This window comes from Peromyscus leucopus, chromosome 3 (genome assembly GCF_004664715.2).
Source record: "Peromyscus leucopus breed LL Stock chromosome 3, UCI_PerLeu_2.1, whole genome shotgun sequence".
In the NCBI taxonomy this organism is placed as follows: domain Eukaryota; kingdom Metazoa; phylum Chordata; class Mammalia; order Rodentia; family Cricetidae; genus Peromyscus; species Peromyscus leucopus.
This window is the reverse complement of record NC_051065.1, coordinates 67,677,478-67,749,566: the sequence shown is the minus strand read 5'-3', so window position 1 is coordinate 67,749,566 and position 72,089 is coordinate 67,677,478.

Below are 72,089 nucleotides of genomic sequence, written 5' to 3'. Positions count from 1 at the left end.
CCCATGGGTCTCTGAATCTGCCTCCACCAGTCACTGGCTGAAGGCTTTCCAATGACAACCTGGGTAGTCAGCAATCCAGTCACAGGGGATGGCCAGCTCAGGCTGTGCACCAGCATGGAAGGTTTAAAAGCTCTTCTCCTATTCATTGCCACTGGCCACCGGTGCTTAGTCAGTCTTCAGCTCTGGGAGCTAGTCATTCTGCCCTGTCCTCGAGGAATTTTCCACTAAGGAGGAGCAGAGGAAACAGCTGGGCTTGAAGGTCCCAGGCTGTGAAGGGTTAGGAAGCTCTTATCACTGTGTGTGCTCACCAAATGCAAATGCTATTGCCTCCAATAACAGCAGCTGATCGGGAGGGTTTGCTCAAGGCTTCCTCTTTAATACTAACCTCTGCTGTGCTCACCCCCACATTCTCTCTCTTACCCTGTATTTCCTGTTTCCCTACTCTACTCTCCAGAAGTACATCTGGAATCTTCAGGTTTGGGATCAGCCTACACAATTAAATTAAGAAGCCCGTTGTTCAATGCATTAACACTGGAATAGGGATTCTAGGAAGAAGATGACATTGTGAGGACAGATGGGTCACTCCAAACCCTTGGTACTGACATTTCCCCTTCTCTGGGAAAAACACACCCTATACCCTGTGGGCTAGCCAAGTCTTCAGCAGCCATTCTGAATCCAAGACTTTTACAACTGCCCGGTAGCAGTGGGGCTTAGGAAGCAGGAGGAGCCACCAGTCTCTCTCCTAGTCATGGTCAGACCTATTATTCTCTTCTTTTAAAAAACCACAAGTGGAGGTCAGGCTGAGGGTCAGCCCTGCGGCCACGCGCATGGCCAGACCTGACAGGGTCCATTTGCTAACACAACACACCTGCTATTTTGTTTTCATCAGAGTTTGAACTCGAGAATCAAAACCCAAGCCATTAGTCATCTAGAATAGAAATGGAATTTCATGTTCCGATGACTGATTGGTCTTAATTTATGAAAACATAGGGACTCTGTGAGGACAAACAACAAGAATCAAATATATACCCTTGCCAGGCTCATAAAGTGGGCTGTAATTGTCTGGCTTCTGCTCTCTCGGTGCTCTGAGCAATCTTAATATCTTTAAGAAACTAAAAGCTTCTTTCTAAACCTGTTTGGGCTTAATTGATGATCTCAAGGTCAAATACAATGTATTTAGGTTTCATTTTTCCCTTTTGCAGACCAAAACATCAATGTAAGCTCAAGCGCTCCACACATATATTTAATGCCAGATTTATAATATATATATCAATGTGGACTGGGCAAAAGTCAAGTTCTTCTGACATACACGTGCTCAGCAAAATGGGTCTAGGGCATTCACGTACGTAAATATGCATTTTCAATGTATTATTAAAATTGTCCTTAAAACAAATGCGTCACAGAAATACGGTGTATCATCACTGAATCTGTAAAATGTATTTTCAAAATAGAAAATTAATATCAGTGCTAGGCAGTACCATGTGTACCAGAAAGACTATGTAGGTAAAAATAATCAACCTCCAGAAAATTATAGCTCCTTTCTACTCCATTTGGCTCCTCTTCACTACTCAGGAAATTGCTAGTGAGTGTCTTTATAGGTGAAGCACCAGCCAGCTAGAACAGTAGACAAAGCCATGTGACTGCTATTGCTGTGGAACTTCCATTCAAGTTACTACAATAGTGTGTGGGGGGACTTAAAAAAAAAGCTTAAAAGAGCAAACAAATAGTCTCAGGTTATGACAGGTGCCTCAAAGAAATGGCTCAGACACCAGAAGCAACTTAAACATCACCCAGCCCTTCCCTAAGATCCGACAAAGAAACAGATCTCTAATGGTGATATGACTCTCCCAAGGACACACAGTGACCATCTTTTAGCAGATAAGGAAATGAATCAAAGCTATATTCCACTCAAATTCAGAATTTCAGCACAAACTCCTAGTCTTGATTTCTTTACACTGACATTCTTACATGAGTGTGACTACAGGACCAGAAATTCAGTCAGAGTCCTGGGCACTGCCATTGACTGCCTTTTAGGCCAATAGGCAGCTCCAGGCTTCTGCTTGTGGAAGTAAAAACCTGGTCTCCATAATGACCATCAAAAGTGTCAGACCTGACTAAGTGTGGTGGAGCTTATCTGTAATCCCTGCACTTAAAGTGGCAAGTTCAAGGCCAGTCTAGGTACAGAGAGACTCTGATTCAGAAAAATGAACAACAGAAAGACTAAAAGACCCTGAATACATCTAGCTGGTATGCGCAAGCACAGGCAGGCCCCACCCCTGCTGAGGATTTGAAAGAATCATCTGCAGCTGTAGAGTATCGATAACAGGAGGTACATGCCTACTATTTGTATATTGTTTTACAGTTCACATGTCACTTTCATACATCACTTCACAAGGACAGTGTTATCATTCCCAATTTACAGATGTGTAAGTAGATGCTCAGAATTGTTAACTAATTTACCCAAGTCAACAAATAAACAAGAGCCCAGGTCAGGATTAGAAACTAGAGCTTTAGATCTGTGTTTTCTCAGTACCAGTTACCCCTCAATAGTGGTTGTCTGGGGAACTGCCTCTAATACGACCTTAAAGAAAATTATTGTCATTAACTAGAGGTTGGGTTTTAGTCTAGGCTAGCTATCTTGCAGGTTGAAGGAGTGGATGACTGATAAAAATCAACATGAGAAACAGCAGCCAGAGGGAGCAATAGCAGTTAGAAGCTACCTGACTACATGTCCAGCATGGTGACCATGTGGTGTGGTAGGGACAGCATGCATGCAGGGTGAATGTCCATAATAATGGACCATTAGAAAGCATCTTTTTGTTAGCCCCCCTTCATTTCACATGCATTAATTCAAGTCTCTAGTACATATTCTTTACAGATGGAGAAAGGGAGGAATGCACAATTATCAGGTGCGTGGCTTCAGATATTTAAAGTGGGTTTTTTTCTTCCAGAGTCCTGATCTCAGTGGCTATCCTGCACGACTGTGGCACCACTACGTGAGAGGGTACCTCTTGGCCTCACTCCTCTGTAGCCATCTGTAGCTAGAGTTTTCCTGCCTTGCCCACAGTCAGGACAAATCTTTGTCACCCGCCAGTCCCACAGCCGCTCAGACCCAACCAAGTAAACACAGAGACTTATATTGCATACAAACTGTATGGCCGTGGCAGGCTTCTTGCTAACTGTTCTTATAGCTTAAATTAATCCATTTCCATAAATCTATACCTTGCCACGTGGCTGGTGGCTTACCGGCATCTTCACATGCTGCTGGTCATGGCGGCAGCTGGCAGTGTCTCTCTGCCTCAGCCTTCTGCTTCCCAGAATTCTCCTCTCTCCTTGTCCCACCTACTTCCTGCCTGGCCACTGGCCAATCAGTGTTTTATTTATTGACCAATCAGAGCAATTTGACATACAGACCATCCCACAGCACTTCCCCTTTCTTTTTTTTTAAAAGGAAGGTTTTAACTTTTACATCTCCAAAGCCAGCTTGGTATATTTGGGAATTTGGGCGTAGCTTCTCTTACTACTTCCTGCTGGAGGGGGCGCTGTATCTTATGGGGACACAAAGAAAATTTTAGGATCATGGAGTAGTCCGTGAGACTGTATCGTCTGAGCCAGTTGCCTTGAAACGATTCTGGATGTTGGATCATCTGGGCCATGGTGTCATCGGAGACCTTTCAGGTGGTCTTGGCTGGTCAAACCTGATGTATCTTAATCTGGAACAAATCCATAGCCTCTGGCTTTCTGTAGAAACAAAAGCAGAGCCTCTTTCCAAAGCAACATATCCTTATAGCCAAATTTTGAAGTCAAGGTACCTTTAAAATATACATTTTGGCATAACTCAACAGCTTTTGCAATCAAATGTTTTTCTTCAGTTACGAATATCAAAGAGAACATAATCCAGATTCTCTGTGTGGTAGCCATCTTTATGTGGCTTATTTTTTATATTACCTTGAGCCTATTGCTTTAAACTGCAGCCTTTTAAGCCTGAAACGGCGCTGTGGCTGCTGGCTCCCCACTTCAGCTTCCCAACATGGCGGTGGTACGTTTTCCGCCAGCTCTGGGAGCCATCAGAAATAGTGGGTCTATGCTTTTATCAAAGCAGTGTAGCCCAGAAACCTCTTTTTGTTTTGTACTAGCAAAGGCTAAATCCACCACGCAGCTTAATGTGCCACTTGCAGAGGCCTCATTCCCGCCATACTGCAGTCAAGCACACACGCCAGGAACCCGCCAGTAACTCAAACCGGCAGCTGCTGCTCATTTGAGAGAGACAATTAGGAAGCTGTTTTTAGCTCCGTTTTAGAATCTTTTCTCAGGTTTTAGGTGGAAACTCTTGCCCTCTCGTTGGGCGCCATTTGTAGCTAGAGTTTTCCTGCCTTGCCCACAGTCAGGACAAATCTTTGTCACCCGCCAGTCCCACAGCCGCTCAGACCCAACCAAGTAAACACAGAGACTTATATTGCATACAAACTGTATGGCCGTGGCAGGCTTCTTGCTAACTGTTCTTATAGCTTAAATTAATCCATTTCCATAAATCTATACCTTGCCACGTGGCTGGTGGCTTACCGGCGTCTTCACATGCTGCTGGTCATGGGGCAGCTGCAGTGTCTCTCTGCCTCAGCCTTCTGCTTCCCAGAATTCTCCTCTCTCCTTGTCCCACCTACTTCCTGCCTGGCCACTGGCCAATCAGTGTTTTATTTATTGACCAATCAGAGCAACAGATTTGACATACAGACCATCCCACAGCAGCCATCTGTCTTCTGAGAATGGCATCACTTTGAGAAAAATCGCCTCTTTCATGTCTCAGATAGTCTTGATGAGCTTCCTATCAAGTTGTCCTCTAAAACTGAGTCAGTCTACTCCTCTCTCCCAAGAACTGAGTGAGGGAAAAAATCTCACTCAGCTCCAACAAGGCTCTGAGGGCACTCTTCCTGCCGCCTAGATCCAGGATCCTTTAGTCCAGCTGTCTCAGCTTGAGTCCTCAGACTCCCCTTGCTTCCAAGACTTTACCTCTAGTATAGTCTCTGGGTAGAAGCGAGTCAGACCCATTTCTATTGCTCACCACCAAACTCCAACATACTGTCGTCAGTCCCTGACCTGCTGCCAACTTATGAAAGACTCAAGTCTACCCTCTCAGTGTCCCAACTGCCTCAGCTAAGTAATTAAATCGGAAAGATCTCCACTTTATAATGGTTCCAAAAGTCTTTAATTTTATTCTATGACTCATGGGTCTCCCTGATTCTCACTGTGTCTATAACGCCCAGCCCCATGTGTAGGCAAAGACTTCTCTGCTTTCTCCTTCAGGCCCCAGAATGCTTTCCATAAAGACCTGATCCATCTTGCTCACTTCTCTAGCCTCCAGGGTTGCTTTCCACAATAGCTACTCAGACTTTGTTCTTTCTCTTAACATTCCCACTCTTTTCCAAGGGACGTTCTTACTTCCTGCTTTAGTAAGAATATTGAAATGATTCATGGTTTAGCCCAGCCCGTTGTGTATTTTCATTCTCTCCACCTTACTCTCCTGTCACTGCTTGTATTGGCTACCTTTCCGATTGCTGTGATAAACACTATGACCAAGGCAACTTGAAGAGTTTGTCTGGCTTACGGTTCCAGGTGAGCGTCCCTGAGTGAAGGCATGGCGGGCGGCGGGAACAGCAAGCTAAGGGCTCACATCTTGAACCACAAGCACAAAGCAGAGAGAGTGGACTGGGAATAGTGCATGGCTTTGAACTTCAGAGTTGTAATGTAGTTGTAATGTAATGCAGTGATGTAACTTCTCCAGCAAGGCCCTGTTCCTAAACTACCCAACAAAAGCCACCAAGTAGGGACCAAGTATTCAAAATGCCTAGCGACAGGGACGATCTCCTTCAAACCACCACACTGTTTTGACTTTCCCTCTAAAGTATACCTTCCTGAGGATGCAAAATTAATCCAACAAACCGTGGCTTTCTTCTAAAACAAAATTAACACGTTTTATTAAGGCTACTTGACAAGGAATCACACATTCGGTGGGGGTGGGTGCATTGGTTTGAACATATGCAAACACTTGTAACATCACCGCAGCCAAGGTCACACACATATCCAACACCTCCTAAGTAACCTTGTAGTTTTCATTTTGATTTTTGATACCCCCCTCTTCTCTTGTGTGTGTGTGTGTGTGTGTGTGTGTGTGTGTGTGTGTGTGTACATGTGCAAAGGTATGTGGGTGCAATTGGTTTGAAACATATGCAAACACTTGTGGTAACATCACCTCAATCAAGGTCACACACACATATCCAACACCCTCCTAAGTAACCTTGTAGCTTTTTTACCTTTGATTTTTGAAACTCTCTCTCTCTCTCTGTCTCTCTCTGTCTCTCTCTCGTGTGTGTACATGTGTGAAGGTATGTGGCATATGTACGCATATGTGTGCATGGGGGTGGGGTGCAGAGACCTCTGCAGCCTGAAAGCGGAAGAGGGAGGAAGGGACCAGCAAGAGAAGTCAAGGGAGACCGGAGGGTACAAAGTATACCGGGATACATGTACGGGAATGTCCTGATTAGGCCCATGATTTCGTTGACCTGAACTTCTTTACAAGCAGTTCAATTTTCCGAACGATTTCCTGTATGGTGTGCTGACATCAGGGACCACGTGTGTGCTTCTCGCCACTTTCTTCCTCCCTACACTCTTCGCTCTTGGTGCTGTTCACCAGCTGCCGTCTTCGTCTCTTTGTTCAGCCTCCTCGGAATAACACTGGTCCTTGGGTCATGATGGCTGTTTCTGCCTCTAACCCCCTAACCATCCGATCCCGTGTTGTCAACTTCCCCTTTACGCGTGGGAAGTTTCCACACTGGTCCATGGTAATCATCACATTTCTACTCCAGCCCCCAATCTACTGCCTGCTGAGTACTCAACAGCTTAAAAAAAAATGTATTTCATCCATGTCCAGTAGTTCATCCATCTCTGTTTCATGAGAGCAAAACAACAAAAAAAACCATTGTGTTAATTTAGATTGTTTTCCTTTATAGCTTTTGTGTGGCATAAATATTTATAATCAATATATTTGCTTTTAATATTTGTTCAGGAGCTATTTTCATTTTTTAAAGGACTTTAAGTCTTATCACTGAGGGATTTACACATCTCTGCTCACTGTCGCATGATTCACAAAAGCCAGGAACTGGAAGTGTCTAGCTGTCTATCAGCAGATGAACGGATAAAGAAAAGATGGCACATATACACACTGAAGTTTTGCTCAGAAAAGGGAAAAATGAAACCACGACATTTGCAGGGGAATGAATGGACCTGGAAGTTATTAAGCAGGTTACCGAGGCTCAGAAAGACAAATACTGCATGTTTTTCCTCATGTGAAGACCATAGATTTTAGTTTTCAGACATGTATATATGTGTGGGTGGGTATGGATATAAGTTGTGAAACTAGAAAGGACCTGGACAAAGAAAAAGGATTCTTAATGAACGAAAGGGGGATGATAGAACATATGTAACAAGGGCTACTTGGGTGGGGGAAGAGAAGCAGAGGAAGGGCAGAGGTGAGGGGAGTGGACGGCAGGGGGATCAAAGGAAGCACAGTATTCATGGAAATGCAATGATGAAACCCATTACTTTATATGCTAATTTAAAAAATAATCAATAGCAATGCCATATTTATTACCTTCCAACCAAAGTGACCTCCATCCTCCCATCCATGGGCTCTGAACGTTAGTTGTCTTCAAAGCCTGTTTCTCCTACATAATCACAGTCGTGTCCGAAGCCCTGCAACCTCTGCAGGGGTTCCCTTAGATTCCTCTCCTGCTTCCCTTGCCTCCACCTGCACTTTTTTGCCTGGTTTGCTCACCCTTCACCATTGGTGTTTCAGCCAAGTTGGTCTGTGTTCTGCCACAGCCAGTACCTCAAACTCCCATTGGCACACAGCACGAAAGTCCTTCCCTGCTCTCATGTAATGGTTGGGATCTGTGCTCTGTGTCTATCCACTCAGGAGCTACTAAGACTGAGGAAGAAGTCAAATCTGAGCATTTTAGTCTCCAGGTTAAGGGGATAAGAGCTGCCAAGGATCTGGGCAGACAGGTAGTCATTTTTACCTGTAAATGATAGGCATCTGCTCATCATTAACCAGGACGGCCCACACAGCCTCCCTCACTACACAAGGAGGAAGTAGGGGCGTATGATGTTCATTGGTAATGGTGGAAACTGGAAACTTGGCAACAAGAACTAATATGTCCCAAACTACCCAGGCCTCTCGGTCACTGGACTTCATGTCACAAAAATTGAGCCCTGGTCCTAGGCCCATCTATTAGTTCAGGAACCATGGTCATTTCATCTCCTCAGTCTCAATTTTAAACGCTCTGTTCCCTACCTAGACTCCCAAGAATATATGAAAAAGTTGAAAGGGACTGTCGCTCACATTTACACTAATGAGTGGAGTGAGCCCAGTGTGACACTAATTTGGTGGCTGATTTATGAAGCTGGGGCATTCATAATGTCATTTATTTGGAGACACCTAAGATGCGCATATGTGAGAGGTGGAGGGACAGGGTCTCCACGGGGACATCTGCAATGCCCTAAGGCTCTTCCAGTGCGCTATCACAGGGTGTGGCTCCGATCCTGGCTTGGGTCTCTTCCCACATGGACCAGCTCTGTGCCTCCCGTGTTCTGTCAACACCTCAGTATATCCTTCAAGGCAACACCCCAGTAGCTAGTGACCTTCACCTGACCCCACTTCTGCTACCTCCAAATAATGCCGCAGGTTGGCAACCAAACCTTCCGCACCATTGGAGGAAATTAATCCATGCCATACCAGTACCGAACACATCCTTTACCTTTCAAATTCTCCCCTCTGTCCTTTTCTTGGCCACCACAGTCCATGCTGGGAAGTCAATTCTTCTCCCGTTGATGCCTGCATTGGGGCACGTCTTGCCTCCTTCCACTACACACATGGCTATTTTGCGTTCTCTAACAATTTTGATAGCAATTTCTAGCACATCCCATTTCTGAAGGCTGCTTTAATCTCCCCTCAGATAGAGAGGTTGACTAAAAAGACTTATGCATAGTCTGAGAAAGGGAATAATTACTTCAGTCCCTGAGCACAAAAGAAAAACTATTCAGGGGACCAGGCTGCTCACCCCTACAGGCAAGAGCATTTTAAGCATCACGCGTCATCCTGAAACTTAACCCAATAGCCACATCAAGTGAGTCATCTTTGAAATTCAAAGGAAAAGGCTAAGTTACTTCATGGGGTGCCAAGACCTTTTAAGCTCCCACAATGGTTCCCAAAGGTCCTGACTGGGAGCAGCTACTCCTCCTCACCATTTCAAAGTTAGGCTTAAGGGACCGTGCATGTAACCCAGAGGCAGAGCACGTCTTCAGCACGTACAAGGCCCTGGATTCAATCCCCTAAGTAAATAACAAACATGACCACCAAGCACCCGCTTTAGTGTCCAAGCCCAGCACGAACACACACCACTGGGGGATGCCCTTGACTGCAGCGGTGTCACGTGACTACAGCAGCAGGCAGCGTGCTCATCTCAGCTGGAACTTGTTTAACAGTCTTCACTAAGACGCTGCAGAGATAGACAGGACATGCCTGGGGCCGAAGTCCCCAGTGCAATCGGCTCAGCTGGAGGAGCCACAGAGAATCATTGAGACCCATAATCGGATGGCACACCGTAGCATAACCAACACCCAGAATGCTGGAGGGTTTTTGCAGTCACCCAAAATGAAAAGATGGAATGTGGTGGGGGCATTGGCAGGGCCTCAGAGACACGTGAGCTTGCAGACCTTGCAAAAGGGGTATTTGATGTCAACTTTAGAGGCATTGGGTCCTCCATCTGAGGCCGATGTGCAGAAACTCACTCCATGTAAGGGAAGAGGAGAAACACACTCTGGTGATGGCTGGTTGTTTGAGGGGAAATGGAGCCCCCCCCTTCACTCCTTCCTACTTAATTCCCACTTAGCATCTGTGAGGCTCTCTGTGTCAGAGAGGAGGAGGGTGCTAGCATCAGCTCTGTGCTTCCTGGGCCGACAGCCTCACCAGGGAACCAACACACAGACACACCTTCTCAACAGCTGCCATCTCGGCTCGAAGGAAACTAAATAAGATGCTCTCTTGGACCTGACTCGATAAAACTCTTGCCTTCTTGTTTTTGTTATGTTTGGGGACACATTAGCAGTTTTTATTGAATTATAACTATTCTAAGAAATTTATTTTAGGAAAGATTCAAATTTGGAGAAATTGAACCCCTCCCCACACCCCACACCCCCCCACACATAACCTTTTTATGGTATTCTTTGTTGTTTGTTTTGTTGTTGTTGTTGTTGTTGTCTTGGTAACTGTACTTGAATTTTCTTTTCTCTTTTAATGTGCTGAAGTGAATTATGAGTTCTATACAAATCACTCAGCAAATATGTGCTGCATTGTGGTTGGTGGTTCATTAAAGAGGAATCATCAAAGAGCAGATTGGGAGAAAGCTAAGTAGAGCAAGTCCACACTTTCAGTTTCTAATCTTTCTTAAGGTAAAGGTTTAAAAACAGCATCATAAAGAGTTTTTGCTTCATGAATCCATCTTTCCAGTTCTGGTCCTCCAATTCTTTCCTTCTGTCTTAGGGTTTCCATGGCAGTTATAAAACACTATGACAGGAACTCAAGCAGGGCAGGAACCTGGAGGCAGGAGCTGATGCAGAAGCCATGGAGGGGAGCTGCCTACTAGCTTGTGCCTCCTGGTTTGCCCAGTCTGCTTTCTTATAGAACTCAGGACCACCAGCCCAGAGATGACATCACCCACAGTGGCTTGGGTCCTCTTTCATCTCATCTAATTGAAAGAATGCCTTACAGGTCTGCCTACAATCTGGTCTTAGGGAGGCATTTTCTTAATTGAGGTACCCTTCTTTCAGGTGACTTTAACTTGTGTCAAGTTGACATAAAACTATGCAGCACACCATCTCAACTCACAAGTCATAAACACCCGATACATTTAGGTGCATTGTGGAGAGACATTTATAGGTAATAACTGGGCTTCTCGCCCATGAGCCACAGAAACACATGCAACACACACAATCCCAGGAAGACTCTCAACACTGAGGTGCTGTCTGAAAGGCGAAGACTTATTTTAGAAACAGTCCATCTGGCTCCACTCTGAGCTTTTAGTACTGACAGACAGGGACAGGCAGGCAGATGGTAACACAGGTAGATTTCCAACATCGTGAATCTTCCTAATTAAATGAAAATTTTACAGAAGCAATTTTAAAACTTAATGTAATGGCACACAATTACCTTAGGAACTGCATGCATGTAATAGTCCCTGATGTTCATTTTCATGTGTTTTTGTGGTACGACATTATTAACCAAGATCATGGAACACTTTAGGTACAACCATATAGTTGATAACGTTAACAGAATGTGAATTGTCTATTATATGATTATGATATAGAGAAAATGCAATATAATCAAAATATCCCAGGCTAGACAATCAGGTGAATTGTGTATATGAGAAAACCTTAAAAGCAGTGCTTACAGAAGATAATTTTCATATAAGGACAAGAAATTCGGAGTTTGGTGCTCTAGAGTCACTTGAGGACCAAGGCTCCCGGTGCCTTCATCCCTAGTGTGTGGCTCCTTCCTCAAAGATGGCTACATGGGCGGCCCTATGCTCCCAGCAGAGGATGATGGGCAGTGCTAAGGTGAACACTTTCCCTCTAGATCAGTGCCCTTCACAAGTTCCAACCTCATTAGCCATCCCTGCCAGCAAGGAAAACTGAGAACCTTCTTCATTTTACTCAAAAGCATTCTTGCCTTCCAAAAAACCAATGAGAAAGCAAAACAGAGAGTTTGGGTTCATAAGAAATAACAAGGAGAAAGGATATCAGGGAGGCGACTGAAAGTTTCTGTCACGGAGTCAAAGAATCCCACACAGAGACATGCGCGGGGGGGGGGGGGGGGCAGGCGAGCAGGACGACAGCCTGGCTCGTGCAGAATGAACAGTAGAAAGTCCAGGCAAGACCTCAAACAGGAGAGCGAAGGATTCTGAAGCTGGAGGGTCAGAAGATGCCGCAAAGAGAAGAAAAGGGCCATTCACTAGTTACTTGCTGTCATCTTTGTGACATCTAGAAAAATAAACCCTGGTTGTTGATGCTTAATCAACATCCACATCAGTATACACAACAGTAAAAGCATGAAGTCTCTACACCGAGTTAGAAATGTCAGCCAAGCGGGAGGACTCGGCAGCCCCATGCCTTCTTGAGAAGGCAAACCTTACAGAGCACGTGAAAGCATCTAGAATGGCCTAAAACAGGCACCTACCATCACATCCCTGTCTCCTGTACAACCGTTAGGCCTGCAGGGCTTTGTGTAGAAAGCAGAGCCCCGAGTCTCCCTATCTAGCAGACTCCAGTGGGTGGGCCTCTGCCTTTAGCATGTGTAACTCAAGAGGCTGGCAGGGGTGAGGGCTGGGTACTGTGGGAGGGGCTAGAATAAGTTCATTCTACCACCAAGGAAGTTATGTCCTTCCCTGGAGTTGCCTGATGCCCTCAGGAAATGGGCAGATGCCCAAGAGAGTTAAGAATTACAGCATCTCCTAGCCAAATCCAGGCAAAGAGAAAGAGAGGCCTGGAGTATCTAGACCACTCAGCCTTCCAGATCACAAGATAGGAATAGATCCGTGGGGCTTCATCACCACAAGGTGTTCGTTCATACTCTGAGGGGATCTGCAGGTTTCAATGCAGACAGTGATCTGTGAAGAGATGAGAATGAAAACCCAGTGCAGACTGACTTCATCAACCTGGATCAGACCCGCAGAGTCTAATGCCAGGCCGTTCATTGTCACCATATTTAAAACAGTACAATTTGAGGAAGAGTTTTCAGGCAACAATCATCCCCATTCCAGACTCACCATAAAGCTTAAGGTGTGACTACACAGAAACTCCTTTGCAAAGTACACGTGACCATGAGGGTGGGTGCTGTGGGATGGTCTTTCTGTGCGCTGTGAATTTGTGTTGCTACCATGGGTTAATAAAGAAGCTGCTATGGCCTATGGCAAAACAGGTTATAGCCAGGCAGGAAATCCAAGGAGAGATACAGGGAGAAGGAAGGCAGAGTCAGGGGAGATGCTGAGAGCCACCACGGGGACAAGATGTCATACAACACAGGCAAAGTCACGAGACATGTGGCAAAACACAGCTTAATAGCAATGGGTTAAATTAAGATGAAAGAGCTAGCTAGCAAAAAGCCTGGGCTATAGACCAAACAGTTGGTAATTAATATTAAGCCTCTAGTGATTATTTTATAAGCTGCTGTGGGTCGGGCTGGACAGAAAATTTTCCAGCTACAAGTGGGTTCTGGCCTAGAATCTAGTGAGGTCTCTGACTGAGACAGCAAAGTAGTCAGCAGGCCATAAAGTATTTGTGACATCCCCCCTAAGGTTAGGTTCTATTAACTCTGGGAGCTAAAGATAACAGTCTAGGGAAGGACAGTCTGGAATAATCATTCTGGGGAATTTGGGTGAGGTCTGTCTCCACAGATAGCAGAAAGTTCACCAGGTAGTTAACAAAATCCACTCCCAGCTTTCTAGGAGGGAAAATGGGTATTTTATCTCCTCCACTGTGAAGCGGTCCTTGTGTATTTAACATTTCTGGTTTCCCTAGTGGGCCCAAGGACATCTGTGGCCCCATCAATACTTTCTGCTGTTTGCTGCCTTGTTTTTGATTTGGTCTTGTGTGGTCTAGCTTGGCCTCAAACTCCTAATCCTACCTACCTTCATCTCTGAAGTTCTGAGATTGCAGGCATACGTCCCTGGCCCTCACGTTCAGAGCAGGAAGCTGGCTGATCACATTACATTTGCACACAGGAAGCAGAGAACCATGGCAGAATGTAGAACAAGGCAATACACCCTCAAAGCCTGCCTACAATGACATACTTCGAGAAAGGCTGCACCTCCTCAACATTCTATAACCTCCTTAAACAGCGCCACCTACTGGGGACCAAGTGTTCAAATACAGGAGCCTGTAGGGGTCATTTCTCACTCAAACCACCACAGATGGAGTTCAGTTAGGTCAAAATTAGCAACTTTTATTTCTTTTTAAATAGAGATTTTTTTCTTATGAAGTTGAAACATATTAAATAGTTATGACTAAACTTCAGTAAGTGTCTTAGGGTTTCTATTGCTATGAAGAGATACCGTAAGCACGGCAACTCTTATCAGGGAAAACATTTAAGTGAGGTGGTGGCTTACAGTTTCAGAGGTTTAGTCCATTATCATCATGGCGGGGAACATGGTGGCTGGGAGCATGGTGGCTGAGAGCATGGCAGCATGCAGGCCCACGTGGTGCTGGAGAAGTAGCTGAGAACCCTATATCTTGATCTGAAGGCAACAGGAAGTGGTCTGTCTCACTGGGTGTGGCTTGAGAATATATGAGACCTCAAAGCCCGCCTCCACAGTGACACACTTCCTCCAACAAGGCCACACCCACTCCAAGGCCACACCTCCTAATAGTGCCACTCCCTTGGGGGCCATTTTCTTTCAAACCAGCACAGTAAGTATGGTTATCTACTGAAATTAATTAAACTTAAAAAAAAAAAAAGCTTGTAAGCAGGCAGAGGAAATAGATAAAAATAATTGTGATGGAAAAATTTGCATATCAGTCTCATCTTCAACAAACCAGAGGGGGAAAAAAAACGTGCATAGAAGAATCAAATAATTAGAATCTTTCAATTGATAAATGCCTAAGCTTGAAGCCTAAAGAGAGCAAACCATTTATTCTAGAGTAAATTAAATTTTGTTAAAAAGCATATACCTCAAATACTGAGTGCTAAGGGCTACCTCCTTAAATTCCAGAGTACAGCACATTTAAATCACCCTTTCTTGTCACAGTAAAAGAATACTATAAATTGTTCTTCAGGAATCAAAATAAAGCAATCAAAATGAGCCCTGACTTCTATAAAACTATTTTTAAACACCGTGTGTATAACTGTTGATTCAAAAAGGAGACAGAACCTGTCACAGCAAAGCACTGATCCTCTGTAGCTGGTGGCAGTGGCCCTCGGCTACTCTGTTTTCATGGTGGGAACACAGAAGCTTGGGAGCTATGGAGAGCTGCAATGACCATAAGAGGACTGGGAGGGGCCACTCCGACCAGTTACCCACGTGTGCCCGTCCTCCTCCAGTCCATCAAGTTGGCGAAGTAGTGGAGAGGGGGATTTCTGAATACAGATCACTGGATGGCAATTACAGAGCAGTGTCTCGTGAGCTTTGGAAGTGTGCAGGGGAGCGAATGAGGATTTATTGACTGCATTCAGGAAGGGTAGTAATTCACCCAAGACCCATGGAAAACGGTCAGCTAAATACAGGTAAGGCCAGAAAGTGTTCAGCAGACAGAGCAGCAAACCAGGAAGAAAAGCAGAGAGGTGTGGCACTTAAAGAAGCTGGAACCAACCAGAGAACAGCATCCAAAGGAATGCCCAAGAACTGTGTTCCCTGAGAGTGACGATGGGTCACATTCCCAGGACTGCAGGGCCAACATCTAACCTCCATCTCGCCTCTCACTCAATAGGACCCTTTTCCCAGAGACGCTGCTCTCTGGGCAATTGCTTCGTCATCCACAATAAGAGAAAGGAGGCGAGAGTAAAATGGCTTGGTGGTGAGTGGCACTCGCTGCTCTTGGAGAGGACCTGGGTTCGGTTCCCAGCACCTCCACAGCAGCTCACAACCCTCGGTAACCCCGGTTCTAAGGGATCACGTACCCTCCTCTGGCTTCTGGCTTCTTCGTACTCATAAATTAAAAATAAATAAATCCTTTTTAGTTCCTAAAAAAAGTAAATAAGAGGAGGGAAGAGGGAGTGGGAGCAGAAAAGCACAAACCTGGGGGTGTCAGCTGCGTGAGGAACTACAGTCCACTACAAGCACATGCACCCCTTTGCTGTTGACTGAGAGACGCAGATCGAAGCATTTTTAATTCTAATGCCTGGTGGACAGTGTTTCTTAAACAAGAGCAGGAACTAATGAGCCCCAGCCCTCCCAAAGAATGTCAGTTATGGATATCGTCACACCAGAAGGTTTTCAAAGAGACTGTTTCATTATCTAAATTCACGCTCTCACATGAATATTTTTAGAGAGTTTAGATGTTTTTTGATTGCTCCTTTGAGATCATTCTCCTTGGCAGAATTTGGCTGGACAGTTCTCTCTGTTGCTTACATGACATCAAGCTCTGAATTTCCTGGCGCGTTGTTAGCATCCAGAGCAGTAGCTCTGCCCTGGCTTCCCGTCACCATTTGTCCTTGTTCCTGTCTCGTTCGTAACAGAGAAGACTGTACTGACCGTCACAGTCTTGTATAACCCTATTCTTGCTTTAGCCCTTTTTTAAATTGTCAAATGGAGCATCCTAACACCATGGTTCCCTCTCCCAAGAAGACTCTCTTGGCTACTGTTGCTCCTGCCACCGGCTTGAAACTGTGAGTCAGAGTATCTCATATCTGGTGCCAGCTGTTCATGATGATGTCGGAAGTTCTTCCAGATTCACACTTGCAGCGGCTGGCATCATCCCTTGTGTGGGGGAGTGTGTGTGTGTGTGTGTGTGTGTGTGTGTGTGTGTGTGTGTGTATGTGTGTGTGTGTGCCTGTCATGTGCACCTTTCCCCCACACTGCATCACACCTGGATGACTGCAGTTACTGGATGAATTATTTAATTCTCTAACTATCACATGAATCTTCAGCAAACATCCTTTCTTCACCCAGCCCTCTGTTTTGAGTCTTCATTGTATTTCACTTAGCGATTGAATGAAATCCAACCTCATTACCCTCTTTTATGTGAGGGACTTTTTCTGGGGAGACACAACACACACACACACACACACACACACACACACACACACACACACACACACCCTCATCTCAGAAAGGGAGCCCATGACAGATCAAAGTAGCAATCTTACCAAAGTCCGATTTTGATGAACCAATGAGTTTTTAGTGGGGCTGCTAACAGTATGGGTGAGGGCTTACTCACAGAAATGACTCGAAAGCATCACCCAATCCCACCTAAACAAGGATGACTATCCACAAAGCATCATTCCTGGAACCCGCGGAACAACTTGCAGGCAGCTAGACAGGCCGGAGAAGCCTTCCTCTCAGCAGATTGGCTGGTCAGAGTCCCCGCCCCAGCACTGTTTTCTGTGTCCAGAACCCTGCGGAGGGGAGGATGCCCTCTTGTGAGTTTCAGCTTCCCCTGTGCATGAGTTTGTTTGCCCAAGTCTCATGAGCCTGGCCCGGCGCCGGTGCCTGGGATGCTTTCCTTGGGAGTAAACTGCTACATAACACCCTGTACGCCTTGTTCATCAGAATCAGGTTGTCATCTATCTACAAATCCTTAGTTTTCACTCACACTAATATATACCAGTTTTTTTTTTTTGGGGGGGGGGCTGCCCACTTCACTTGAGAGCTGAGGAAACATCTCGAGGCAGACTGGATGAGGTCTGAGCGCAGTATCTCTTCTATAAATTAGAAGAAATGTATTTCAGCTTTAAAAAGCTGTCATGTACTCTGAAAATGAATAAAATAGCTAATCACTTGCCTACATTATAGATGGTCTTTCTTTAGGAACCATTGGCTCCCCAAAAATGACACAGGGACTTCTTATTAATCATAAAATCTTGACCTTTAGCTTAGGCTTGTTCCCAACTAGCTCTTATAACTTAAATTAACCTGTTTCTATTAATCTGCATTCTGCCATGTGGCTTTTTACCTCTCCTCCATTCTGTATATCTGATTTTCTCTGTGTCCTGTGCACCTAGATTCATAACCTCAAGTTCCTCCCTCTCCCGGGAAGCCCAGTCTACCCTCTCCTGCCTAGCTATTGGCCACTCAGCTCTTTATTAAACCAATCAGAGGGTGTCTTAGAAAGACAAGGTAAAACCGCAACACATCTTCACACAGTTTGCTCAAGTATCCCACGGTAACAGATATTGCAGAAGTACTTCCTATGAACAGGAAGTCAAGAGTTTTTCAGCAAACCGTGCTGTGTTCTTTGACAGCATGTACGGGTCTTGCCTATCTGTGGTCTCTTGTCTTGAGGCCAGTTAAAGGTGGGGGCATCTTAGAGACTCTTGGCCTCTGCCTACTCCGTCTGTGCATGGACATACGTGTTGGTAGGTTAGAAGAGGATAGGCTATAAGGAAGAGAAGGAGGAAGAACATGAGACTTCAGTAAAAGATCCTTGTCTAAGGCAGGTTTAACTGAGAACATTGCTCGATTCCACAGTTCACACTGGACCACATGGCCAATGAAAGTTGTTACAAGCCTGCCAGGAGACTTCGGCCTCCATTTTCTGTTTGTTTTGTTTCCTCATAGGCCCTCAGAGGCCGTCTGTATAGGTTCACTTTATGAGGCTGGAAAGAAAGATGCTCTACTAGCTGTAAAAAGTGAGTTCAGAAATACAGCTGAGGGGTGATGTCAGTCCCAAGTCCAGTCCATGAATCACCTTCACGGGCTCTGTAACTTCATACCTCTTCCCCTGACCTCTGATGACAGGGCAGATTTGCTGGTAACGAGACATGAACTCCCCGTGGTGGTTTCTTGACCCAAGTGACTGTGTTAGTCCTCCATGTTGTCTTTATTTAGGTAGAATTTCTTCGATTCTCCTTGTAAACAGCTGCCTCATTTGGAAAACTTTTAAGGACATTCGTTGCTTATAGACACACCCAGGTAAATAGAATGCACAAAAAAGGCAACAAAACCTGTGTGATTTGCCTTTTTTTTTTTTTTTTTTTTTTGAGGAACAATAACAAATCATCCAGCACTCCACCTGACAACACCTACGAGAACCATTTCCAGAGCCACGGTTCTGTCTCCCTGTGCCTCGTTATAGATGTCCCGGTGCTGACATCTGAGGTTAGAGTATGATGGCAAAGGTATCACCTCTGAGTCTGCCCTCCTACTAATTGGGGGTACCACTGTGAGCTGCCCATCGCTGCAGGACAGAGTGAAGATTAACGAGGCACTCTTGGAAAATTGGCCTCCACATCTGAAAAGACAGCGAAAGAGGGAAGAGGGAAAGCTAGCAGACCCTTGTCACCAAGGAAACCCTTAAAAAAACCAAGTCCTCTGTAAGTCTAGGTCCTGAACTAGTTAAACATTGAATGCACCGGGCTGAGATCTGCACCTGAGTAGAAATCTAAAACCCTGAGACCATTTCCGTTCCTCTGATGGGGACACTGTAGTACACCCTGATGCCTGTTGTTACACATGTTTTTCGTTTCTTTCTGCTTCTTCCTTATTAGATGGGCCCAAGGCAATTTTTTTTTTTTTTTTTTTGCATTTTTTTTCTGCACTGTATAGTGTTAAATTGCTCAGGTCTGTACTTTGACCACACCCTTGCAAGTGTCCTAGCTGACTCACCTCCTGCTGTCTTCATTGAGCCCCCCTGTAAAGGTGACAATCTAGATGATGCCTGACGACATTATACTAAGCTAAAGAAGCCAGCATCTGGGCAGATGCTGCTTGACTCCACTCACATGAGGCATCTGCAAGGGTCAAATTCACAAATGTAGAGAGCACAATGGGGGTTACCAGGAAAGGAGGGGGCGGGGAGGGGGGTACACAACGTCAGTGATGCGAAAGGTGGACAGCATTGTGCCTGCAATTCACAGTATGGGTCCACACATTTAAAAACCTGTGAGCGTGGATTTCATGTCCATCGTTCTTACCATAATAATCCATAATAATTCGTTTTAGCAAATACCAGCCCCCAGGCACAAAGCTATAATTACTATAGCCACACACTCTGCCTTTCCTCTGTAACTATCTGTTTTCCCATGCACTGTGGCCCGTCCCCCTGTGCCTTGGTCCCAACACTTCCAGCCCTCGTCTTTTTTTTTCAGACTGTCCACTTCTTCTCTGTTGCTTCTCTGCTGCCAGTGTGCAGGTGTGCTTCTAGGGAATGCCTGTGGTCTGAGTGTGTCTCCTGAAGGTTCAGGTGCTGGAAATTTGAGCGGGGGGGGGGGGGGGGGTTGCCCTGTGAAGCAGAGCACAGCAGGATGTGGTTACATCACTGGGAAGTCACTTTGGGAAGGTTTTATGCGGTTCCTGCAGGACCCCAATTAAGACCTGTAAAAGGGTATTGTTTAAAAAAAAAAAAAAAAAAATACATGTCTTAAAGGCACAAGCATGAAGCCTGACCCCAGAATCCTTAGCATCAATCTAGCCATGTGCTGTCTTCCATACACGTTCCTGCCATTATGACGCCATCTGCTGTGTGGTTCTCACCGGAAGTCAAACTGATGAAGCCACCCAGCCTCCGGCTCCGAAACAGAGAGTAAATGAACTCCTGTCCTTTGTAATGTACCAGCTTTAGTTGTTTTTATAGCAGAAGAACACAGACTGAAACACTTCCCCCCGGCATCCACTCTGTACAACATGAAAAAGCTCTCCTTTGACCCCACATTCTCCAACGAGGACCTGGGGGCCCTGTTATTTTCACAGCAGACATTTGTGCAGATCCTCTGTTCCTATCATCACTTCCTCGGCACACTTCAGTGTGGATTTTCTGCACTGATGTGAGTATAGTCTGCTTTAAGCTCCAGTAGTGATATATACACTTTTCACATACCCTGCTCTGGAAGGCAAAAACTGAGGCTTTTTGCTTTGTGTCCTTTATAATTCCAAGGTCTTCATTAATTTAGTGTGCAATGCTAAGCCCATCATCATTTACGATTCTCTTTCATAACTTTTGAGTTCTTGTGCTCAACATTGCAATGCAACTCACACCTGCACCTGCCTATTGGTGTTACTGCTCTCTAGCATGACAATTTTTTTCTATTATCACTTGCGATTTCAATCATGTTCAGCTTTCAGTGAACTGATGGGTGTGCACAAATATATTTTTCAGAAAGAATGTGTAGGTGGTACATTCTCTAAAATCTTGAATGAGAGTGCCCAGTTGCCACCTTCATACACAAACCTGAATAAGCATGAGGTTTATGTAATCATTTTGTTTGTTCCTGCAAAGTTTTGTAGAATTTCAGATCTACAGAGGTCACATCATCCTGCTTTCTGGTTTGATTAGATTAGTCAAGAATGACACTTACTCTTCTGTGATTTTCACAACACTCCACAAGTGACTTTGGGGTGAGGACAGTGTTGGGGCATTGTCCTAAGCAAGCTTCTAATTTTCCCGATGTTCTGGTGACCAAAGGTCTAAGCACAGCTTGGAGCTGTATCCTCCAAGAGACAGCTTCTCTTCTTGTCTGACTTGCCTGGGTTTAGATCTAAACCCTACCACTTGGTGTTGTATTTGTGTGAAGCAGATGGAGAACCAAACGGTTTACTTTTTGTCTAAGTTACTGTTCCACTTCTGGGAAGAGACACCATGGCCAAGGTAACTCATACAAGAAAATGTTTACTTAGGGCTTACCATTTCAGAGGGTTAGAGCCCATGATTCTTGTGGCAGAAGAATAGCTCCAGGCAAGCAGGCATGTGCTGGAACAGTAGCTAAGAGCTTACATCTTCATCCAAAAGCTTGCATCAGAGAGTCAGCTGGGAAACCTCAAAGCCCATCCCCAAGGATAAACCTCCTCCAACAAGGCCACACCTCCCACTCCTTCCCAAACAGTTCCACCAACTGGGGACCAAGCATTCAAACATATGAACATATGGAAGCTATTCTTATTCAAATCACCACACTTCTGTTTTATTCTATTGTAGAGAGTGGTCATGTTTAGTATCCATAACAGAAGAAAGGAATAATAATTCTTATACTTCACAAATTTCAACCAGACATATCCAATCATAGATCTCTTACTCTTATCTGGAGTATAGTAGTTGTGTTGTTTTGTTTTAGTGTTTGAGACTGGTCTCACTTCATAGCATAGGCTGGCCTCGAATCTACTGCCTCCCAAGTGTTGGGACTACAGACATGAACCACCACATTCAATTTCAATCTTTATTTTCAAATTGGTTTTTGTAAATAAGGAGTTTTCTTCTATTACATCTTATATCTCAAATTCATTCTATTTTAATTAATCATGCATTACTCTCTGTCAAATGCACCATTCAATGACTAGGTCTTTGTAGAGGCCCATCTACATGTCTCACCTCTCTCCATTTTCAATAGTCTGTATTCCAGGAGGACCTCCTCAGCTTTAGTCTCGACTCAGTGCTTTACAGAACTCTAAAGAAACAACAATGGAGGTTCTGGAGAACCCCCATAAAGCCCACCATTTGGACCAAGGATGTAAGTGCAACCGAGAGCTTTCCGACCAGAAGTCTTTGTACTGTCTGCCATAGCATTTTCGCTGCTGTGTCTTGTTTACCTGACTCCCCTGCTGTGAACTTGTTCTGCCTGTGATGTGAGTTTTCACTCGACAGTGATGTCGACATTTCAATAAGCCTCTTCCTATAACTATATTATATATTATATATAATATATATGTATATTAATAATAACCACCAAACAAACATGTTCTTTCTTCTAATTTTTACGGTAAATCTGATTTGTGTTTCCTTCTCTCCCCCATCTTTAAAACATCACTTGCGTCTTTAAATCCTGTAAGGATGTTTTTCAGTTATTTACTTACCTATCCTTACCCAGGCTCCATCCTGGTGACAAATTGGAAGATACACTGTTAGCTGCACTCAACATAACCTGTTTATTGTCCCTTCTAGAACTGGGAGACTCACAGACAGCATGGCCAGAGTTCCCTTACCCAGTCCCACCATCAAAGGAAACAGTAGAAATTCCCCGTGGACAAGGGAATATATAGCCAATTCTTGGTCCTAATTGTTAGAGCAATTGCAAATTAAGGCATGAGCAACTTAAGAGAAGATTATGCTGAAATACACATTCCTAAAAACAGAACCAGCCATTCTACAACCCAAATAATTATGTTATCCATGTGTGTTCATAGGTGCTTAACAAGTATTTGGGGGAAATCCAGTCAGAATGAGACAGATTACAATGAATGTGCTTAAAACTTTAATTCAAATAAGGTTAGTGTAAGTAAAAGCCAGGAAGCATGGAGAACTGCTTTCATTTGAAACCTTTTAGCACTACCCCCAAGAACTGTGTAGAGCCAGAACCAAAAAATACAGTTACTCTTGTTGTTGTTGTTGTTGTTTTCATCTGCAATTAAAAATACTCCCTCCTAAATGCCCTTGGCAGGAATTCTTAGTTATCTAGTTAATGTTTGTTCTCTAGTTCCATTTCTGTCGCTGTGGTAAAGTATCCTGACGAAAAGCAACTTCAAGGAGAAAGAAGCTTATTCCATTGTATGATTCCAGGTTACAAAATCCACTGTCACAGGAGAGTCAAGGCAGGAACTAGCTAGTCTCATCAGACTCACAGTCAAGAGCAGAGATAAGTGAATGCATGCATGCATGCATGCTTGCTTGCTTGCTTGCTTATGTTCAGCTCAATTCCTTAGAAAAGTCTGCTCCCCCTGCCCAGGGAATGATGCCACCCACAGTGGGCTGGGTCTTCTCACATCAATGACCTTAATTAAGACATCTCCAGAGGCCAATCAAATGTAGATAATCCCTCCTTGAGAGTCTTCTCCCAGGTGAGTCTAGATTGTATCAACTTAACAATTAAAGCTAACCACCACGATTTCCAACCCCAAAAGTCCAGCTATGTTATGGGACTCTTACATAAAGCTACTGCTAGTCATCTGAACTTTCTTAACAGAGACTCACAGTTATCTCAAAAGACGAGCTTTTACTTTGTGTGTGAGAACAAATTCATACACATCAAAAACCATTCTGTATGTTATGATGCAATTTATTTTGAGAGCTTATGAATTTGTGGTACCAAGTTGGATAAATGCTCTTCATTCATCCATACAGGTCAAATAGCAGAAAATACTTTTTGATATACCTAGCCACCTCTTGGACCTGTCAAGCTGACACATAAAACTAACCATCACAGAACTTGTCAGTCTAATTCAGGAAACTATTACAGCGAGAGCTCCATTTCCTTCTCTAACTCAGCAGTCCCAGTGAGGAGAGATGCCTGGGAAGAGAACTTGCTGAGCAATGATGGGGACCCGAGTTCAGATCCCAGCACACACTTAACAAGCCAGGCTTCTCACAGATGCCTTACCTCCAACTCCAGGGCATCTAGCACCCTCTTTGTGTGTGCATGTGCACACACACACAGACACATGCATACACACACAAACACACCCATACACACAAATGAAGAAATAAATAAATGTTTTTCCAAAATGCTACCAGTGACACTCCTTTCCTCTCCCTTTGGCAACTTTGTCTTTTAGGTTGATTAAAACCCACAGTGAAGGATGGCTTGTAGAGTTATCAAATTCCCTAAGATTGGCTCCTGTAAACTTTTTGACATGATACTTTCTCAGATTTCCGTGGTCCTTCCCTCTTCCTGTCTTAAGAATCCAAAGGGGAAGGAGCCACCTTGTTTACTCTCCATCTATTTGAAAACTTCTTTTCTCCATTGTAGCTAGAGTTTTCCTGCCTGGCCCACGGTCAGGACAAATCTCTGTCACCCGCCAGTCCCACAGCCGCTCGGACCCAACCAAACACACAGAGACTTATATTGCTTTCAAACTGTATGGCCGTGGCAGGCTTCTTGCTAACTGTTCTTATATCTTAAATTAACTGATTTCTATAAATCTATATCTTGCCATGTGGATCATGGCTTACCTGCATCTTCACATGCTGCTTGTCATGGCAGCGGCTGGCAGTGTCTCACTCACTCAGCCTTCCACTTCCCAGAATTCTCCTCTCTCCTGGTCCCACCTACTTCCCACTGGCCACTGGCCAATCAGTGTTTTATTTATTAACATATTTGTCCTACAGAACATCCCACAGCTCTCCATGGCCTGGCTCAACTCCAGCTATGCTTTCTGGAACTGCGGTGGAAATAAACACACATCTGAACACTGAGATGACAACCCATGCGGAGCCGGAGATCCTGGCTTCCGGTTTTTAGCTTTCTGCCCTGCAGTCAAACAATAACAAAACTAGCTCTTTGGCTTAGGGCACTGAATACATTCCTATTTCTCTGCAGAATATTTTGTAAAAGACCTTAGAAGAGTTAAAGCGATACAATTAAAATGCTTCTATTTAATATTCTTATCAAAAGTCTTAATCAGAACCCATCAGTCAAGTCTCCAGGCATCCCATTTTCAGGAAATAAAAAGGGGCTGAGGGAACAAGCTAAACATTCCAGGAAGAAATAGACCCAAAATCTACAGGGTAATCAAGCTTGATTCTTCAAAGAGAGAAGAGGCACATCTGAAAAATTAATGAGAAATAACCACCAAATGCAGTGTGTGATGCTAGCCTAGAACCTAATTACAAAACAAGACAAAAAAACAAAAAATCAAAAATGGCGGCAGTAAGGGAGAAAGACACAGAGGAGCCGGCGGGCATAAACAGTAACTGCAGCAGCTCCAGGTTCCTTTAGAGATTCATTTGGAAACAGCAGTGGAACACTGGAGCCGAAACTGGAGCTTAGTAATATTACAAACTCACAGTTTTCTTCTTAAAGGTCATTGTAAGACTAAAGCCTTAGTTTTACGGTTAGCCTCATTCTTAGGAGAAATACATGGAAGCATTGGGGGAAAGGCTATCAACACTCAACACTGACAAAACACGGCACGGAAAGACAAAGCAAATGCGGGGCCTGGTGTCAGTCAGGTGCTGGCTTCTCAGGCAGGGGATATGAACATTCACGACATAACTTTTTTAAAGTTTCTAGGTGCTGCAATTTTTCATAATAAAGTATTCAGAAAATGCGTGAGGATCCAATTTATTTTTTGTCTGAATGTTCTGATCACCTGCACAATACATTAAAGGAGCCTAGCAGAGTGGTGAGCAGTGATGGTCCAAATGTGGCATCCCCCTGCCTCACACTCTACAAGGTTGCTTAAGGTGAGTCCCACTGACTCCACAGCGTGGTGCCTCAACCTCCTTCCCAGCTTTGCTGAAATCCTGCCCCAGGTACCAGGAGCTGTTTCTATATCTGTCCAGGCCTCTTCTGAGTGAAGACATCCTCCTTCATCTTTGATTTTCTCATGGCTTTGATTGTGGTCAGAGGTGTTCAATAAGTCGCTGTGAGATGAGTCAGTGGTGTCTCTTTTCTTTAAATATCTTTAAATGCCAATTTGGAACAAGAACAGTGGCTCATTATGACTTGGTAATATAATTTAGCCCATTTCTAAAACGTTTAAAAATGAAATTTATGAGGAGTGTCCTCATTTCACAAGCAGCCCAGTGCTCCACTCAGACTATTACCATTGTCACGCTGGCTCTATGGTCACCTGGGGAGCAGGGAGAACAGAACATGGAGCCGCTGGGAAATCGCATCACGCATGTCTTACTCCCCAGCTTTCCGAATTGAACTGTTCTATCCACAAACTGACCTCAGAGTAGACTTCCAAATTAGAATCTCAGTGTGAATCAAGCATTTCTCAGCCCCTTAGTCAGTGAGGTCTAAACTATTTCCCCTCATTTTCCCTGGTGATTCTGGTGCCAACCTTCTCAGTGAATCATAGCCCAACTCAGCTACGGTCATTCATGCACCAACACACACACACACACACACACACACACACACACACACACGTCAGCGTTCACCTCTGGCTTGATAGTGCTCATTTCTCCCCCATACACCCACGTTCCTTTCATGCCTCAATTTTGATCCTTTAATCTAGTGGTCAGCATCGCCCTTCTGTGCGCTCTCCCACATGTGGGACTTGGCCACATCTGGGGGTTGGGTGACTTTCCTAATGCCTCTGGTTTTTTTTCCCCCAGAACTGCAGAGCTCACTCCAGCCTTCTTGGCTCCTTGAAGCAAGACAGGTCTCAATCACCAGTTCTCCATCCCAGGGGAAGAAAGGCATTTTAGGTCAAAGCCCATCAATAGCCTTCCCGAAACTCCAGTCCAACGCACTGGGCCACAGGCAATCTAAGGCAGCAGGGGATTGTTGTCTATGAGACCGGAGAGGTCCCTCCCAGACAAACACAGTCCCAATTCCACTTTCTTTTCATTGCACAGGTAACAAACAAAGGTGACCTCGTTGTAAAATAAGTTAAAATAATTCAGGTGAGCTAAAGCTGCAGCATCTGATCTCCAGTCTCCTCCTCAGAAGGAATGAATAGCAAATGCGTTTTATACGCAGTTTACAGTATCTTCTATGTACAGCAAGATAAGCCAGTGCTTTTCACACTAGAGGATTTTTGTCCCTTGGGGTACATTTGGTGATGACTTGAGACAATTTTGGATGTGATAACTTTAGATGATACTAGAATCTAGTGTACAGAGGCCAGAAATGCTACTACATATCCTAAGAGCACAAGATACCACACATCCATATCCAAAGAGTTATCTGTCCCAAATGCCAGGAGTCCCAAGATTGAGAAGCCCTGAGTTCAACTGCACGATGTCATCAATGACTGACCAGTTTGGAAATTTAAAAAGGCAGTTTCTAACGGCACAAGTAAATGTATTTGTATACACGTGGAGACACACCATTGTGTCTGTGGCTGTTTTACACCAGTGTGCTACAGCAGTCCATGACTTGTTAGAAGATTCTCCATGTCAGAGGCCGGAGTGCCATGTGGCTTTTCTAACTGCTCTACAAATACTCTTGCTGAGAAGCCTCCCTGGGGCCCTCTGTCCACTCCCTTAGGGGTGACGTTGGAGAATTCCGGTCCTTCACTAGTGTGTATGAAATGCAGTGAACATCTGGACCCATTCCCTTTTTTTCCTGTGGCTACGGCCTTGGATGAGTCAAAAGGTGCCGGTACTGAGGATGAGAGAAGAAAGGGCCTGTGCTTTGAGGGAAGCAGAGAGTCCTCTGCCCTGTCACTTCCCTGGCCCTCCTCAAGCAGGGGTTGCCTCTAGGTCACATCACTGCCTGTCTCCTTGCCTGACAGAGGACACCTCTTGCCACAAACATTTACAACAGAGCACTGTGAGCTCCGAACTCACTTGCTGGGTTTCTATCTCTGATTATTCTCCCAGGGTTCTCTCTCTCCAGGGGTGTTTCTGCCTGCCATCCAGGCCTCCCCAGGGGCTGCTGGGAGTTCTGGCACACCTCTGTGAACCCTGTTCAAATTTGGACACATCAGCACTCAGCCAAACAAACCCCCACGTATTCTCAGCATTCAATATTGTTACAGTCAAAGATACAAAGTAAGAGAAGCCTTAGCTTTCCCATAGATGGCTTCAGGGTTTCAATTATCATGGAAAGCGGCCTGTAGACAAACCTGAGACAAAAGGACACCCCTCCCACATGTTCTGGAACGACAGCATGTTATCATCTGAGAGAGTAATTTATTCCCACATAATTGACTCTATAACGGGTATCTTCGGTTTCTAATTCCCTAAATAACTCGGACCCACTATGGCCAACGCTGACCCCGTGAGAGGGAGGAGAGCGTAATTAATTGACTCATTTATGGTTAATGCATTCCTGCCCTCCTTTGCTGCCGGTCCCCAAAGAGAAAATTGTCTAGCCCTCTGACTCCACTTCCAAGGAACTGATTCATGTAAAAGAAAGAAAGAAATCTGGTTGACAAGCAAGGAGTCGTTGTCCAGAGAAACTCCTTGGGGCCTCACCTCTCCTGTGTGCCTGTCCATCTCAGGAACTCAGCTGAGGAAGTGCTTGCGGCTCTCAGCTGCAGGCCCGTAGTACACACCAGAAAAGCCTTGCTTTTTAAGTCAAGTCTTGTTTTGATTTTAGTTTCCTGTGTGTTTGACCCTGTAGGTACCCAAGAAGGTGCATGAATAGACGGGAATTGAAGTGGGGGAGCAAAGGGAAATTGGAAGAAAAAGCCCACAGAGCCGCTACTTCCCTACAGCATTGAAGTTAACCTGGGTGTCATCTGCTTTTATCCGAACTGCTCCAAGTGAGTGCTGGGGTCTGAACTCAGCGTCTCATGATAGACCAGGAAATGCTTTGACTTTAACCGGCCCAGCCCCCACTCTGTTTTTAATGCAGAAAGACCGCAATGGGACACCACTTACCAACATCTTTTTTTTTCTGTTTGTTCATGGTGATTTGTGAATATTTGTGAATATGCGCTTTTTGAAGTGATCTTGTTTGAATATAAATTCATAGCAGGGAGTGACTTAATAACTCGGAACCCAAATAGTTCTCCCTACACCCAATGCCATTCCATAAACGAGATGCATACAGAAATCATGCATCTTTATGTTTCTTTATCAAGCTGTCTTCTGACTCCACTCCTCCTGTCTTACTAGATAATAGAATCCATGTATGAAGAACTGTGCTGCCCACACCTCCCAGAGATGATCTATATCTGCCACTTGCAAGTTAGATGATTACAAAGAGATAACAACTCGGTGTCTTTAACAGGGCATTCCAACAAATCCCCTCCACACTTGCTTTTCTACTCCCCAGCCCCATTCCATTCCTCTCCCAACCCTGTCCTTTCCACATCTCTGATGGCTGTGTTGAACTCCTTGCTGTTTTGACTTGTTATATATCCTGGACCACTCCAGCATGACCACAGGATCCCAGAAGCAGCCTACAGGGTCTTCTGTGTCCAAGTACTGGTTAGAGAAGCCCTTACAATAATGACAAACTCCTGTAAATCGTGGTTCATGTCTCAACTCACACCTATAGTAGCCAGTGAGAAAAAAAATTCCGTGGAGAGGTCACCTACAATCTCTTTCAAGAAGTCTGTTAGCACACAGGAACCCATGTCCTGTCAGTGACACAAATTCACTGTTCATTCATCATAAAATCTCTAATTCTGTTTTGTTAACACTGATTCAGTAATAAAAATTCAAACAGGTGTCTCTCAAGTCAAGGACAAAGGCAGTCAGCAAGAGCTATACCTCAAAGCCACAAGCTCTAAACTGATGATGTTGGAAAAAAAAAAAAAAGAACAAAAAAAAAAAAAAACCACAACAATGCAGGCATTCTCTAGAAGTCACCTTAGAGAAATCTTCAGTACGTGTGGTTTCAAAGACCCAGGATCCTAGCAGATGCGCCAAATCGCTGGCAAAGCCATTGCCATCTCTCCACAGCCAAGTTGCAAACCCAGGCTCTCACAGGAGAATCATCAAGGGAGCTTTAACAAATACAAGTGTCCAGTGTGCGAGAGAGTGTGGTTTAGTCTGGGGTCGGGCCAGGCATCCGGGTTAGTTCAAAGCCTTTGGGTGGTTCTCATGGTTACCAGGCTAGAGGCCTCCATGGCTCATAGGTACCATTAATGGTCAGGGATGCTGTTTCCTCTCTCTCTTTTGCCTCTCCTGGGGGCCATCTTCTCACGTCCCTTTTGACAGTTCTATGAAAGCCTTCCAAAATCACCTTCTCAATCAATCAATCTGAGCTTTGGGACATGGCATTGACAGGATTATGGACAAAGGTGAATTTTGCATTACTATTGATCACTGAAAGATTATTTAGCACACACAATTTGCTGAAATGAAAGATTTTGAGACTGCCTTATCTGGCTTTCAGCTGCTATGAGCACAGTTAGTCATGTGGTTTTTAGATGCCTCTGTTTAACTGTCTGTGAAGTTAATAGGTAGATGCAGTGCTGGTTCAACTCTGAACTCAATATAAAGCTTCTAAAGAAAAGAGCAATTGTCGCCTCAAAGATTGCAAAAATCCAATTAAGTATCACTTTCCCCTGCTGCTAGATAGAGTTAGACCCTGGAAGTAACGTTAACGACACGGCGTGAACATCCAGGACAGTCACCATGCCCCTTTTACTGAAATCACACCCCAGACAGCAATTAAAAAGAAAGCACAAGAATTTTAATACAACCCCCTGGCTTTTGGTTGTCAAACAAAAATACTACGAAAGGCAGGCAGGGCATGAAGAGGAACAGGAAATAACTTTTTTATTAAAGAAATATGTAGCATTATTCTGTTGCATGTGTGCGTGTGTGTTTTCTTCAAAGACGAGGTATTCAAGGTCAGAGAGACAGATTACCCAGAGATTTTCCTCAAAGATGTATTATCTTGGAGTCACTGCCCTGGTCTCTGTGCCCCCTCCATGTGCTCTCCGATGTAATTAAGATATATGTTTGTCTCTGGGCTCCCGGGGGCTGCTGACAGACAGCTCCGCTGCCAACCAAGTGCGAGTTGCCAAAGGCAGATGCTCAATGTTAGATGGTGCCCCAGGCAATGCTGAGCCCCGCCACTACACCTGAGACCCGTGCAGACTACAAAGCAGGGTGTTAAATTAAACAGCTTCCGGACACACAAGGGCTGGCCGCCTGACTTAGACCCTGCCTTTCCTTTAAACGACGGGCAAGAAAGGGCTCTGTCAAGATGGGGCAACTTCATCTGATTCCTGCCGCTTGTCCCTGAAGCCCTCTGCAGGGAGCTTCGTCCTCCCCATACTGAGGTAAACTGGCTGCTTTCTCCTCTGCTCCAAGCCCGACGACACACTGGGAGCCAAGGGAAACAAGGCATCCGTGATGGACTGAAATCCGGTACCTCAGAATGTGACTGTTTGGGGACAAAGCCTTTAAAAGGAATGTTTACATGGCCATGAGGCCATCCATGTGGGTCTAACCAATCTGATGGGTGCCCTTAGAAGAGGAGGCGATGTGGATATGCAAAAGACCTAAAAGATGGATGGCATGCCGAGAGAAGGCAGGATGGGGATCACTCAGAAGGCAGCCATCAGCAAGCCAAGGAGAGAGGCTGCAGGGGAAACCAAAGCTGTGGGTCCCTGCATCTTGAACTTGAAGCCTCCAAAACTGCAAGGAGCCACCAAGTCTGTGAAATTGTTATGACATCCCTAGCAAACAACAGTGGCCTCTGTATCAGTGTGAGCGAATGCTGTATTCATATGCAAAACTGCCCTCCAACTAGAACAACTGGCCCTGCATCAGAGTTCTGCAGGAACAGACTCAGCCAATCTTGCATCGAAAATATCCACAAAAAAAATCCCGCGTCTCTAATAAACATACACAGGGGATATTTTTCTTGTCATTATTCCCTGAGCGATTATAATCATTAGTTACACAGCATCTATGTTTAGTGGGCATATGTCATCTAAAGATTAAAGTATATAAAAGTATGTGTGTATTTATATGCAATGACTCCACTTGGGGTAAGAGATTTGAGCATGCAGCATCCTCAGGGGTCCTGGAACCAATCATCTATGGGTACACTTTCATATTCAAAGCCAGGCTAAGCTCAGGAGATGCTTCTAAAGAGCAATGGATCTGAGGAGAGCCGGCCTTCCTCAGTGACTCCTTGAGACACACCTGCTCACCATGTGTAAGGAAACTCAGCCAGCCTTGAACTGTGATCCTGGGAGTTTGCCAGATCCTGAAGGACTCAGGCTTAATCAAACAAAGTGACAGCATCACACAGGACCGGGCCTTTGATCAGCTACGAGGCTAAGAAGGTACCCCATGAAACTCACCTCACTACTGGTGAAACAAGATGTAGCTGAGGACTCTATGGTGGGGAAGCACTGTCAGAAGTCCGCTGTTATCCTGTGCCCAGGAGCAGCTGTGTGGTGGGTGACTGCACTACAAAGCCAGCCTAGTGAACTGGCTCCCCTGCTCAGAGGCATCACCAGGGGGTCTGGAGGAGGGGCCTGCAAGAGACCTGGCACCTCCAAGCCTGCCCAGATCCTACCTCCAGAGGGTCTGTTTCCTTAGACTCTAACCTCGATTCTGCAACACTGAAAGTTTCTCAGGAGACACTGGTCCTAGGAAGCAGCGTCTGGCTTGAATTTGCTAATATTTACCACCCAGAAAATATGCTACAGTCAAATGTATGTTCTGGAGACCAACCTCTGCCTCAGAGTCGGAGAGGGATGAGGTAGGCAGAGGAGAAACTCTAACTAACGTCAGCTGACAGTGATCTCCCAAAGGTCGCACTGTTAAATTTGCATAAGGACTTCCACAATGACTTCCATTGGTGCTACAAGAAGCAAAACCAAGAACCGACCAGGTTCCCAGCTGGACAGCATCCTGCCAGTCTTTGTCTCTTGAGGACGCTGTAAGGAAGGACTACAGGCCAGGGACAGTGGTGCAGGCCTGTGAGCCTAGTACCTGGAAGACTGAGGCAGGAGGAGAGCTGGGCTGCACAGGGAGACTGAGGTCAGTTAAAGGTGGGAGCTTAAGGAGTGTGACTTGTAGATAGCATAATTAATTGGTCATAGTTCTGGAGGCTAAGAAGTGCAAAACCAAGGCTTTGGTGGATTCAGTATCTAGTAAGAATGCTGCCTGTGGAATGGAGAGATGGCTTAGTGGTTAAGAGCATTGGCTGTGCTTCCAGGGGTTCTGAGTTCAATTCCCAACACCCACATGGCATCTTATAAGCATCTGCAAGTGGAGCCCCACAGGATCCCTGCTCACTTTTGGTGTGTAGACATGCATGCAGACAAAATACCCATATACAAAAAATAAATAAATCTTTAAAACAAACAAAAAAAGAATGCTTCCTGCTCCATCAGCATGCCTTCTGTGGGCTCCCTTGGGCCTCTCATAAGGGCCTGCCAAGTGCTTCTCAGTGATAACAACTAAGGATAAACAGCTCCTATTGCTTAGCCTTCCCTACTGAAGTTGCATTAAAATATAATGTTTTGCAATGATTTTTCTTTCCTTTTTCCTTGGCTTCTAAATACAACTGTAAAGACGATTACTCTTGGGCCAGCGAGACAACTCAGTGGGTAAAGGCATTTGCTGCCAACCCTGACAACGTTGAGTTTGGTCCCCAAGACCTACCTGATGGAAAGAGATAATCAACTCATGCGAGTTACCTTCTGATTTCTACACATGGGCACACATGTGAGTGTGTGCGTGCATACACAAATACAAGCAAATACCTGTAATTTAAATATGTATTAAAAATACTACCACTCTGGCTGATATGTAGAACTGAATGGTATTGTAAAATAAAATAAAAGGAAAAAAAATACTACCACTCTTAGTTTTGTCCATGTCCTCTTTGTTTACTTCTAAACTTCGGTTTTCAGATTCTAAATTCACAATACTACCTACCCCTTAAATAAGAAGGAAACGAATCTTGGAATAAATCAGAGAGGTCCTATTGGAAGGGTCCTTATAACTTACATTAAAGGCATCTTGACTTGGGAGACAGCTCAGTGGGGAAAGCACTTGTGTGCAAGTTGAGGATCTGAGTTCAAGTCCCCAGAACACACACAGCAGATGCAGCAGCATGAGACGGTCTCAAACCAAGTAGAAGGTGAGGGCCAACACTTGAGGCTGATCAAATGCTCATGCGGCACATCCATGAATGCATGCAAGCACACACATGCACATATACACACACTCACAAAAAAATTGAAGATGAGATCTGACAAAGTGTTTGAAGCCGTCTTATACTATTTCTGTTTGCACACATGTAGCTAGAGTTTTCCTGCCTTGCCCACAGTCAGGACAAATCTTTGTCACCCGCCAGTCCCACAGCTGCTCAGATCCAACCAAGTAAACACAGAGACTTATATTGCTTACAAACTGTATGGCCGTGGCAGGCTTCTTGCTAACTGGGTTTTTTTGTTTGTTTGTTTGTTTGTTTGTTTGTTTTGTTTTTTTGTTTGTTTGTTTGTTTTTTGAGACAGAGTTTCTCTGTGTAGCTTTGTGCCTTTCCTGGGACTCACTTGGTAGCCCAGGCTGGCCTCGAACTCACAGAGATCCGCCTGGCTCTGCCTCCCGAGTGCTGGGATTAAAGGCGTGCGCCACCACCGCCCGGCCGGCTAACTGTTCTTATAGCTTAAATTAATCCATTTCCATAAATCTATACCTTGCCACGTGGCTTGTGGCTTACCGGTGTCTTCACATGCGGCTTGTCATAGTGGCAGCTGGCAGTTTCTCTCTGCCTCAGCCTTCCACTTCCCAGAATTCTTTTCTCTCCTTGTTCCACCTACTTCCTGCCTGGCCACTGGCCAATCAGTGTTTTATTTATTGACCAATCAGAGCAATTTGACATACAGACCATCCCACAGCACACACACCCTGAACCCTGTGTGCCTTATGCCTCAGATGGAAAGCTGGGCTTTCTGTATCTAAGGGGTAGTGGTTCTTCACTGTCGGCCTGCCTGGTTTGGAATCACATAACACACACACACACACACACACACACACACACACACACACACACACACACACCCCTCTGGGCATGTTTGTGAGGGCATTTCCAGAGAGGTTCAGCTAAGGAGAGAAAACTAATATGGACAGCATCATCCCCTGAGCACTTGGGGTGGGGGTGGGGATGTCCCAGACTGAATAGAAAAGACAAGGAGGAGGGAGCCAGATGAGCACCCTGTCCTGCTTCCTGACAAAGGATGTAATGTGACAGCCACCCCATCCCATCACCACGGCTAGAGTCACTTTCAACACCTTGTCTTTCTTGTAATCTATGTACCCTAGATCTCCCAAAGAGACCATTGGTTGTTTAAGTTGCATGTGCAGTGTATTTCTTTAAAGCAGTGAGGAGAAAAGTAACCCACTGGGCCCTTTACTGTAAGAACCGTGTTTCCTTTTCAGCCTTCTCAGAAATTTACTCTTCTGGGAATATCCCATTTGGAGGATGGATAGTGTGATGGTTTAGATCTAAATGTCTCAAAAGACATCTGTGCCAAGAGCTTGGTCCCCAGCATATGCCGCTACTAGTTGGTGAGGAAACCTTTAGTGGGTAGTGCTGTGGGATGGTCTGTATGTCAAATTGCTCTGATTGGTCAATAAATAAAACACTGATTGGCCAGTGGCCAGGCAGGAAGTAGGTGGGACAAGGAGAGAGGAGAATTCTGGGAAGTGGAAGGCTGAGGCAGAGAGACACTGCCAGCCGCCATGACCAGCAGCATGTGAAGACGCCGGTAAGCCACCAGCCACGTGGCAAGGTATAGATTTATGGAAATGGATTAATTTAAGCTGTAAGAACAGTTAGCAAGAAGCCTGCCATGGCCATACAGTTTGTAAGCAATATAAATCTCTGTGTTTACTTGGTTGGGTCTGAGCGGCTGTGGGACTGGCGGGTGACAGAGATTTGTCCTGACTGTGGGCAAGGCAGGAAAACTCTAGCTACAGGGTAGGGACCAGTAGGAGGTTGTGTCATTGAGGGTTGCCCTGGGAGGTGATGTTGAGATCTCAAGCTGTGTCCTCTGCCTGGTTTTGGACTGCTGTAGGGGAACAGCTTTGCTCCTCTATAAACTCCCTGCCATTACAAACCACTTCCCCACAGCCAGAAACCATAGTGTCAACTGACCATAGACTTAAACCTCTCAATCTGTGAGCCCAGATGGTTCTTTCCTTTGTTATTGTTACTGTTGTCTCACAGGCTCTCTCCGTTCTGGAACTGGCTATCTAAATGACCCTGGCCTCAGACTCACAGAGAGCCACCTGCTTCTGCCTCCCAAGTGCTGGGATCCAAGGCATGGATCGCCATGCTGGAATTCTTTCCTTGAGTTGATCAACTCTGATATTTTGTTACAGGAAATAGAAAGCTAACTAACGTGGACAGGGGGCACCTAAGTTCTTTGAGAAGCTTTTGACAGGCTTATAACTTTTTTTCAGGTTTATAATTTTTAATTCAAGTTCCATTTGTTTGCTTGTGGGAGCCACAGTGTGACACCTGACCCCTGAGTACTTCCTGGTTTTATCATTACTAACATAAGGTCTGGTGGCAAAGAGAGAAATTAAAATGTCACATAGTAGTATTCATCACACACTTGATCCAACTTACTCTTTTCTCTCTTAGCAAGAATCCTGGCAAATACTTCTCAAAGTCAGATGGCTTTTCCTCACAGATTTGTCTTCAGTTTCTGAAAATCTGTCCTTGATCTCCTGACAGCCCATCATTCCACTCCAGACAAAGCTGTATCAACAACTGTAACATACCTTGTTGTTTTAAATTTACATATGTATGGTTTTTAATTTCTTGAACTTTATTATGTAGTGCTGAGACATACAGAGGACTCAGCTCCCCCTAAGGGCACATGGCAAGGAATTAATCATTGTTAAGTAATGTCAAAAATGCTAATGTTCAGCCAGGCATGGTGATACACACCTGCAATCCAGATGAGGCAAGAAGACTGTGAACTTGACATCACCCTGTGCTACACAGCAAGTTCCAGGCTGACGTTCTGAGTTAATAATAGTTCTTTATTTTTAAATTTCTTGAAGAAATATTTTCCGTCATAGGTGTGTGGCTGTTTTACCTGCACATGTGTATGCGCCCTGGGAGGATGCCTCACCCCTGAGGAGGCCGGAAGGCGGCATCAGAGTCCCTGGAACTGGAGTTGAGAATAGCTGAAAGTCACCAGATAGGTGTTGGGAGCCAAGCCCAGGTCCTTTGCAAGAGCAGCAAGTGCTCTTGACCGCTGAGCATCCCTCCAGCCCCCAAGCTTTTAGTTCTGAAGGAGCCTCCATCCTGACCTCCACAGTAGTTAGAGCACTCCGTGTGCCCACCAACAGGGCGGCAGGGTAGTTTCCAGCTGCCTCCCTGACTGCATCTGTTGCTCTCTGTTTGTTTTCTGATAACCGTTCTGACTGGAGCTAGATGGAATCTCCATGCAGTTGTGATGGCTAGGGATGCTGAGCAGTTTTTCATGTATTTGTGTTCCATTTTCATTTCTTCTTATGTATGTATTTCCCATTTGGTAATTCTGTTGCCTTTATTACGCTGACATATGATTCTTCTATTCCTAGTTTCTTCAGGATGAAGTAATCCTGAATTCTATTAGACTGTGTCTACATCTAATAAGATGTCATGTGATTTTTGTGCTTAATTTTAATTATGTGATGTACCGTACTTTTTTTAGTTTATGTGCACTGAACGACCTTTGAATCTCTAAAATAAAACCGACTTGATTGTGGTGCATTTTTTAATGTGTTGCTTATTTCAGTTTGCAGGCATTTGATTGGGGATATTTTATTTCTTTGCATCCAGGCTATAGTTTCTCTTATGTTATATCCATGTCTAATTTGGATATCAAGGTAACGGTGGCTTCATAAAGTGAGTTCCTCCCTTCTACGATGGTTTGACTGATGGTTGTCAGACCCATCTCTTGTGCCCAGTTAGTCGCCTTACAGGGCATCTTTCAACTGAGCAGAGCAGTCCCCACTTTTATCAACCAACCAGACCGCTGTCGCCGCATCCGGCTGCCTTGACCACCACAAGGACGCTTGGAGAAAGCCGCAGTCCAGCTGTAAAGACCCCTGCAACCACAGCTGGTGCTGAGATGCAAACCTCTGCACGGGAGCTCATGCTCCAGTCCCACCTGCTCCACTCAGCACCAGGACTGGAGAACTTCAGTTCACCCCTACCCTCGTGATGACCCTGCCAACAGCTGCTCTGGGCCTGGGAACAGCAGTCCTTAGCAAGGTTGGCCAGGAGGGCGAACACCACCTCTGTGTCCGTGATTGACCGAAAGGGGGTTTGTACCTGTGTGAGGTTTGAAATTGATCTTTTGTGAGGATGGTGACGGGTGGAACTGGAAGCTATAAACACACAAGGCTGTGACTGGTGGAGTTACAATCCCAACGCTCGTGTGCCGGGCCCCTCTTCCAGCTAGCTAAGATGTCTGCCGCTCCTTCAGGGTTGGATGGGAGGTCTCAATACCACCCACGCCCACTGATGTTGTACCTCTAGGCCCAATGAAGTCTTTCCCTGAATGGTTTATCAGCTTGTGCTCTCTATCACGGGCTTGCTTGGCTGCACAAAGAGCACACGGGAAGCCAGAGTTTCTAGTCCCAGCAAAAGGAGCGGTGGCGGCAGCCAAGGGAACAGCTAAGATTTACAGAGAAGAGCAAGAGCTAGGGACCCTGAGTCCTTAATGCCAAGAAGCAAGTAAGAGCTTCAGAAAGCCACCAAGAGCCAAAGACCCCAGTAGCTGAAGCTCTAAGTTATACCCCCAGGAGGTAGCTGGAGAGCGCCCGAGAATGCCTCGGGACAGACCACAGAGGCTAAGCCTAGGACGAACAGAGGGGCTGCGAATAAGCAAAGATGGGGGCCCAGGCGACAAGGACTGCAAGCCTCACTCCTGTCTTTGAGAGAAAAGTCAGGGGTTAAAGCGCTGAGAGGCCCAAAGCCCCAAACTCAGAAGCCAGGGCGTGTCAGAGCTCCAATACCCAAGCAATAAGCCCCTTGCTCTGAAGTGTGGAGCCATAAGCCTCTGACTCTGAAGGTGTGGCACTCTAAGGCACCATATTTAGAAACCCTGTTTGTAAACCACAGGAAGTCAGGAGCTGCCCTTTGTCTGTGTGTGATTTCGGTGTGGACAGAACAAGAGAATCCTCAGCCAGCTATTTGTGACAATAGCAACAGATTTCCTATTTATCCGAGATATAAAATACTTTTATTTTCCTAAATATTTCCCAGTTATGACAATTTAGGCAAATAACATTAAGAAAAGAAAAAAAAAACACCACTGTTAGAATTAATCTAGATGAAGTAACTCCCGGCTCACAAAAGTGAATTGAAGTCAGAATTCAAATCCAGGCAGGGGTGGAAAGCTTGAGCTGAAAACCACCAGCCTGGGGACCACAATCAGGACAGCCAGGGACATTTAAATGAGTAGATCGAGTGACTCTCGATGTGAGTCTCAATTTAAGCATGTAAGGCACCATCCATCCAGTCAAGGTGACCCAAGAGAGGCATGGCTGGACAGTGACTAGACAGCGAAAGTGACACACAGTGATTGCTTTGGGCTTTGTGAAGAAAGAATGGGCAGATGAAAAGCAGGTTACTGAATCAGTGTTGTCTATGGTAAGAAGTCTAAGAGCAGAGCACTGTCAGTGTGCAGTTGGAGCAGTCAGTAAGAGATACCCAGGTCCAGATCCAGGAGCGCACAGATTCTAAACCCTCGACATTATAGAACAGGAGTGCAGCCGGCATGTGCCAAGTGTAGACGTGCATGCACACAGGCATTCCATGCTGGCCAGGAGACATCTCACACCAAGCCCAACTACTGCAGCACTGGCCCAGAGACAGGGCAGGGCTACTGTGAGTGTCCTCAGAAACCAAAGCCAGGCACAGCTGGATACATCAGCCATACCCTTTCCCAGAGCAGTCACTCAGACTATCTCAGAAGTATGACTATCTCTAAATTAGTATAGAATTACCTAAGCTCACACAGGCAGAGAAAGCAGAAACGTATATGAGGGGCACATGCTTTTTACCCCCAGTACTGAGAATTGAACCAGGGCCTTAAGCAGGTAGGTAAGCAAGGTACCACTCAGCTCTGTCCACAGACCTATGGTTTAGTTGAGTGGTGTGGTGCATGTGTGCATGCGTGTGTGTGTGTGTGTGTGTGTGTGTGTGTGTGTGTGTGTCTGTGTGTGTTGTGTGGCTGCTGCTGTTGTTTTGATTTGGTTTTTACACAAGACTATGTGTTGCTTTTGAGGGAAATGAAATGTAAAATCTATGCCTTATTACAAGTTTTGTTTTTGAACTCTAGGCTGACCATGGTAGTGCATGTATATATCAGCACTTGGGAAGCAGAGGCAGGACAATCAACAATTCAAGGTCATCCTCAGCTATACAGTGAGAACAAGTTTAGGCCAGCCTGGGCTACATGAGACTCTAGCTCAAAAAAACTGAGAGGAGGCAAACAAAGAAAACATTGTGTATTTTTGACATAACTCTTAAACTACTGTATTTCCTGTGGTGGTATTGTGTTCCCCAAAATATTGTGCACTCTAATAAACTTATCTGGGGTCAGAGAATAGAAGAGCCACAATATTAAACATAGAGGTTAGGCAGTGGTAGCACACACCTTTAATCCTAGCATTCCAGAGGCAGAGATCTGTCTGGATTTCTGTGAGTTCAAGGCCACACTGAAAACATCCAGGCATTGTGACTCACGCTTTAATCCCAGGAAGTGATGGCAGGAAGCAGAAAGGTATATAAGACATGAGGATGAGGAACTAGAGCCTGGTTAAGTTTTTAGGCTTTTGAGCAACAGTTCAGCTGAGATTCATTCTAGATGAGAACTGAGAGGCTTCCAGTCTGAGGAAACAGGATCAGCTGAGGAATTGGCAGGGTAAGGAAGCTGTGGCTTGTAATGCTTCTCTGATCTTCCAGCGTTCACCCCAATACCTGGCTTCAGGTTTGATTTTATTAAGACCTTTTAAGATTTGTGCTACATCAGTGCTGTGGATATCACTCTGTATAAATAAAATGCTGATTGGCCAGTAGCCAGGCAGGAAGTATAGGTGGAACAAGCAAAGAAGAGAATTCTGGGAACAGGAAGGATGAGTGAGGAGATGCTGCCAGCCGCTGCCATGAGTACCAACATGTAAGATACTGGTAAGCCATGAGCCATGTGGCAAGGTATAGATTTATAGAAATGGGTTAATTTAAGATACAGTTTAAGAACAGCTAATTAGAAGCCTGAGTCATTAGGCGAAACAGTTTAAATAATATAAGAGTCTGTGTGTTTATTTTATAAGTGGGCTGCGGGACTGCCAGGGCTTGGCAGGAGCTGGAGAGAAACTCTCCAGCTACTGTTTCCCAACCTCTTTGCTTTGCTTTCTTGGGCTTACAGGTTGTATACAGACTTCCCTGACTACATACTGACTTCCTGTAGGAGGATGGGACACCTGAGCTGTGTTTCTCAGATACTGTGGAGTTCTCTCTAAGCAGCTTTGGAGAGACAGGATTCTCCATTTCTTTGGTGCAGATTCACATCTAAAAAACAATGTTTGCCGGGCGGTGGTGGTGCACGCCTTTAATTCCAGCACCCAGGAAGCAGAGACAGGCAGATCTCTGTGAGTTCAAGGCCAGCCTGGTCTACAAAGTGAGTTCCAGGAAAGGCACAAAACACAGAGAAACCCTGTCTCGAAAAAAAAAAGATAGATAGATAGATAGATAGATAGATAGATAGATAGATAGATAGAAGATAGATAGATAGATAGATAGATAGATAGATAGATAGATAGATAGATAGATAAAAATGTTATCCAGTGTCATGGTGTCCTGTCCGGAGGACTGAACTCCTTGAAACCCAAAATGTTCCCTGAGAGCTTGGACTCTGGAGTCAAGGTCTCACCTGACCCCAGCTGGTGAAGGAACCTTTCTGTGCTTAAGTTCCTAAAGTGTGAAGGAGGGTTGAGAAGAAAAGCCCCAGGCAGAGATAAGTCCCAGCAAGTTCAGTGGCTCTCACGGGAAGCTGTGTGATCAGGGACATATCTCAGCCTCTCGGAGCCTCAGTTGCCCCTCAGTCCACCTCCGTCCTACAACTGAGACTCAGAAACCTACCCTCTCCATTCCCGGTAGGAAGACCAGCCAAGATGGTATGTGGAAACTCCAGGGGCTGTGCAAATGGCACTTCTTATGTTTACTGCGCTTTCTATTTTGTTCTGCAGGCCCAGGCAGGGTTGTGCTGCCTCATTTTTAGGGAAGCAAAGAGGTTCAGAGCTTCCAACTACTTTTGACATTGTCAAAACCAAAGAGTGACTCTGGCAGCATTTCAGCCCCATGGTGTGTACTGAGCCCGAGAACTTGGCAAGGCACAGCCATCTGGGCTTGCCCCTGCCATGACTGCTGAACTCTGTGACCAGGCTGCAGCTGTAGGCGTGGATGTAACTCCAAAACACTTGAGAGTTTTAAAATGCCATATTTTTACAGTTCTGGATCGAATAGAAACTGCTCTGCACATTCCCCCACCAGGTGTGAGCAGAAAAATGCCATCTCCGTCACCACAGCGACACCCTGCTTCCCTCCGTGGGTCTCACAAGATTCCCCCGCTGGTGGAGCATCACACATAGGTCACCTGCCCTGGTCCAAAGTAACTGTTGCTCTCTGCTGCTGCCATTAAGGCTGGCCCTCCAGCCTCCTGATGCCTGCTGTTCCGGGCAGCCTCAGAGAGTCCATGGCCTGGGTGATGACGAACATAAGCCCACGGACTCAGAACTGTAAACAAACTTTGTTTTCTAAAACAAGCTGTACAGGAAGACAGAAATATTGGAGCCTTGATAGCAAAAGGCCAGGCAGCCACTACAAAGGGTTCCCTAGTAGACAGCACAGGAGCTGTCCTCAGTGCCAACCAGTATCAAGATTAAACTGAAAATGTGAACGACCCACCCTCCCCGCCCTCCGACCTTACAAGTTAGCAAAGAAATGAACAGAAAACATAGTGCTTTCGAATATGATAAGTACCATACAAGGCCTGTAAGCATGCAACAAGGTAGTCAGTCTGGTCAGGTTGGATGTAAGCACCAGGATGGGATACTTTCATTTGGAGAGGTGTTTACTCCTGCAAAGACCTGAAATAAGTGAGAAATGGACTCAGGGATCAGGGATAGAAGAGGCCACTCCCAGGAAAGGCAGCTGTATGCTCAGAGGGAGCCCACCTTGCCGGATCCAGAGGCAGCAGGTACACCAGGCAAGCAGGGCTCTGTCCATTATGGCTAAGATTTGAGGCATCATCCTAGGTGCAGTAGGAAGTCTCTAGAAGGGTTCATATGAGTGGGGGTGTCTTTGAAAGAGCATCCACCCGCAGTAGAGAAAGAGAACAGGATTAGAGCAGCACAGAGACCAGCAGGTAAGAGGTTAAATATTCCAGTGAAGGCCAGGCCTGGCCCAGGGCCACAGGAATGGGATGGAGAGAAGCAGGGGATTCAAGAGAACCTCAGGAAGAAGAATGAGTGCACACGGCTTGGTGACTGGCAGGCTAAAAGAAACAACAGGGACAAAGGCAGCTTGAGTTATTCTTTCCCTGTGCAAAACAATATTGTTATTTACTGAGAGCAGATACGTGAGCCAGCTTGAAGAGCATATGGTAAATTCTGTTTGGGCCATTTTCATAACCCATCCACGTAGAGAAGCCAAATACAGAACTGGTAAACAAGGCTGGAGCTCACAATAGAGATCTGGACTCCACTGTTTCCTGGATGGTAAAGATAATCTATTTCAGGGGATTCCAAGAGTGGTATTAATTGAACAGTCAGCATTTTGCTTTTAACTCAAGGTGAGAGGTACAAAGGGCAAAGGGACTTAAAAACACTGTGTCATCCCATATGCCCAACGACAAGCAGACAGTTCTCTGCCTAACCCGGGGTCTCTACAGAAAATGCCTATGAAGCCAAATGCCAATGATTCATTTGGAGAACTGAATTGTGGCAGGCTGCCTTTGTTGCAGGCTCTTTTTCAGTTACCTAGTGATCAACTCTGATCTAAAAATATTAAATGGAAAATTCCAGAAATAAACAATTCATATGTTAAATTGCAAGCTATTCTGAGTAGTGAATTGAAGTCTCATGTCGCTCATGACTCTCATCCAGGATGTGACCCTCCCTTAGTCCATGGTAAACACACTCCATACACTACCTCCCCATTAGTTACATAACAACAGTCTTGGCTTCACCAACTATCCCAGAATATTGCAGTATTTGTATTCAAGTGACCTTGATTTGTCTCATTATGGTCCCAAGGCACAGGCGTAGTGATGCTGGCAGGTCTAAAATGTCAGAGAAGCTATAAGGGGAGCTCCTTTAAGGAAACAGATACAGGGCCATGACTTGATAAGAAAAGAAAGCAAGGATGTGATGAATTTATAAATAATATGACAAAGAGTCCATATATGGAATTGTGAAGGGAAAAAATGATCTCATTTCCCTGCGGTACTTCAAATTGCAAAAGCCACACAGCGTGAGCGGTGCTAAGGAATGGCATGTGAGTGGTGTACGTATTTACACACAAGTCAGTAATCGAAGGGGTTTTAGGAATCCACTGGGGCCATGGAAAATGGAGAGACAGTACTCAACAGCTTCTACATTTTGAAGCAATCGTATATAAAAGCCCCACGCATGCTACTGGTGATATCAGGACCACCATTGCCAGTAGCTGTGGATCAGCCTGCAGTTCAAGAGACTTATTTTCTGTTGTTATTGCTGTGTGTGACTTCACTCAATCCTCAAAACAAGTCTAGGGATTAGACAGGATAATCATCCCATTTTTACACACAAAAACACTAAGCGTCAGAAATATGGAACACCAGCGCGGGTGTGGTGCTACATACTTTTAATCCCAGCAGAGCAGGTGGATCTCTGTGAGTTTGAGGTCAGCCTGAGCTACACAGCCTTCCAGACCGGCCAGGACTACATAGTGAGATCCTGTCTCAAAGGGGAAAAATCACCAATCCCAAGATCAACTGAGCAGGGAATGCCCTGATGCAAACCCAGGCCTGTTTGGCTCCAAAATCCCACTTCCAATCTCCAGGCAGTGAGTTTCTAGGAAGTGACCACAACCTTTTCTTCCTGAGGTTTGGGAAGTAGGTTCCCAAGCAAAACAACTAATCACTCTGGCAAGGGCCCCATGATTCTGCCAATACTGTCAACTCATACTAAGAGATGGGGTCTAGAGAGATGCCATTCACAGAGAAAGTCTACTTTATGACTAGAGGGTAAAAGTGCCAAAAATTGCAATTTCTCCAGCACACTCTGGCACACTGTGGAGCCCAGGCCCAAAGACAAATCCATATGGTGCATCTTTCACACTTGCCCACATAGGAGCCGTGTAGGACAACAGACAGTAGTCTCGGTTACCATAATGCGGGAGTGGGAGAGTGCCCCTTCTTTGGTGTGTGTCCTGAGGCAGAGGACTTCATTTAAACCTTTGATTTTGTCGTTTGGCCAATGGGTCATTAGTGCTGTCACTCTGTACCAATAATGGTTGCCACGGGCCATACCATAAACTGGGGACGGCAGCAAAAGTGTTGCAGATAGTAATGCATTTCCCTCCTCGTGCCGCCTTGGCTGCACAGTAACTATGACGAGCCCCATTTGACAGATCATTTCCCGTTCAACAACTTGCCCAAGGTCAAACAGCCTGTAAAGGCAGAACTGAGACTCAAGTTGAAGCCATCTGAGAACAACTCACCCCAGCGAACCTCCCCGCTTCTGTGTGGAGTGAGAATTAAAAGGTGATGTATGCAAAGCCTGCCAGCACAGTGAGCGCATTCAGTTAATGCTATGGCATTAGTTTTATTATAGGTACCATTATCTAAACACTGAAGAAGATGATGACATTTAAAACCAAAGCACAACAGTACCACTCCGAAGAGTAGACTTCTGACCTTTTTAGAACTGTCTCGTGAAAAAAGAAACCCTATTTAGAAGACAGGATCTTACAGCTCAGCCGGCAGGGATGGCGCCTTTTTAAGCATCCCATTGACGCAAGCAGCTCTGTAAATGCAAAGGGAGCTGAATGGCCTTGTAGACCAGCTGCTGAGGGAATTCCCCATAAAAGTCCCTCACACCATTTAGATGCCGCCTCCAGGCTCCCTGGTACACGAATCCATGAGGTCTCTGCCTTCCTAGCAGATGAACTTAAATGCTACATCTTTTTGCAAAAGAGAAGAAAATAAATTTAATTAGAAAACCTCACATTGCAATGTGAGTCCTACTTTTAATGCTAGAACCAGTCAGAAGAGGAAGGCAGGGCACAGAGACCATGGGTGGGGTTTTGGATGCTCGGTCCACCTCAGGCTCCCCCTCAAAACACAATCCCTAATTATCTCATGGAATTTATTTCAACACACACACACATACACATACACACACACACACACACACACACACACACACACACACACACACACCTCTATAGAAAAGCAAACGTCTTCATGAATCTAAGAGGCTCTAACGATACTCATAGATAAGACAAAAAATCATATACCTTGGCAATTTATTTCCACAGTTCTCAAGGCTGAGAAGTTTAAGACCAAGGCATTGGCCAACTCATGGTGAGGGTTTGATTCTCAGGGGTCATAGCCAGCCCCTCCTCTCTGTGTCCACACATGATAGAAAGGACAAAGCACTCCTTTCTGCTCTTCTCAAGGACACTGGTCATTCGCTAACGACATCTTCTCCCAATACCATCACCCTGGGGATGGGGATCTCAGCGCATGAATTGTGAAGAACATAAGCATTCAGACTACAATATCAAAGGTTCTATCTTGTTAATCATCATATCACCACCACCCTAGATTCTCAATAAACACTGTTTGGATAAAAGAAAGACAGTGTCATCTCTATTAATAGCTTATCTAGAAAATCACCACCCTCTCTCTCTTTCACTGTCTCTACCCAGAAAGTCTACTCCTTTTTCAAGGTACCTTGTCATGTTCATGTCCCCAGTCTGCCTCATTTCTTGTATGTCTGTAGTTTAAGAGTTGTTACATTCCATTAGAAGAGAAGTCCCTTGAGACAAAGACCCCAAGGTCTTATAATAGCTGGCATATTATGGCGCAGGGATCATGAATGAGCCAATGAGTGAGCCATTAGTACCACCCCTTCATTCATTGGACTGTCCTCCTAGAGGACAGAGACATACTCCACCAAGTGATCTCTACTACCTTCCCAAATTACGCAATAGTGGTAGGAGCACGTGGTGACCTCTGAGGGGTCAAACCACAGGCTACGGAAATGTTTGTAACCTTCACAGAGGACTCAGTCCTAAGTGCTGCTGATGTACTCTTTTATCATTGGAGGAAATTCTACATCTCAGTCAGAGAACACAAAGAAGAGGGCTCCTCACTCAACAAACTTCCCAGCTGCCCCTGAACTCTGTCCTTGGCATTTCCAGACCTCAGTTAAGAATCGCTCCTTCAGTGTGAGAATCCAGCCTCTCAACCTTGCTCCCTGTGAAGGTCTGAGAAGTTGGCAGAAGGCACATCAGTGTTCCTTTCCTGTCGCAGTCTGGGATGGGGAGGGCAGGTACCTCAAGGTTTGACATTCTATCCAGGCATCGTACACAAAAGGAAAAGCATGTGCATCAGACGCACACCAGTTGGGCTCCATCATTTCCTAGCTCCATGATCTGTGCAAATATCAGCCTCACTGAACCTCAAATGAACCTGTAAGAAAAGACAAAACCTTCTGCATGACATCCTGGCTACAGGTCATGAATTTACCCAACCCTAGGGGCCACATACGCACTCAGTGCCGGTTACCTGGCATGGCTGCCGTTTCTACCCACCCATCTCTGCCTCACCCACCTACTCTAACTACAGCTCCAGCCCCCAGCAGGTACTCCATACTAAAGTCCCCCACATTTTCTAATGTTGGTTTCTTCCATCTCTGCTCCATACTCAGGCTTCTTCCTGGGCTCGGCCAGCCCACAGACCCAGAGAGAAAAGGCTGGAATCACCCAAGCCTGAGTGGGCATGCAGATCTGCCAACAGGTGAGGCTGATCAGGTTGTCCTCTGCCTCTGAGCTTCCCATTAACACAATCAGTACAGGCCTCTCTCTCAGTGCCACAGGGAGAATTGAGCAGACACATCCTTCTGTACAACCGCTGGTAGTTGTCTTCCTCAGACGTCTCTTCAGATGGAAATAAATGACCAAGGAAGGCATCACAGGAAAAGCCAACACTGAAAGAGAAAGAAACAGAGCAAGGGGCACGCTTTGTCACAAACAGCACTTTCTCCTTTCCTAGTTTTATTTCCTCCTAACAAACACCTATGTTTGAAACAATGAGATTTCCCAAAAAGCAGAGAATAAATGTTCTGTCCCATAGCCATGAGGTCCAATTGCTGGTGAGCTGGATGCTGCCACTGCTTTGGAAAGAAAGAGGGGTCTTGAATGATCTGAAGGCCTTCCTGAGCATGTGACCTTCCTGGGCAATGTGGCCTCTCTGAGCAGTCCTGAAACCCAAGTGGGGTTTTGTGAGATTTTTAAAATTGTTTCCATAAAGAGAGACTGGGCCTCATAACTGTGACTGTCCTCCAACACACAGCCATCTCCTCAAAAGCTCCCCTCCTGCGGATCAGCCGGTGCATTCTGGGGACAAGAGAGGCCTTGGAATCAGCCAGCTCAGTCACTTGCCACCTGGATGGACTTCAACAGATCGATTTTTCTTTGAGCCTCAATCTTCCACATCGGTAAAAGAGAATTCTAACCGGGGATTCTAAGGACCAGAAAGCCAATAGACCAAGCACCAGACACACAGGAGGGCCCTGCTAACACACAGGGGTTGTTATTTACCGCGGACCACAAAAGTTGAGAGGAGGGGATGCCATCCGAAGAGGAAGATGCAAAGAAAGATGAAGCCACAAGCAAGAGAAGAAATCCAAAGGATGCCCTGCCTGCCAGGGAGATTTCAGCTTGTGCAGCACTGCCGTGAAGCGGATGGTGATGTGGAGATAATTAGAAGGTAATTTCATGTAATACAAAACCAACAGCTCCGTTTTTACAGAGCAGAGGGTGAGAGGTGACTTGCATGGGAGGCCAAATACAGTCATCACCCCAACTACCTAGCAACAGCCTCTCCTCAGTCTCAGGGTATGACACCCCAACACCCTGGCTCACCAAGAGCCTCAGGCAGGGAAAGAAAGTCTGCTGGCCCATAAAGGCGACAATCAAAATGCCCAGAGAAGAGGATGTCTCTTTGGTTATCAGGTTATTTAATTTTTCAATTTCCCTTCCCTGCCTTTTATGACCCAAACAGCCCCTACCTCAGCACAGACAGAATCCATTCATTGTTCATTAGCTGACCCATTTCTAAGTTCTATTTCCTGTATAGATGTGAATACGAGGCTGAGACACCAGTGGCAAAGGGGAGGTCTGGTTTGCTCTCGTGCTCCATCCAGGAGGCTCTTCTCCCTGAAGATACTAACAATAACCAGGTGTGTTCTGCCCACTCCTCACAGCCTGGTCCTCTCACCGTACACACTCCCTTGTCTCCTCCCCAGATAGCTAAGATGCCTATAGGGGCTCTGAGGAAACCCAGACCTGTGGCCTCTAGAAACCGTGAAAGGGAAATATCGATGTGACACCAGTCTAGATCCCTCAGGAAAGGGTGGCCCCTGGGTGTCCTTGCTGAACACCAGGCTCACGTGGCCCTAGCCTCATCTCTTGTCTCTTTTGCTCCATCCCTCAGAGCGGCACCCAGAGTTCCAGGCCCAGGTCTTCCTGTAGCTGTGTGATGTATCTGAGAATGTGGGCAAAGCGGAGCTTGAGTCATCACTGTGTGCTGTGACTTGGGCGATTCTGTCGTCTTCTCCGGCACTTAGTTTCCTAATGAGCAAATAAGACTTTCAGGGGATCACAGGGAGAGGAAAGGAGATGACAAATGTCCAGTGTCCTAATACCTGCCACCTGAATGAGGATAACTTCCCACCAGATGCCCACACTGCCCACTAGGCTAGATGTGGGCAATAACAAGGGAGAAAGGGAGATACTCCCAGCTTCAAAACATTTTTCTCCCGTGTTAATATACCAATAACAGATTCGCTTGTGTCAACAAGCGCTTATTACAAATGCAAATCACCCCTGCAGCGTGCTTATCAATTCTCACCTAGTATGAATTATTTAAGTCAGATGAATGCCTTTCAAGCCCGAGGTTTCAGTCTTGTGATTATAGTGTAGAGAAAGGTTATTCAACGCCCTTTCTAGGAAGGAAGAGTTTCAGGGAGAAACACTGAGCAGCCAGAGCTTGGTAACTGGCAGGCTAGAAGTCAGTCCTGGGCTGCAGAGGGAGCAGAAGGGGAGAGGGAGGGGAAGAGCCCCAGGAAGTGAAGCAGAAGGCCACTACATGCACTCAAGACCCACTCTGTCACTGTGCCTTTGGCTCTGGTGGCAGATGAAATGCCACTGACAACCAGCAGGCCAGCTGCCTTTGGCACATTGGCTCTGGACTGAGGCATCAAGGCACATTTGTCAGGCTGGCCTGTCAGACTTGCCTGGTTCAGCCAGATGTCTCAGTCTCAGACAGCCTCTTTCTGTCCCCATCCAGAGCAGGTACCTTCCCTACAGAATCCTGCTCTGTCCCCTGCTGAGATGACATAAAAAAAAGGGACGAAAAGGAAGAGAGGGGAAGGATCTAGTGAGATGAAGACATATCAAAGCAGGTCAGACTCCTATTCATTTCCTCCCACTCAGCCATCCTGCACCCACCCACCCCCACCCCCGACTGACCGTATTTCCACAGCCAGGGATGGTACGCTCACTCACCATTGCTATTTCCTCAGCATCCTGCATGGATGTGGCATTTGCTCTGTCTTCTTCCGAAGCCATGGGATTTGAAACAACAGATGTATGGGCAGATTTCAAGCAGAACAGGCAGGGCCAACCCCAACTAGTACAATGAAGAGACAACGATCCAAAGAGTTTCACCATCCACAGATTCCAGTGGCTAGTGAGGACCCAGGCCTAAGAACCAAGTCTCCATCCTTCATCCCAAGGCAGTGTGTTAGAACTCAAACCCTTTTGAATTGTGTTTGTTTCTTTGTTGTGACAGTATCCTACTATGTAGTCCAGGACTGCAGAGATTCACAATCCCCCTGCCTCCCCTATTTAAATGCAGAGATTACAAAGAATGAGCCATCACAGGACTCAGATCTTACAACAAAACTTTAAGCGACTGTGGCAAATGTACCTCCAAGCTGCGGGCAAGGATGCAGGAAACGATGCTCGCAGCCCAGCCACTGCCAGTGACTCCTCAGGACGTTATTTTTAGAACCATCCCCTCTGTGTCCCCTCTATTACCCCACTGTCAAACCAGGGGTGCGTGGACAGTCTTCCAACACATTGAGTGTATGTGTGCATGTGTGTGGCATGGAGGAAAGTTAGTGGGGAGGGGTGCCGGGGGGTAGGGGAGAATCCCTGAACCATCTCAGTCATCCACCGAAACATCCCATCAAACGTCCTGAGTCTCTGCCGGACCCAAATAACCTCCACTATGAGCTTTGCTGCTAGAAAACCTCGGGGAGGCCCTTCCCTTCCTCATCCTAATCAGTGCTCTGTTTCCTGAGGATCAGTTCCTCCACTCTTAAAGGGCAAGTATCCCCTGGCCACACTCAGCCATGGTACCAGGCAAGCAGATGCCAACAGCAAGAGTCAAATACAAGGATGCCTTGGTGATTGGCTCAGGACCCTCTTCTTGCAAGAATTTGGGCCTCAGAGTGCACAACTAGCCTCAGAAGAAATGTATTCTCTAGGCAGGCACATAAGAAGAATTATTGCAGGAGGACCAGAGTGGGCCTTGAGAGCTGAGGCCAAGACTGCTGCTCAGGACCCAAAGAGCTGTTTTGACTAAGATCCTTCTCTTCCTCTAAGCATCTGCTCTCTGTTCCTGATGCTGAGCATCAGGAACAGAGACTTCTTCACATAAAGTCCAAAATTAAAAAAGGCATGCATCATGTGACAATGATTCTCAAGCTGGTTGTTGTGAGCATTTCTTCCATTGCCTTAGAAGAAAAGGCATGGTTACAGGACATGGCCTGTTCTGGCTCCATAGCCTCCATTACAGGAGTCCTTGCCAGGGCCACCCTCATAGGTCCCAGGAAGTTGCCACTGCACTAGGTCTGCACAATGTCCCCAGTTCTAGTTGTTTCTCCCATACTCCCTCCCTCTGTCCCTCCCTCCTTCACCTGACCCCTCCTGTTCCCAACCCCACCCATCACCAGTCCACCTGCAAAATCTATTTTATTTCCCCTTCCCAGGGAGATCCATGTGTCCCCCCATTGTTGATGTAACCAACCATCTTATTAAATAAGAAACACAGAAACAATGTAAAAGAGAAAGCCAAGAGGTCAGAGCTCAGAGCTAAGATCTCACCCTTCCTCCTGCTGTGTCCCAGCTTTCCCAAAGAGAGCTATTTCCTTGTATGTCAGTCGTTTCAAAGTCATTCTGCCTTCTCATTGGCTGTAAACCCAAACACGTGACTGCCTCGTCACTGTCTGTATGTACAGCCCTCTAGGTCTTAAAGGTATATGTCTCCAATGCTGGCTGTATCCCTGAACACACAGAGATCTATGGGATTAAAGGCGTGTGCCACCACTGCCATGCTCTTTCTATGGCTCTAATAGCTCTGACCCCTGGGCAACTTTATTTATTAACATACAATCAAAATCACATTTCAGTACAATTAGAATACTACCACATTTCCCCTTTTCTATTTTAATAAAAAGAAAAAAAAGCAAAAGGTTATAACTAACAAAAGAAAAACTATATACAAAAGTACAATAACTATATACAATATATACAAGTAATGAATACCTAAACAGGTATTTGACAAATCAGAGAAAGTAATTCCATTATCTATCCTATTTTGGTAAATCCAAGATGTATCTAATGCACTTTCTATCCTAATTAATTTTCAACTATAACTAACTAATTTTCAACCATAACTAACTAATCTTCAACTCCCTCAGAGACCCAAGAAGGAAATAATATTAGCTAACAAAAATAAAAACAGGAAGTGCATGCAAGAAATTTCCAAAAAATTTGTGAGTTGACAGAAACAGCCAGCTGCCTGGGCAGTCACCTGAGGTTTCTCCGCAGTGTTGGGGCATCATCTTCAGCCTATAGGCTTAGCGTATCTGACAGACTCATTTGTGAAGTAGGATGTACACAGGTCAACAGTTCAACCTCACATTGGGTGAGAGCAGTCCATGTACCAGAAACGCCTGAATTCCACTAGTGTCCTGTCATGATTCAGGATTTTAAATTCTGGAAATTGTTGGCAGTTTTTGAGTTCAGCTGTCCATTCTTCTTGGCTGTGTATATATGGCTTCATCTCAGCATCCCTTCTTCTCCACATCCCTCTATTAAATGCCAGTCTACTTTTGAGAGGCATGAGCTTTCAGCTGCTGTTCCATTGCACAACAGAAGCCATTGGCCCTCTGCCTGTTAAGCTGCCTTCGAGGAAAAGGGCACTGTACCTTTTCCGGATTGCGAAGGCCACTTCAGGGATGGGGCCATATTGTCCTGGCCTCAGAAGATGCCTTTCGATAAAGCCATAACCACGCTTGTTTTGGCAAGAATCAGTAGTCCTTTGTTTCGTGTTCTGTCTGTCCATTTTGTACTGTTGATTCAAGGATACTTTGTTGTCCAGTGGCTAACTTTTGCCACAATGAAAGTTGACTCCATATGCAGTTTCTTCAATGCCCATATTTTCTCTGAAGTAGATTGGTACTGCCAGGAGCCAACATGTCTCAAAAAAGAAAAATTTTCTAAGTTATTAAAACATTTTAAATGCCATATTCTGTAGATCTCTGAAGGGTTTGAAGATGACCTGTCTAAAACATCTCTGCTCAATTTTTAAAAACATATCTAATATGACTACAAGTTCCATTGTAATGTCTAACTACTAACTTTCATTTCTTTATATCCTAATAGTTGGTAATAATAACATTCAAGGATCAGAAAATTGCATTACATTGTTAAATGAATGGTATAAATACAATTAGAAATATACATAAAGCATTTTCTAACAATATCAATTTCAAATTTGTTTACAATATAAAACAATCCAATCCAATGTAAAGTATTTAAAACTAGTAATTGTCTTTTTCTTCTCTGAGCTCTGACCTCTTGGCTTTCTCTTTCACATTGTTTCTGTGTTTCTTATTTAATAAGACAGTTGGTTACATCAACAAATGGCGCCCAACGGCTCGAGTTTCCACCTTAAATCTGAGAATATTTAATAACCAATTCTAAACAGAGCCAAAACCAGGTTCCTGCTTCTTGTCTCATACGGGCAGCTAGACGCTGCAAAACGCGTGTTTGAACACTGGCGGGTTCCTGGCGTGTGCATTTGACCAGCAGTATGGTGGAAATGAGGTGTCTGCCAGCGGTACATTAAGCTGTGTGGTAGAGTTAGTCTTTAATAGTATTTAAAAAAAAAAAAAAAAAAGAGGTTTCTGGGCTACACACTGCTTTGATAAAAGCTTAGACCCACTATTTCTGAGACTTGATGACTCCCAGAGCTGGCGGAAAACGTACCACTGCCATGTTGGGAAGCTGAAGTGGGCGGAGCCAGCAGCCACAGCACCTTTTCAGTCTTAGAATGGTGCAGTTTAAAGCAATAGGCTCAAGGTAATATAAAAAGTAAGCCACGTAAAGATGGCTACCACACAGAGAATCTGGATTATGTTGTCTTTGATATTCGTAATTGAAGAAAAACATTTGATTACAAAAGCTGTTGAGTTATGCCAAAATGTATATTTTAAAGGTACCTTGACTTCAAAATTTGGATTTAAGGATATGTTGCTTTGGAAAAGAGGTTCTGCTTTGTTTCCACAGAAAGCCAGAGGCTGTGGATTTGTTCCAGATTAAGATACATGAGGTTTCACCAGCCAAGACCCCCTGAAAGGTCTCCGATGATACCATGGCCCAGATGATCCAACATCCAGAGCGGTTTCAAGGCAACTGGTTCACACAATACAGCCCCACGGACTACCCCATAGGCCTAAAATTTTCTTTGCGTCCCCATAAGATACAGCGCCCCCCTCCAGCAGGAAGTAGTAAGAGATGCTACGCCCAAATTCCCAAATATACCAAGCTGGCTTTAGAGATGGAATTGGCTCACTCCCCCTCTAAACCCAGACATATTGCTTTAAAAAAAAATGGTTAAGAGATCCTTGTGTCCCAAATCAGAAGAGCCCTCTGGTGTGGGACAGAGAAAAACCAATATTTTTATTTAAAAACAGGTTGATTATAAATGTGATCTCTTTCTAAAAAAGAAAAGGGGATATGATATAGATATATAGGAGGATATGGAGATGATAAGATAAAAGGGTAGATTAATGAACCTACTTTTAAAGAACAACTTGTTTAAAATGTTTTGCATTGGTATAGATTTTAGTTTATGTTTAAAATGTTTTACATTGGTATAAATTTTAGTTTATTGATACAAACTTGAAGTTAATTTTGTTATACTGTACATATATATTTCTATTCTTGTTTGAGGTATTATGTTTATGTAACTCATTTAAAATTGTAATGGATAATTAAAAAATAAATTAATAATTAGTCACCTATGATAATCATATCTGTAGCCATGTTAGTTAAGTCTTCTAGGTATACATAGATATATTTTAGATAGAGAGGTAATCTTCAAACACTTCACAGACCTAGAGAATATGGCATTTAAATAACTTAAAATTCTGTTGACGTGAGACACAATTGCTCCTGGCTGCACCAATTGATCCGAGAGAATGTTGGGCTTCTAAGACATTTCCATTTGGAAGTTTGTCTTTTGGGCACAAAATGGCCTACTGGGCAAAGAACTGCCCTTGCCTTGACAGCTGACAGGACAAATGCAATGCTGTCCTTTCTGGACAAGCGGGACACAAGGAAAGTGACCACTGTACTCTGCCAAGACAGGGTAAGATGGTCTCTCAGAATTCCTGCTTCTGAAAATGGTCTGTCAGATACTCTAGGCCTGTAGCCAATTTGAATGCACCAACAATGCTGAAAAACATGAGGTGACTGTCCAGGCTGCCAGCTGTCTTGGTCTACTCTTGCAAGATTCCTGAAAGTTGCTTACATCCATCTACCATTTCTCAGGTACCATTATGTTCCTTCTCAGGTCTTTGATGTGGTTGAAGACTAGATAGTTGTAATTTCCTCAGTTATGATAAAAGATAAGTTAGATATAAAACCTTAAACTCACAAATATAAGATAGATAGGACATCTTTAATATTGTAACTATAATTCTTGCTCGGTAATTGTTTTGTTATACGTAATTTTACCATGTTAAAGTTAAAACCTTCCTTTTAAAAAAAAAGAAAAAAAGGGGAAGTACTGTGGATATTGCTCTATATAAATAAAACACTGATGGCCAGTGACCAGGCAGGAAGTAGGTTGCCAGGCAGGAAGTAGGTGAGACAAGGAGAGAGGAGAATTCTGGGAACCGGAAGGCTGAGGAGAGAGACACTGCAGCCACCGCCAGGATAAGCAGCATGTAGAGACTCTGGTAAGCCACCAGCCACGTGGCAAGGTATAGTTTTATAAAAATGGGTTAATTTAAGATAAAAGAACAGTTAGCAAGAAGCCTGCCACGGCCATACAGTTTATAAGTGATATAAGCGTCTGAGTGATTATTTTATAAGTGGATTGTGGGACTGCGGGGCTTGGGGAACCTGGAGAGAAGCCCTCCAGCAACACCCCATAGCTCTCCTTGTTACTTAGCCTCTCTGGGTCTGTGGATTGTAGTGTGATTATCCTTTACTTAACAGCTAATGTCCACTTATAAGTGAGTACATATCCATGTTTTTCTTTCTGGGTCTAGGTTGACTCTCTCAGAATGATATTTTCTAGTTCCATCCATTTGCCTGCAAATTTCATGATGTCATTTTTAAAAAAACAGCCAGATAATATTCTGTTGTGTAAATGTACCTCTTTTTTAATCCATTCCTCATGCTGTGGTGGGTCTGGGAAACCAACTCAACCACAAAACCTTTGATCCAAAACCTGTCCTGCCTACAAGATGTGTTGAGGCAATGGTGGCTCAGAGCTTGTGGGAGTGGCCAACTAATGACTGGTCTAACTTTAGGTCCATACCATGAGGATCCATGTCCAGCACTGCCTGGATGGCCAGGAACAGGAAGCTGGATGGACCAGAGGCCTAGGGTAGAATCAAACATGACTGGCAGAAATAAAAAAAAGTCAATGAAATTATTCCTAGTAATATTGTGCTATAATCATCATCAGAGAGGTTTCCCCCAGCAGCTGATGGAGGCAGATGCAGAGGTCCACAGCCAATCCTTAGCGGAGCTCAGTGGACTTCACAGAGGACGGGGAGGGAGGATTGTAGGTGCCAGATGTCAGGTGTTCTGTGTTGTGTGGGTCAGTTAAAGAAAGAAGGTCACTCCAAGACGAATTTTAGGATCTCTGTGGCAGCAGAGAGCCTCTGATGGACTGAACCTGGAACAGCCATTCAAAGGCGTATTTATTGACGGTTACACAATGTTATTTTTTGGATAAACAAGTTCCTCATACCAAAGCCCTGTTCTAATCCGTATGTTCTTCTGAAGGAAAGCGCCACATGCCACCACTTTAGTCCTTACTGGGTACTGTTCAGTACTTACTGGGTACTGTTTGCAGTACCCAGTGATTCAAGAGCTCCAGGTGTGCCAGGACCATCTTATGACAAAAGTGTTAAAAAGGCTGAAAAGCTGCTTCAGAAAAACAACTCTACAAATCACAGAAAATGATCACTGATCTCCACCATGATTTCTTCAAGGTCAAAATAATTCTAGAAATCAACTATTCATTCTGATGTTCACCTTAGATACAGTGAAAAGCACCTATTCTGTTCTAGTGTTTCCCCTAGATACACTGCCTCTGCTAGGTTCCTGTAACAACCCACAGCATCAACTAAGCAGGGCTCACAGAGATGGAAGCGGCAACCACCGAGCCTGTGTGGGTCTGCGCTAGGTCCTCTGCATGTATGTTTTGGTTGTGTATCTTGGTGTGCTTGTCCTGGACCACTGACACTCCAAACAATGGGAGTGGGGGTGTCTCTGACTCTTCTGCCTGCACTTGGGACTCTTTTCCTCCTACTGGGTTGCCTCATCCAGCCTTGATATGAGGGCTTGTGCCTTGTCTTATTAAAACTTGTTATGCCATGTTGGGTTGATATCCCTGGGAGGCCTGCTTTTTTTTTTTAAGGGAGAAATGGAGGAGGAGCAGATCTAGGGGAGAGGAGAGGTGGGAGGGATACAGGGAAGAGAGGAGGGAGGGGAAACTGCAGTCAGTATGTAATGTATGAGATAAGAATAAATAAAAAGAAAAATAAAATAAAATAAAGAAGAAAAGGCATGTAATTCTCAAACATCATTTTTACCAAATTTCAACCACAATTTAAAAGATAACTCACTTATAAACAATAGACAAAAGGTTGGGAGCAACTCAAATACAATAGATGAATGGATGAGCAAAATGAGGTATTTATACACAATGAGATGGATACCCAAGCATGAAAAGGACTGTCATTCAGACCTCTGGCTAAACCTTGAGAATATTATGCTAAGTGAAATAAACCAGACACAAAGGATGAGTATGCTGTGATTCCATTCAGACGAGTGACCTAGGACAGGCAAAGTCAGGAACAGGAGTGGAAACCTTCAGGGAGGGAGAGTGCAGAAGTAATGTTTAACAACGTGGTTTCTGCTCATGACCACGGAAAAGTTCTGGAATGCGATAGGTGATGGTAACACAATGGTGGTGTTCTGCCTGATGTCCCTGAATGCACACTTAAATGACGAAAATGCTAACCACTGTGTTATATGTGTTATGTGACTACAAACAATGAAGTGTCTGCCAGCATTCCCAGGGCTTTATGGAGAAGAGTGATAAAGAAGAGAAGCAGGAGCCTGGCATCAAATCTCCAGGAACAGGGGCACTCCCAAAGTCTAGGGCCACCTCTCTACGGGAAGTGGGACAGCATTCATTATTGCCCAGAAGTCACTACTGTTCTCTGCCCTCCTCAATTGTACCATGTCTGTTCCCAAAGGAGTCTGCATTTTAAATAAATTTGTAAGTCCTTCCTTTCTTCCTCCCTTCCTTCCATTCATTCATTTATGTATGTATGTATGTATTTATTGCTTTTAGGGACAAGGTTTCACTGTGTAGTAGCCTTAGATGTCCTGGAACTCACACTGTAGACCAGGCTGGCCTCAATCTCAGAGATCTGTCTGCTTCTGCCTCCCGAGTGCTGGGATTAAAGGTGTGTGTCAGCATGGCCTGCAGTTCCTTCTTTCTTGATCTGCACCCACAATACCTCCAAGTAGAAGACAGATGCCAAATTAATTATCATCCCAAGGCCAAGGTTAAACTCAAGATTGTTTCTAAGTCAGTCCTGGACCACTGACACTCCTGGCTAGCAACTGAGCATTAAAACTGACCTTGGCGGGGAGGTTCTTTTTGATTTCCAGATGTCATGGCTTCTGAACTGAACCTGACGTGCCCACACTCATTGGCATCAGGTGCAGACTTTCCCTCTGACTCTCAGAAATGACGACCATTACAGATGGGGCTGCTGAGGCGGATGTCCCTTGGCTGCTTTGAAACCGTCTCACATGACTTTTACCTAGGTCTTAACAGCTGCAGCAGGGAAATGAGGAGCTCGTCCAATTAATTTTTATCTCACTTATCTAGGCAGCCGCCTGAATTCTAATCTTCCCTTTGTCCGGGGAGATGCTCTGTGATTGGAGAAATCAGACATGGCAAGAAGAGGCTCCAGAACCTTTCGTGAAATTGTCTGATCTGCTTCAGTACGCACCCTGTGCCGTCTCCATGTCTGACTCTCACACTTGTTCCCCAGAGTGTGTCATCTTCAGACCCACAGGACAGTGCCACCCGAGAAGTCACGGTGTGAGGTACCCCACAGTGTCTGAGACCCAGCTCAGACCCACTGAGTCAACATCTCTCTTGCACCACCCCCTCCCTGGAGATGTGTGTGTATCTCCCCCGAGGCTGCTGTAACAGGTTTCTACAAATTTGGTGGACATTTTAGAAGTCCAAAATCTGTCTCCCTGGGCCAGAATCAACAGAGTGGCTGAGCCACGGGCCTGGCTCTGTCTCTAAGGGAGAAGGTGACTCTCTTCTCCCCCAGGGCTGCCGGAGCTTCATGGCTCTGGCCGGATTCTGCCCTCAGTCACACACTAGCTTCTCTCTAAACTGACGGGTCTCAGCGCTTCTCTCTCTCTCTCTCTCTCTCTCTCTCTCTCTCTCTCTCTCTCTCTCTCTCTCTCTCTCTCTCTCTCTCTGTGTCTGTCTGTCTCTCTCACTCCCCTTCCCCCTCCCTCCCCCCTCCTCTCTTCCTACCTCAGGCCCCCCATTAAGCACTTTAGTGACTATATTTAGGACCCACCCAGTTAATCCAAAATAACCTGCTCACGATGGCCTTTATTCAAATCACATCAGCAAAGACCCTTTAGACGGCAGTAACTCGTCAGGTTGCAGGGCTTAGGGTGGGACCTTCCAGGCAGCCTTGCTCCTGTTGGTCACAGCTAGGCCTCTTAAAGGAAAGGAAGCCTGCTTTCACACACTGATCAGGAGATGACCAGTCTACACGGATGATCCCTATAGACACTACCTCCACACAGGAATGAATCAACCGGGACAAAACTGTCCTCCAAGACCTATTTTCAGCAAAGGAGCACTGACATTTCTGGCTGCTGTGTGAGCCAAAGCCTGTGGAGTTTTATACCACCACTGACCCAGAAACATAGCCCTTTCCCTGAAAGCGCCAGTCAGTCAAACATTCCCAGTTCTACGTTCTACCAGACGCTTGCACAGCGGTCCTCAAGGGTGTGTCCTGATCCATCTGATCCATTCCTCAAAAAAGGCAACTCCACTGAGTCTAACCATCACCCACATTGCGGAAGTGCCACCAAGGCCAATCATCCCCCCCTCCCCCGCCGTGCCCCACCCCAATATACACTGTGATCATTCAAAGAAGTTTTTGAGAAGTACTCAGGCACAGATCCACCCAGAACAATTCAATCCGATCCTCTGCTCGGCCAGCCTTGAGAACTGTGCCCAGGGAAGTGAGCTACGAGGACATAACAGAGCGGGGTAAGCCACTCATTACACTCAGCCTGCCCTCACTGCTGCCCCGTTCACAGTGTGCTCAAGAGCCCCTCTTCACAGGATGGACCGCACCTGCAAAGCACCAGGTAATTATAAAAGGGTTGTGGAAAAACTGTCTCAAAAGAGTTCCAGTCCCCAACTGTGAGCACCCACACACAAATCACAGCCTCTCATCCATGAGCATCTGCCACAGAGAACAAAGCCATGCTCCAGCCACCGCATCCGCCGCCACAAATCACATCCTGCCTCCTGAAGGCACACGCACTCTTCTTCTCTACCTTCAGCTCTGTTAGTACGCACCACACGTTTCCTTCAAGACCTGTAACTTCAAAGTAATAAAGTGGAAAGGGAAGAAAATCCAATGTATTTAATAAACTGAAATACTCGCTATTTCCTTGGCTTTAAATATTAAAAGGTTTGGGCATTTCCCTCCGTGGCCTTGTCCCATGGTGATTAGGTTTTAGCTCAGAAGCCCAGAGGTGAAGTGGACACAAATCAACAGCTCTGCAGGAAAGGGGCGGAATAAGGGGCAGGCCCCACAAGAAGAGGGGGCCTTTCTCACTCAGGGAAATCGTGTTCCATGGAAATTACATCATCTATAACTCATCTTATGCATTATCAGATTCCGAACTACACAAGCTATTCTTCAGCTCTGCAAATAGCAGCTAACTGATAGCAATACAAAATAACCCTTGTCAAAGAGTAGACAAATTCTGTCCTGGTCATTAAAGACTCAAATTACTTTCCTTCCACTTAGTCGAAATGGGGGTTTGCCTTCATTTGCATATTGCCAACAGCTTTACTCCATATAAATTTGTGCTTTTTAATTTTTTCTTCTAAACCAGTTATAACATCATAATAAAATGTGAACCATATGCTCATTCCTACAATGGTTCAAAATGTCATGACTTATGCTTCCTTGGAAATGACCTTTTAACACCAAAGATGGCAAGGTCCACGGTGACCGCTCTAATCCCTCCAACACCCAGGAGTGACAGGTCAGAACAGACAGGTCTTCCAAAGCATCCCAGGTACCTATACCTGATTGTTCCTGGTTCCTTCCTCTCCCAAGGAAGCAGTTCAGTCCCTAAGACTCTAAACTGCCTTGTGTCCACAAAGCTGAATTCAGATGCAGAATGTGTTAAGGGAGACAAATTCTCCTCCCTGGAACCCTGACTGAGAAGAGATCTGACTCCTCGAACCGATCTCTTCTACTAGGGCCTGTGGAGCCATTTATAAGCGCCCAGCACATCTGTGGGTTCAGGAAGGGCTGTCAGGAACAGCTGCAGTGACACTTTACGCAGAACCCCCAAAGACAATGAAAGTAACAGAGCAAAGGGAGGGCTCCCCAAATGAGAGGACAATGAACTATAGAGGAATTACAGAATTAACCTAAGTACCGAACAATCACCTAGGTAAATTATAATGAAAACCTTTTGTTTATTAGCACCAATCTCTTGCCACTGAACTGTTTTATTATACATCTTTAATTAAAAGCTATATATGGGCTGGGGCGATGGCTCAGAGGTTAAGAGCACTGACTGCTCTTCCAGAGCTCCTGAGTTCAATTCCCAGCACCCACATGGTGGCTCACAACCATCTATAATGAGATCTGGCACCTTCTTTCGTATAAATAATAAATAAATAAATCTTAAAAAAAAAAGCTATATATGTAACTCCACTGTTAGCACGTCTCTGCTACCATTTCCTTAAGGTGTTGAGCTTTTACCTCTGTTCATGCTGGCTCAGTGACATGGTAGGTAGTATGGTTGTGGACCTGTTCACTTTAACATTGTAAAAAGCCTGAGTCAGATTTTAATATTGTAAAACCTTGGGTCAAATAATTCAAAGCCTTAATGCAGATGCAGTAGAATAAAGAAATGATAAAGAGCTGTTTGCATTTAAAACAACAAAAACTTGTGAAAATTGTAGAAGACCAGAATCATGTTCCAAGCTTGTTTGCCATAATTTTATTGAAAACATTATTCACTGCTGTTTTGAAGTATGGAAATATCGGCCACTTAGGATTTCAGTTGGGGTGGTCAGAGCCTATACATCTGTGTTCTGCTTCTTACACCACTGTTCTCTCGATGTTTGCATAATCATAAGGACCTCAACACTTGAATACATAGTCTACAAATTATAGAGTAAAGCTGGTAGCCTTGAAAATGTCAATGTGATATGTATCTGTAGATAAATATATATAGTGGTCTTTCAGGACTGTCACAGTTACACTTTATTTACAGAGCTAATGTTTGTTCTAAATTTTCAGAACCCTAGAAGAGAGCTTTATACAATTACTGATTTGAATTTCTCTAAAGTGTATGTTTTTGTATCTAGTTATATTATTTTAAAAAGTGTTACTTTGTAAAAATTGTACATAAAGTATTGTATAGTTTATACTGTTTTCATCTTGTGTGTGGTTACTGCCTAATGCTTTTCAAACTTGGAGCATTCACTATGATTAAATAAGGTCTCAAAATGTAAATTTTCTGTTAATAAAATTAAATATTTTAATGATTTTTTTCTTAAAAAAACTTGGTTCTATCAATCTTCTAATCACCAAAACTATAAGTAATTCATCAAAATTAAAAGCGTTCAAAATTACTGTCTTGTCAAAACTATCTGTGCCTCCTACACACTGTGTTTTAATTCTGTTTGTATGGTTGTGTTGACCTTAATTCTCCCGCCCTCTCTGAAGTTACTCTTACTGCTTTCATGACATGAGTTCTAGCCACGGCCTGGCCATCACTAACACAGTCAGCCCTGCAGCCAGCTAGTTCTTCAGTCTTTACCCCTCTTTCTGGGTAAGAAGGAGAGAGGAGAGGAGAGAGGATTTAAGTTTAAGTAACACCACAGCACCTCCCTTCAACACCCTCGGAATATCTACCATCTAGCTCTCTGCTTTCTCCTCAGTTATCACCTCCTTCCTGTCTGCCCGTCATCCCTTCCTTTTTATTATAGTTGTTTTATAAGAGTTTTCTTATGTTAATGGTGCTATGGTACCACAAAGCCAGTACCACCAAACCCTAATTTTTTTTAATCTTTGTGTGTTATATACTCGTCTGGGCAGATGTTCTTGCCAGAAAGCTACATCAAGTGTCCTCCTCCTCTATCTATCCCCACCTAGTTTTTCAAACACCTCTCACTGAGCTTACAGATTCAGTCAGACTGCCTGGACAACAGGCCTTCAGGATCTGCCTGTCTGCTCCCCTCTTCTATAGTGGAATTACAGACACCCTCACCGTGAACAGCAGTGGAATTACAGACACACTCACCGTGAACAGCAGTGGAATTACAGACACTCTCACCATGAACAGCAGTGGAATTACAGACACACTCACCGTGAACAGTAGTGGAATTACAGACACACTCACCGTGAACAGTAGTGGAATTACAGACACACTCACCGTGAACAGCAGTGGAATTACAGACACACTCACCGTGAACAGCAGTGGAATTACAGACACACTCACCGTGAACAGCAGTGGAATTACAGACACACTCACCGTGAACAGCAGTGGAATTACAGACACACTCACCGTGAACAGCAGTGGAATTACAGATACACTCACCATGAACAGCAGTGGAATTACAGACACACTCACCATGAACAGCAGTGGAATTACAGACACACTCACCGTGAACAGCACTAACAATCAAACACAGGCCCTTGTGTTTACACAGCAAACACTCTACCCATTAAAGCCATCCCCCTGTAGCTGGAGTTTTCCTGTGTCCCACCTGGCCTGTAATCAGGACAAATCTCTCTCACCTGCCAGTCCTGCAGCCGCTTGGACCCAAGTAAACATACAGAGGCTTGTATTAATTAAAACTACTCGGCCATTAGCTCAGGCCTACCACTGACTAGCTCTTACATTTAAACTAACCCATAATTCTTATTTATGTCTAACCACGTGGCTTGGTACCTTTTTTTAGTTTTGCTTTCACATCTTGCTTCCTCTGTGTCTGGCTGGAGACTCCTGACTCAGCCTTCCTGTTCCTCCCCAATCCCATTATTACTACTTTAAAAAAACAGTTTTTAAAACCATCCAATACTCCCTGCCCCTCTGTCTTTTAATGCCAATTATCTGGCAAAATTCACAACCCAGATGAACCTAATTAGCATTTTCTGCCAGACTTACCTTGGCTGACAGGAAAAGCCCAGACATAGCTGGACCAATTGATATCATCAAAAATCAGTGAAAGCCAGGCTCAAGGAGATGTTGGCTCCAGCTCTGTCAGCTTTACAGTATTTAGAACCATCGAAGAAACCAACCTCTGGACCTGTCTGTGAGGGCTTTATCTAGATTAGGTTGAGGTGGGGGAACTACTCTGTATGTGGGTGCTACTGTTGCATGGACTGACTCCCGGAGTGGATAAAAAGAAGACAACTGGTTGCGTGCAGCATTTATCAGTAGCTGCTCCCTCACTGCAAAGGCAACGTGGCCAGCTGCCCTTCTGCTTGGACCACCGTGCCTTCCTGCCATGCCTTCAAAGAGCAGGCCAAAGTAAATCCTTCCTTCGTTATGTTGCTTCTTGTCAAGTATTTTGCCACAGAAGCAATACTGTTAGCTAATACGAGCCCATAACCCCATCCAGTGGATAGCTAGAAAATTCCCTCCCAGTTCTCACATTCACCTCAAATTTTCTCTCCTGTCACCTCTGACTCCACAACCCTGCTGCCTTGTTCTAAAAAGCCAATCCACCGTCCTTGAGGAAGCAGCTCTCTTCAGGTGGGAATGTCCTTACCTTCACACTCCCGAGTCTTCTTACTCACAGAGCTTTGTAGATTGCCTGCTCGTCTCTAAAGGCCAATCACTGCACTGCTCCCCGACTCCTGGCTCACTGAGGGCTGAGAACCAACAGTCAATGCTCTGTGCATCTGCATCTTTGACATCCTCAGATCCACCATGTCCTCCCCGACAGTGAACAAACATTCTTATGTTTCTTATCTACTTAGACAGAGAAACAGGAGGGGCTGAAGAAATGACTCAATGGCTAAGGAAGGGAACTTGCTGCCCTTTCAGAAGACCTGGGTTCATTTCCCAAGACCTCAGGGCAGCTCACAAGCACCTGTAATTCCAACTCAAAGGCATCACTTTCTTCTGACCTCCTCGGATACCGGACATGCACATGATCTACAAACATACATGCAGGCATTCCCGCATACACATAAAAATAAAGGTAAATAGTTTTAAACCGAAACAAGGAACTAGGAATAGGGCTCAGTCAATGAAGTGTTTGCTGTGCAAACCTGACAGCCAGTGTTCAGAACCCCAGCACCTGAGTAAAAACCACGTACAGTGGCCCCATCTTTAATCCCAGCACTGGGGAGCCAGACTGAGGCAGATCCCTGGAGCTCAGTGACTAGACAGCCTACCTGAATTCATGGGTTCCAGGTTCACTGAGACACCCTGGCTCAAAACATAAGGTGGAGAGCAATCAACGGAGACACCGGGCATTGACTCAGCCCTCTACACACACACACACACACACACACACACACACACACACACACACACACACACTCACACACACACACACACATATACATATAAATAACAAAACAAAACCCCCTCATCACTCCGTCCTTCATCACTCCCTCTTCCTAGCACAATCTGTTCCAATTCTCTTTTCCTTTGACTTGCCCAAGACGTCCAATTTACCTAATTTCCTTCTCAGCTCATGGAGCTCCTCATCCTTCTCTTCTTGGTCCTTATCTGTGAAATGTTCTCAGGGCTTCATGTCAAGCGATCTCCTTTTCTCCTTTCTATTCCTTATCCAATCCGTGACTCTGGGCTCTGTCTACTCACACACTGATGACTCCTCAGTTTAGACCTCCAGCTCTGACTGACCACCTCAAAGCTCTACTTCCAGCACCAACCTCTGATCACTCTCCTTAAAATACCTTAGTCTCTGCTGGGATATAGCTCAGTGGTAGAACACTTGCCTAGCATACTCATGGCCCTAGGTTCCATCCCCTGCACCACACACAAATACAATAAAGGTGGCTTCCGGTCCCCATATTAATGTTGTCACAATCAATCTAGTTAAACAAAATAGAAAGTTTAAAGCTATCCCTGATACTTCCCTTCCTTCGATCTATGTGATTTCATCCTGTATTTTTCTTCCTCTTTATATGTCAAGTTAACCCACATATTTATATATTTATTGCCACTCATAGTCCAAGCTACAACCATGCCTTGCCTCAACTCTTTATGGATGGCCAAAGACTACACATCAATGCAAATAGCTCGTGTACAGTCACTGTACATGACAAATCATTCAAATATGAAATAAGGTGAGACCTCCTGGGTGGCCACTGTAAAAAGTCCATTCACTCAACAAATCTTCTAGTCTAGGCAGTGAACTGAGTATGGGGAGAAGACTAAGGAATCCTTCCAAACCTGACGGTCTAGAAGGTGTTCACTCAGTCAACAACAATAATATGCAGCAGAAGGCAGAGCTCTATAAGCCAAGTTCCTGGGCAGAGAGGATGATGGGTGTAATCCAAAGAGAGGATAAACCTCGTCCAGTTAGATGCCTGGGGAGAGCTTCCTGAGGGAGGCAGTGCCAATATCTGGAGACAGAGCCTCCGAGCAATAAGTACTTCTAGGAGGAGGCAAGCTTCTAAGCAAAGAAATGACAGCCCAGGATGTAGGGAGAAAAGAATCCCATCCCATTAGTTATGGACTAATGAGAGAAGGTGCTAGATGGAAGATTTATGGAAATACATGAGAAGTTCACTGGGAGATGGAGACGGCTTCAGATATACAGGATTCTCCTGCACAGCTTTGCTTTGTTGGTGATTTTCCTTTTCAGGGCTTGCTACGGTTTAGAGATTGTTTGGATGTAATGTGTTCACCAAGGCTTTGTGTATTCAAGTTAACTTTTATTGTGAGATATTAATACAGTAGAGAAACCTTACCAACAATGTTGAGAAATAAGGATTTGAGAGATAGCTAGAAGTGAATAAAGCCATAAGGCAAAGGCCCTCATGGTTAAACCCTGACGATACTATGAGAAGGGAGAAATCAGAACAACACACATTGCCTGGCTCCTGCCAGGTAACACCATGCTCCACCTGAGGAGTCTGCCAGCAAAAAGCTAATCACTGAATGTATCCTCTTGTCGTTGTAACCAAAAAGCTGGAAGTTCAAAAAATCCACTTTGTTTTGTAAATTTAGCTTGCCTAAAGTATTTCATTATTGTAATGAGAAATGGACCAACACAGTGACTTACCTTGAATGAGGGGGTACTTTAGGTCTCTACCTCTCCATGAAGATTTTGGAATGAATAGAGAAAAGGCCATTGTGGTGGTTTGAATAGAAATCCCCCACCAAACATGCTGGGTCATTAGGGAGTGGTCCTACTTGACAGGAATTAGGAGTGACTTTCTTAGAGAAAGTGTGTCACTGGGGTGGGCTTTGGGTGTTTGGATGCTCAAGCCAGGCCCAGTGGCTCTCTCTCTCTCTTCCTGCTGCCTGCTGATGGATGCAGAACTCTCAGTTGCCTCTCCAGCACCATGTCTGTCTGCATGCTGCCATGTTTTCTGCCATGTCAATAATGGACTGAACCTCTGAAACTGTAAGCCAGTCCCAATTCAATGCTTTCCTTTATAAGAGTTGCCGTGGCCATGGTGTCTCTTCACAGCAATAGAACATTGACGAAGGCGGCCATATTGATGGCAACTAAGCAACCAATTCCTATCATTTCTCACAGTGCTCTTAAGGATATGCCTACAAAGACTGCCTTGCAGTCAGATTTACACACTGCTTGGTCTGCCCCAAGCATCCGTTTATAATACCAAACAGGTCAGCATTACTTTACATAAATAACTGTTACTGGCTTCTGTTATTGCTCTTTCTCAGACAGAAGAAAACACATTAAATTTCTCCATTAAAATGTCACAGACACACACTTGTTTAGCTGTCTATGTCACTGCAGAAGAGATATCCATCACAAGATCCAGACAGGAAAAGACAACAGGGTTAGCTGCACAGACGGTATTACTTGTGAGCTCACTCTCTGATCCAAACAGAGAATACAAAGAAAGGATTGCCACACAATACAGGGAGAAGGGCAGGGGATGGGAAGTACTTTATCATGTGACTTTTCTTAGCGAGACATAAATGCATGTCCACTCACTCCAGGTAGGCATTAATGGCAGAAAAAGCAATCCCATCCAAATCTAGCTTGGAAAAGCCGTAGATCTACTGGAGTCACTTTCCAGGAAAGAGTCTGAGTGATTCAAGGGCACCTGCATCTGAAAAGTTCACCCAGAACCAGTGTTAGCTCCGGCATCCCCAGAGCTCCATTTGAGACTTGCCATCAGCTCCACCAGTCCCCTCCTCTCCTGAAATTGCTTACCGCATCTATGACTTCAGGGTGGAGCCTTCTCAATTTTGTGAGTTTCCTGTGCTTTGTAAGCTTTGTTAGCTTCCTGCATGTTATGGTCTCTTCTCTCCATGAGGGAATGTTTCATTTGGAGGAAGTAGTTACACACAACTGAACAGCATTGCGCTACCACATCTACCCCTGTGTCAGTGACGAATCATCAACCCTAACATCATTTCCTAAGGAGCCCATATGGTCTCAAACTATTTCTCAATGTACCACGCCAAGTCCTAATGATAATCAATCAAAATTGGTCCTTCGAAAAACTATCTTTTTTTACTCTAGAATAATGATTTTAAAAAGAAGAAAGAAAGAAACCTAGAGTCTGTAGACCCGGGTTTAAGCCACAGAGCTATTAGCAAATTCCCAACTCTTGCCACAACCTTCCAAGGCTGTGACTGGAGACCACGTCACTCCAACCACCTGCCAGGGTTGTACCAAGGCCAAAATGTGATAATCTGTAGAATTCTTTGAAACAACAGGACTCTGTTGGGTGGGGTGGGGGCTCTCTGGGTGGGGGAAGCACACCAGGTGCCCTGACCAGACTTCCCTTGGCATGGGTTAATTGCCTACAGCATCACATGGGAAGAGAGGGTAGCAGGAGGAACTCCGAAGCTCTCTGCTGATCCTGTGTCCTTTTATCCACCTTTCTCCATCCAGAGCAGAGAGCTCGGGGCCCAGCCAGTCTGCCGCCTTCAGCACAATCCCCTGGCAACCCCGTATGGCCTCTGTCCAATCCTGTGTTCCAGGAGCTAATACCAGCAGCTGTCTGGCTGAAGCCTGTCACTCCTTAGGGGTTTATGACACAAATACAAAATGCAACCACAGCTATAGTGAAAGGAAACAATTTATAGTACATTAAACAATTAACATTTAGCTTCTGAATGGTGCTTTTATAGATATATATATCTTGTAATGGTGCGGGAGCGATGGATGTTCTGGCAGATAGCACCCAGGGATCAGTCTAAAAGGACAGTTTGTCTAGAACTGCTGAGGTTTTCCTTAGCAAGCTAGAGTCCAATGCCGTCAAAAGGCAGATGCTGGAATAATGTGCAGGAGCAGCCTTAGGAGGATGCTGCCAGAGCACCCAAGGAGCCGCACCCGGAAGGCAGGGCCTGACTCCTGCTCCCAGCACGGCAATATGCAGCTTCTTGCCATTTTGTCCTGTGGCGTGGAGAACGAACTATAGGGGAACTGAGGAAGCAGCCTGGTTAGATTACGAATGATTTGAATGATCCCAGTACGTGACAATGGTAGCTTCCACCAGAGCAGCAAAGGACAGGCATGGCTGGATCAGGGTGATTCTGGAAGCAGAACTGACCAGATTTAATGACGGTCTGATGCAGGAGGTGACTAGGAGGAAGGAGTGGAGAACTGCTCTAAGGCTTTCTTTGCTCGGATGGCTAGTCGGGTCCAGTGGCGTGTTTGGTGGGACACGGGGAGCGTGCTGAGGAGCCCTGGTGCTGCCAGTGTGGAGAAGCTTTTTCAGCCTGGTGGCAAATGTGTGGCGTCTTTTCTGACGCCACCTCTCCAGGCCCCCAATACAACCGAGTACCCTACAACTCAGCTCCATTCTGACAGTGACAGCGCAGGCTGGTAGACTCCCCAGATTTAAGGGCTCGCTCGGTTCCAGGAGGCCGCCCTCACTTCTGACGTCATCACCAGTGTCAGGTTGCCAGGGCTTCCGGGATCAGGTTGTGAATCAGGGAGTCCCATTACTGCCTCCCGGATTCAATTTTTCCTTACATTTTCCATATATTGTCAAGGATACAAATGCACAAGCAGGTAAAGAGGTGTGGACAACAGGGCCTAAAAGAGTCTTCTGCCCGCTGTGCAGTCAGGGTGTGCCAAGCCCCTACCTGGCACGTGGAAACTTTCACCGTCTCAGAAGCTCTGTGGACTGCTGTCATTCAGGGGATTTCACAGAAGACTCGTTAGGTAGGCGTGACTGATTAAGTCGTTACCCATTGGTGTGGTGGTATTGTGTTCCCCAAAATATTGTGTACTCTAATAAATTTATCTGGGGTCAGAGAACAGACAGCCACTAGATACAAAGGCTAGAAAATGGTGGCACTCACACCTTTAATCCTAGCATTCCAGAGATAGAAATCCCTCTGGATCTCTGTGAGTTCAAGGCCACATTGGAAACAGCCAAGCATGGTGACACACGCCTTTAATCCCAGAAAGCTAGCCTTTAATCCCAGGGAGTGGTGGTAGAAAGCAGAAAGATATATAAGGCGTGAGGACCAGAAACTAGAAGCTTTTGGCTGGTTAAGCATTTGGCCTGGTTAAGCTTCAGGCTTTTGAGCAGTAATTCAGCTGAGACCCATTCCGGATGAGGACTCAGAGGCCTCCAGTCTGAGGAGACAAGACCAGTTGAGGATCCGGCTAGGTGAGATAGCTGTGGCTTGTTCTGTCTCTCTGATCTACCAGCATGGACCCCAATAACTCGCC